Below are 61,953 nucleotides of genomic sequence, written 5' to 3'. Positions count from 1 at the left end.
GCTCCAAGTCCTCCCTGAGCTCAGTGCAGCTCAGAGCATTGAATTAAGTCACCATCCATCCTTCTGTAGGCTGACAGCAGTCTACCCTATCACATTCTATTGCATTCTTGCTCCCTCTTCATCAGGAGCACCCCCCAACCCTCAGCACTCATCTTTGAGTGTTGTAGCTTGCAGAAACCACCCAGACAAAAGGTTCCACCATCTAGGTACCACATAGGCACACCACCACTCACTCTCATTGTCTTTTGTGTTGGTTTTGGTTGGTTTTCACCACTGAACCACACTTTGACTCACACCACTCTGACTGCTGTCAGACTTGTATTGCTCTCCTACCAGACCATGTGGACTGTTCTCTGAGGAGTCATGTGACTACCCTTCCCTGACAGTGTGCAGTCAAGTACTCTGCAGCATGTGCACTGCATGGTCCAGCACCTGGACTGTTCCCTTTTTGGGATGTTCTATGTTACCTGTTCATATGTATGTCCTCCATCTACCCTTCATTCATCATCTAGGAAGTTTTACTTGAAATTTTACAAGTCTCCATATGTCAGTTCCAATTCTGGTTACTGTACCTCCATAGTAGTATAAAAGCATTTATCATACTCCACTGTTCTTCAGTATGAATATCAACTTAGTTCCTACTCCCTCTGTCTCCATCTTCTGCCTGTCAGAGTTACCTCCAACTTTCTGTCTGTTCCCTCCCTCTGAAATACAAGGGCTGAGATCATGCAAGGGGGTAGTGCATGAGCTGAACCCAATGCCCTCACTCTGCTCCACCTTTGTCTTGGCAGACTTCATTCCTGCCAACACTCCACCAGTTGGAATTCTGTTCTGTTGTGTTGGACTTGCTTCCAAACCTCTCCCCAGACCTTATCTAGCATCAGAGTTGGTCAGAGTAGGCCTGGACTTGACAAGTAGCTTATATACAGTACAGGGCATAGCCTATGGAAAACAAGGTGCAAACACTTGGTAAGTGATTAGTAACTGATAAGTAAGGAAGTAAGCAGTGGGTACTTGACTTGGAAAGCATTGGTAAGCATGGATGCAATCAGGGAGAGTGGAGGACAGTAGAGTATACCATAGCTGTCACAGTTTTGGAAGAATGATGGACAGGATTGGTATAGGAGATGTCCTAGGGAGCAGGGAGGAAGGATCATAACTGGGGAGACTGAAATGACAACACAAAACCTTTCTAGCTGAATGACAGACCTGAGGTGACCAAAGAATGTCCTTCTGGATGTCATACTGACAAGGAGAGTGCATTGTCCAAGCCAGAAGGGCTGAGAGGGGGTGGATGAGGATGGGATGCACCAAGATGCTTCAGGGTAGAAACTGGTAGCAACTCCTGGTAGATATACTTAGCCATTATCACTGGTGAAGGGGAGAGGTGAAATGATTGACATGGAGGCAGCCATATCAGCAGGATTAGCAAAATGAGCATTTGTTGGAAGCAGTGCTGTAGAAAGTGTGAGAAGCTTTTCCAAATTTGGAAGGTAAGATCACATGGCTATAAGCAAGTGTGGGAATGAAGTCACTATCTTCTGAATGGGGGAGACATGTCAAAAACCAGAATGCCATAAACAGGTGCTACAGTAAGAATTCTCATGAGCACTTAACTTGCTTCCTTCTCTTTCCTTTTGCAGTGATGACTTGCTCTTGTGCAAAGGATGACTGTTAACATTTCTGTCATCTACCTATGCATTAGGCCTCTAGTCCTTCATCTCCATTCATCAGCCATACCCATGTCCACATCTCTGAATACCTTGGGTGTGTCTCACTGAGGACCTTCAAAACTACTTTGATGACATAGTCAACTTCTGTGATGGATTTGGTCTCTTGGACACAGTCACATGAATCAAGTTTGCATGAATCAAGTTTGCACTCAAGTACACACCTTTTGAGTCAGCCAACCTCTGGTCACCTTTCATGGATAAATGTAATGGAGATTGGGTTCCTTGGAAGTCACTCACCAGTTCCCAGAATTGGATGTGACAAATTGAAGTCATGTCACCAAGCTTCACAGACTAAAGGATGTATTTGCAAGTTCAATCATGCTTATCTTAGCATTCCACACAAATGTCTCTTAAAACTGGGAAAGATGATTAATTGAGGACATAGCATCAGCACAATACATTAGAATGAATGCCAATAAGATTCATGCCCTATATACCACCTGGCCATGAGAGGCATGACAACATGTATGTACTTCTCAAATAAATACAGGTCCATCTGTTTAACTTCTTGATCACTTAAGTGGTACTAACAAGCTATGCAGGCATAGCAGCCATCAGAGCATCCACCGGCGCGGCTGGCGATGATGCAGACGATGGCGTATTATCATCGTCCCCGAAGATATCCAGAAACCCAGCCACCCTCGCCTTATTACCCGCCTTCTTGGTAACGTAGTCCCGCAAACCGGATTTTAAACTCGGCTGCTTGTCCACCAGTTCGCGCAGTTGTTCTTTGGGTAGCTGGAGTAGCGCGCCAAAACTAGCCGGAGCGATCACTTTAGCGCAACGAATGAAACCTTCCCACAGGTGGGGATTTTGCCAGATTTTTTTCGTGATTAACCGGGATAAGAGTGTTGTCGAGACGAACGGAACGAGCGATTTATATGTCGTTACAGCCTGGATGACCTATTTGTCAACTCGGGGTGAGCCCATCATTCGTCGCCCTCTACTTATGCAACAACACGCACCGTCCGTAGGAACAATACTGGAAGAACTGGCTCGTCAACAATTTGCTGCATCACCACAGCAAGGATCTCGGAACGGAAAACATCCGTCATAGAAAAACAAATCCCGATGGCTTATTTCGATTACCCCATGGCATTAGTACCCACGAAGAAAACCAAAGAATGGAACCACCAAGACATACCTTCGATGGCGCTCTTCAACCCGATCTCTTTCTCGGCCTCATGCAGAAGCACCATCAATTCAGCGGGCGTAAGCAACTCACTCTGTCGTACACGCGGCAAATTTGATGTCACGCTTCCAAACGTTTGCGGAGGTGTCGTCACGATCGAGCTGAATACCGACCGAACCAAGTTCTTCGGCTCCGGTTGTCCATTGAGGATAGAGACGATACGGGGGAGGTGCCGCATGATGTCCACCTTGTCCATCTCTGCGATGATCGGTATCAGGAAACGTGCGTCGAGATCGCGCTCCGAAATGAGACCCTTGACCAGCGCAACCAGCTGTACACTCGGTCGCCCGTGTTCCGTGAAGATCGTCAACACTCGAAGAGCCAACGATTCAGAACCAGGCGGGCACGTCCGCATGAGTGTCAGGAGCTTCCCGTTGTTCGAGCCCAACGACTTGATCAGTGCCGTTATGAGATCTTGTATGGCCTCCTGTACAGTGATGTCCATTTGGCTGTACGATACAAAGATCCTGGACGCAAAAAAAAGCATGAGCTTACACCATAAAACTGGGCGAATGACACATACTCATCCAAGAACTCGGGAATTTTGACAGATAAGGCAAAGAGGAGCTCGACGTGTTGAAGTACATGCGACTTCTCTGCCGGAAGCTGTATTTCGTCGATAAGGTATGGCGTCTGGATAAGCTCCTCCGGTGGAAGTTGTCCATCTTCCATATTATCATCTTCATGCCTCACCATTCGCTTGACCATTAGTGCCTTTGCTTTCTTGAGACGGACGTTTTTGCAAGCGCCGTAGGATTTGCAAGGCAAAGTCACGAATCATACTATGCAGGGGCTCTACGCCTGGGACCCATCGTCTTACCGTATTAATAGCCGCACGCCGTGTAACCGAATCCGGATGAGTCGTCAAGTCCAATAGCACGCGCAACGCCTCCGCTCGTAACGATGGCCGCTCCAAAACCAAGTCTCGAAGCGTCGTGAAGCCCACGTGCATCCTGCTAAGTCAATCAATGATCCGATTTAATGATGAGGCAATAAAGGACCAACTTTTCTGCCTCGACGGAAAGGTCACGGAGCATGTCCAATACGTCCGAAGGTACGTCTGGCAAGTCCAACAAAAACCTCGAGAACGCTTTGTCTCTACTGTCGGGTTTTCCATCAGCCTTGCTCTCCAGAATGGTCTGATATGTAGAAACGATTTGGTTTAGCCACGACTCGTAGTTCGGCCGCTGAGCAGTAGTGAGCTGAGGAGTTGCAGATAAAGTTACACGTTGAACGTACCCAATTGGGGTCAGCAGCACTTCGTATGCGGTCGTTATACCACTCTTCATTCATCCAAGTAATCGCCAAGCGTAACCTGTTATGCAATATTCATGGCTGTCATCGCAGAGGGAGGGGGGAACTGTCGAAACGAACCTAGAAGGAAAATCGCTCATGATGTATTCGCAAAGGGTCTGCCGGAGCGCATCTTGCCGCGAGCACAGCGCCGTTAGTTGAGCGTCCGCCGCATCGCTCGATTCGGCATCGTCTTTTGGTGATTCAGATGCTCCGGGAAGTATAACCGCCCGAGTGATCATGCGGACGATGAGCAACATCCACATGTCGTTTGCGGTCTGACTACTGCCCATGGAAGTCGTACGTCGCAGGTCCTCTGCACCATCCCATATTCGAGTTACAGCGCCCCGCATGAGAGCGACTCGTTCATCCGCGGAGAGGTCTTTAGGTGACGGGAGCTTGAAATCCAACAGGTCAAAGGGTAAGTCGTCAGGAATATCCACTGGTATCATTTCCTCGTAGGCGGCAGCCTCTTCACCGGAAAGCTAGAGAATGAACGGTGAGTCAGATGATTCCGACCACAGTTGGAACGAAAAGACCAACCTCCAGGTTCAATTTGTCTGGTTCATACTCCATTTCTTCTTCATCGATATCCATTTTCAATGGGTCGACAACTTCCTCCTTGACAGCTTCAACACCTGCGAGCGTTCCGCCAACTGGGGTTCCTTCGATACGAGCAACAGAGTCTGGTGGCTGAGGGGGCTTAGTTGGCGGCACGGATGGTAATCCTCTACTTTGTCGATATGATTGAACCAAATTCATTAATGCAGGCTCCGAGAACGCTTGCAGATTAGCAACAATGAGATCCGTTACGAGTCCGATCGGGAGCGTAGTAAAGTCGAACGCAGCAAGGAATGCCGCAGAGTTCGCCGCGGCATTGTCGACTTCAGCTTTTAGACGTTTTGGATCTGCTTGTTCTTCTGGAGGAATGGAGGAAGGTGGGCGTTTGCGTGTTGCCTCGGTCGCTGCAGCTGCGACAGCTGCCTTTCGTGCTTTCTCTTCGGCGGAAGCACGTTCCATGCGTTGAGCCTGTATGGCGAGAGCTTCGTTAATCTGGGCACCGAAGGCCGAACCATGAGGACCTCTACAAAAAGAGCTCAATGGATAACCCGAGATATGTTTCGTGACCCTTAGGCTTACCTGGATATGTGTACAAGCAATATTCGAATGCTCTTCTCCACGCTCTTGATCGCAGACACCGGTAAACCGGCAAGGGAAACTGGCGTCCACGAAATCAGAGACGACACGATCAAGTGCACCAACGAAGGACGTTGCTTGATGAGAGTGCTCCAGCTATTGACGATGGCGGTGAGGATGTTAGGTTCCCTGTAGAATGGATCCGTGTGATCATCATGATGAGAGACCTCGTCGTTCGAGGGAAGCAGTCGAGTTCGGGAAAGCTCACTGGCTAGTGTACAACATCGTGATCACGTTCTCCAACAATTTCATCCCCTCTGCCTCCAAAGCAGACGCAGACAAGAAAGGGTGGTCCACGGGGACGTTGGCGATGTTGGGATCGTTCTTATTTTGAAGCTGCTCAACTTGCATTAATAACTGGCGCCAATCGCGGGAGGAAAAAAAAAAAAAAATAGGGGGCGTACCCTCGGATCAGAGATACCACGGGATTGCAAGAGGATCACTTTCTGCACGAATTTGATGGCAGATAGTTTAACGCCATTGTTAGCTGTAGGCGACCGGACGAAATCCAGGATCCTAGTTTTACACTGGGTCAACAAATCCCATTGCTGTCGTTGTGTGCGATTGGAGCATCTGACAAATAACAAGACAAGAACAAAGAGACTGAGTGGGTGCCAATGCGGTCTGTGGAAATTCTCTTACAGGGTACGGAAGAGGAGCGCATATGCAGGTCGTGAGACACTGAATGACGACCTTGACGGTTCGAACGGAGGGGTCATTCAACAAATTCGCCAAGATGTCGATAGACTGAGACGCGACTAAAGACGAAGAGAAGAGGGGGGGGATAAAATAAAATAAACAGAAAACGTTTGATTTGAGAACATCAAAAGAAGAAGATACTACGAAGAAGTACTAACGTTGCGTGCGGACTTCGAGAGAGAGACTAGACCGACATATGGCAAAGTGGAGGAGGTCCAACACCCATCTCTTGAGTAGGGATTCGCCCGCGCCCGACACGGTTCTGATGAGGGTCGTGCAGAGGATGGGTATGGGACTGGGGTGGGCCTCGAGCGATTCACGTAACGCGGCGAGCAATTCAGCCTGTTCTTTCGAGTCTGCTGGGACAGCTAACGCCGCTGAGAGCGCTTGCAGGGGGTCAAGTGGGTTCCCCGCCATGTCTCTTTTTTTTTTCTTTGGTTAATAACTGATCACCAGTTAGGGCTCTCGTCGTCGCTGTGCTCCCGGGGTTACACTTATTAGTAGTAAGTAGGATAGCAGCAACGCCAGCCCGGTAGTGCTCCCAGCGACCGACCGAATAGGCTCAATAACCAGAGAGACAGTCGGAGTTTGAATTCACTGCCGGTCTCAAGTACTCACACAATGGTGCGTGCACACGAAGACAGCCGTCCAGCTAGTTCTACATTGATGACGACGACGACGACGACAGGCAGCGCACCCTTCTCAGGGAATACAGACACTATTAGAGGCAGAGAAAGAAGCAGCCAAGATCGTACAACAAGCACGCCAATGTGAGCGCACTCCCTCCTCCATAACAGCTGACTGAAGGCTCCCCCCCCAAGACCGCGTTCAGAGATTGAAGGATGGACGTTCAGAAGCGACTAGAGAGATCGAAGTGTACAGACGGGCAAAAGAAGACGAGTTCAAGGCATTTGAGGCATCGGTGAGTCTGCTCTACATAATCTCATCATATATGTACATACTACATATATCCAATCACTCATTATTTCTCTTTCGCGCGCGTCGAAAACAAAGTATGCTGGCAGCATCTCCAATGCCGAAGTCGCCGTCGAGAAAGAGACCGATGTCAAACTCCAGTCGATCACAGAAACGTTCGAAGCTCAGAAGGACCAGGTCCTGCGAAAGCTCCTCGATCGCGTCGTCCTCATCAAACCAGAGCTACATCGGAATCTCAAGAAGGGCTCACTGAGAGGACCGGAGGAACAGTAGTGCAATGACAGTCGACCCGTGTACGCACGCGCACACACTCGCCAGGACGGATTATAGGTACTATATTACATCTTGCTTTTGACTGCGATACGATGACAAAGCGAATGCATGACAAACTCCTGCTATGTAAAATGCGACCTCACCTCGTATATGTCTGTCGCCATGATTACAGGTGAGTAGGTACCCCGAAACAATAAATACGACAGGGAACGACGAGACAAAGTTAGTAATCCTCCATGAGCGCCGTTGACGTAGTAGAAAAGGGCGAATGCGAGGAGGAATGACCGAAAAATTAACCAAACTGATATATCCCTAACCCTGTCTGGTCACCGTCGACTCGTGTGCCAACCACTGTAAACCAACAGGCATGCCACTCGAAGACGGCAATCCAGACATCGTCCCACCCCTGGGTAACATCCCCGAATCTGTCTTTGATTGTGCAGGTTGCGACTGCGCCGCCATCATCGGTGGTGATGGCGAGTGCGTTGCGGGTGCTTGTAAATGTGGCGATCGCCCTGAATCTCTCCCACCTGTAGATCGGCATGGTGGTGCGAGCTGTTGAACGCCTCCTCCTGGTGGTGACCACACGGAAGGCGACGATGCCGAAGGAGGCCCTGCACCAGGCACCTCCGTTGCAGTTCCAGGACTAGGGTGCGACCACTCCAACAACCCACTCGCTTTCAACGATGGCAACGAGTGCTGAGCCTGCTGCGAGTTCGCCGTAGTTGTTGGGCCTTGCTGTAGTTGTGCTCGTGTGTTTGTCGACTGGACTGGCGGCGGTGCTACCACAGATACTGGTCCACGGGTAGGCGTGCACACAGAGGGCGACCCGCACCCAGTCTGTGTCAACGCAGGATCAATATTCCCATCATGGCCAGCTCTCACCGCCGCAGCATCCTTCTCCCTCGGATCAGCCCTGCCATCAACCAGGTGAGAAGATGACGACTGGGGTAAACTCTGTGCGAGGCACAGGGGTTGCGAATGGAACCGTGGATCGAGCGCCGTCCGGGGTTGGAGAGGGGGGTATCCAAGTTGGACAGGCACCGCCGGTGAGGTGACCATTTCAGGGCCCGGTGGTGGCGGCTGCCGCGGAATGATGACCGGATTCGGTCCAGGGGGTCCAAGAGCAGGCATGGCCCCAGTCGATGGCGGCACCGCCACTGGCGACTGGCGATTACGGGGGGCGCCGGTGAGTGATGACGATGGCACAGGGGGTGGTGCGGCGTGTGAGGCTAAGAACAGTGGCGCTTGTCTGGGATCTCCCGAAGACGAACAGAGCTCATGGATGCGCACGCCCCATATCTCCTCGAACTCACTGGACCATTTGAGCAATCCCGGACTTCGATCATCTGTGTACTTGAAAAGGGGCTATGGCCATACACATCAGCCTTCCTTGTACCCGGTCGAAAAACGACCGCCACTTACCCAAAGGATGATACCCACTGTAGTAGCGAGTCTCACGTCAGTTCATGCGCCACATGCACGTGCAAATTAGCAGCATGCTCAACTTACAAAGAATGCTCAGCTTGACTTTCTCACCCCACACGTCCATAATTTTATGTAACTTCTCTTGGGCCCCTGAGATATCGTGCGGCATTGCTGTACGACAGCGCTGCCTAGCCTGATAAATGGAGACACGAACAGTCCGACATTAACACCCACGCATCCACACACGCACACGCGCACGGGGCCCGGACGTACCCAATTTAACGCAAGAACACACGAATTATGAAACGCGTGCATGGCGGCAAAACACCAGGCACCCATGTTAAAGCCAGTATCGTAGATGTTCATTTGGACAAGTAAATTTTCGTCTGTAAAACGAAGGTGGTCGGGAAGAGCCTCGGCCCAAGCCTAAGTGGCATCGATAAAAGGAAAGGCGTCAGCGCATACGGCATGCCCACTAGATTATGAATTTATCGATCGCCCTTCGTTCGGCCGCCCGCACTTGGGCATTCCAAGCGAAGTCCAACCAGGAAAGAAGGATTAGGTACTTACCATCACTTGTTGCTCGAGTTCTAGCAATTTTGGCCTAGGATGCTTCCCATTCTCACGATCTGCCCAGCAAGTCCGGTGAATAAAAATCGTAGTGGGGCAGTGACAAACCCTGACAGTGAGAGAACGCGGATATAGATAGTGGACCGGAACTTACTATTAAATTCATCCAACGTCCTCTCTATCTGTGCGTGTAAGGAAACGATCCGGATGACTTGACCTATCTCGGACAAGACCGTGCACGGGATAGGACGCGTCATATACTCTGAGGGAAGACGTGTCATTAGCCGAGATACCACGTATTAGCGAGGGACGAATACCTGGTATCGCGGTATGCGGAGATAACTCGAAGCAGGTCTCATCCATGGGAAGACGGAGGCTGAGCTGGGACTCTGTGGCGAGGATATTACGTTTGTATAGTACGGACGCCACACAGTCTGATATGTATATGAGCCAGAAAACCCGACGGGCGCATTCACGTTCGATAGAAGCATTAATGAATTCTGCTGAAGGGAAGGGCGTAAGCACGGTGTGATCGCGGTCGAAAATTCCCAGCCTCGTCACGATGCTGAGGGCGTGTTCTGTTGAGAAAATCGGACCAAGTTAGTAAGGTAACTAGTCATCTTTGGAGTGGCAGGACACGGACGATGATATTGAGCTGCCCACAGAGACTTGCTCATTCTGTCGTGAAGCTGCAATAGGCATAGAGCTTGCGCCGTGGCGAGATTGTGTTCGCAGGTGAGATTCCGGTTCTCGTCGAACATGAGGGCAGCGGCTTCCTGGGCGAAATGTTCACCCGCATTTCGACCGGGGGAAGTTCTTAAACAGGGTTGCTTGGATAGAGAAGCACCGACAGCGCAAACTGCGAGAAGGAGGTGGGGGGGCACAGCCTGACGGCTGAGATCGGCAAGAAAGGTGGGTTGGTGTATGATCATACGATGAGGTTGGCGATAGGTAAAGAAAACTGGAGGGGATGCGAGTATCAGAGGCGGGGGAAAGTAAGCGATGTCGTGTGATGCTACGTACGATGGACGAGTTCCCGAGTTAAAGCAGGGTCGCGTTCGAGAGGTCTATCTGATACAGGGAGTACCGGGGGAGCGAAGGATTTTGGGAGCGCCCCTGAGGCAGACGCCAAGTCAGAGCGGAACCGCTTACGAGCGGACGCTGATCTGTCGTCTTCCGCCGGAGACAGGTCTGCGCCGGGATGGGGGAGGAGACTGCCATATGGTGGCGAGCCATCTTGGGAGGGGTACGCGACGATGCGGACGTTGACAGAGGTTTCTGGGCGGGGTCTGGGAGCAGGAACAGGTTTCCCCGATGCATCTGTGTACGTGCATTTTTTGGATGCGAAATAGCTGGCAGCAAGGGACTGTGTGTGATGGGGCGTGCGGGAAAGCGAAACCGACATTCACGTACCAGTTGCTGCAGGGCGCTTCAAGTTTAGAGCGGTCGTCAGGGATGGAGTTGACAGCGTGCCAAGACGAGAGAAATCAGAGAGGGGACGAACCTGTACCATCACAGCGTCGTTTACTCTTATGACAGGCATCACATGCCTTTTCGAGGGCGTTGTTACGGGACGATGGCATCGGGAACGAGCGAGGAGACACATACCTTTGCCAGTCGCTTACGCTTTGGGCCCTTCATGAAGGCAACGCTATCGGCTGGGTGTGGCATGTGAGGGTCTGGGTGGGAGAGTGAAGTGGGGGGCAGGAGGGCATCGGGGGAGCGGGCAAGGTTGTCCATGGCTAGAGAGGCATAACCCGGATGGGATGGGGGTGGGATGAGACGGTGGAGGATGCTGGCAACGCTAAAGTATATAAAGACAAGACGGCGGTTACCGACGTCCCACAGTTGACGTTGTCGGGGTGAGAAACTCGGTCGCCAAGCCAGACACCGACGCTGGCGAGGAGCAGAGACGAGAGACGAGAGCAGGATCAGTCCTGGTCCAGGCTATTTACCCGTTTAGCCCCAGGCCAGCCAAGCCACAGCCATGCATCACACGCAGATCTCTTTTCATCCCCGCCGGCAGTCCACCCACATATTCCCACCCGTCTTCGGCCCGGTGGCTTTCTTCTTCCTTCCCTGCGGCACAAAATATACATTATTTATTATTTTATTGCCTCCTCCTTCTCCTCCGCAGTGTGTCCATCATGGGAGGGTCCACGCTTGACGGGCGGCGCCACTCCTAGCCACCCGCGTGGCCTGCACCTGCCGCAGCCAGCCTCCTGAATTAATATTTGCCGACGGTAACTTGCGGTATGCAACACGCTAATAATCACAACTCGGATGCATTAATGCCGCCGGGACATGTCCATATATGGCATAGCAGCACCTCTCGGCATAACTAGTCCGGACCGCCGACATCTCTCATTGGCTGATGCGTGATGGGCGTCGACTGCATTAACATATGCTGCGTGGGACGATAGATACATGCACGTAGTAGCACTATTCGCAACTTTAATATCATTAATCGAACAGACCGAAGCCCATGTCGTCGTCGGATTCTTCCTGTGTGCACGTTCAAAAAAATGGTTTAGCTCGAGTCTAACCCTTAATCTCACCTTTTCCTCTTTCTTCTCTTCCTTTTCTTCTGCAGCGGCCTCCGCTGCAGGAGCTGCTCCACCGGCAGCAGCAGCGGGCGCCGCAGCAGCACCACCGGATGGAACCTGCCGATACAATTGAGATGAACACACGTCAACCCATCCCAAGAATATCCTAGACCACTTACAGAAGCAAGCTTGGCTGATCCCTCAGCAATGAGCTGCGAAACCAATCCCGTTCAGTATACTTGACAACGTGCACCGCACAAACGCCATTACTCACGGCGTTGACGTCCTTGCCGTCCAGCTCGGAAATCAAGCTCTCCAATCTATCTTCATCGGCCTCGATACCAACAGCACCAAGAACCCTCTTCACGTCTTCGGCAGTCGGCGAAGCATTTCCGCCAGTTTGGAGCAGGAGGTAAGCAGCAAGATGACGCATCTGCATATGCGTCAATAAACGTATGAGACAACGGGTACATCGAACGCACTGTTGTGTAGTTTTAGTAGAACGATAGCCACAAATCACTCTGGTCACTGCCGTCAATCCCTCTGAACAACAATGTTGCATACGAACAAAAACTGACCTTTAATCCTCGATGGGAAGACCTGTGGATTCTATCCGACGATGATGATACAAACATTGTCTTCTGCCATCTCTCCCTCCCGCGGAGGCGTAAAACTGTACAGTTCACCCCCAGCCACACCTTCCTAAATTGGCACTCCCTCAACTCAACCAAACAATCTAGTACACGCTACCACTCCCATCGCCATCCAAGACAACATCAAGGCATTCACGACGCAAACATGGTCTGTACCGAATGTTCTGTCCACCGATCCATGACGGAGAATTGATTGCGTGTGTTCATCATGTCTAGGCGGATTCAGCTGTCACAGATCCCGCTCTCGCTGCCGAGCTCAAGAAGAGGAGGACGTTCCGTACCTTCTCCTACCGCGGCGTCGAACTCGACAAACTCCTCGACCTAAGCAATGAAGAGGTACGCTCACCCATCCCCTATCCTCCTCCCTTCCACTCACCCACCCTATCCATCTCTCTAGTTCATCGAAGTACGTTTTCCAATATATAACTTCCTACTACATCCACGATCCTACCTTTACACATAGCTCGTCCACGCCCGCGCTCGTCGCAAGTTCAACCGCGGTCTCAAACGCCGTCCAATGGGTCTCATCAAGAAACTCCGCAAAGCCAAAAAAGAGGCCCCTCCGAATGAGAAACCAGCCGTCGTCAAGACCCACTTGCGAGACATGATCATCGTCCCTGAGATGATCGGTAGCGTCATCGGTATATACAACGGCAAGGCACGTTTTGTCCTCCCAACTTTGCCGATTCTATTGATGTGCTAATTGGTACTATTTCCAGACCTTCAACTCCGTCGAAATCAAACCCGAAATGACGGGACACTATCTCGCCGAGTTCTCTTGCTCATACAAGCCCGTCAAACACGGTCGTCCAGGTGTACGTCTCCCATCTCTCTATCATCTTCACTCTGCTCAAATAACTCTTTATCTGCGTGCTTTAACCTCCTCAGATCGGTGCCACGCACTGTAAGTCCATCTCACACGGTATTATACACCAACGCCAACTCATGACGATCACAATACAGCATCGAGATTCATTCCTCTCAAATAAACAAGAGTGGAACGGGTTTTTCGTCGACTTTATATTTCATGTTCACGTCACTCTATTACCTCCCCCACGTCCTTGGTACCACCAAAATTTGCCTATGCAACATGCACCCATGAACAATGGCATATGAACATGCGAAACCCAATATCAACATCAGCCTTTCGTGCGATTATCTTAAAGATTGTTGCTAAAACACTGAAAAAAGAGTCTGTCTGTCCATGCGAAATTCACAAGTTACTACGACCAACAAGAGACAAAGAGTTCATCGTCTTCACAAATGGGTAGTACATTTTTCTTTGGTTGGGGCGGGAGAGAAGATGCACGGGTATAATAATGAGTATACTGCAAAAGAAAAAGAAAGAAAAAGAAAAACAAACAACTGAGAGAAAGAGAGTAGATATAGTCGAATTGACTGAACAAACGCTCGTGTGTCCGTGTCGTACTTTGGGCGGGAATGGTTGATACTGATTGAGCACGTAGAGGAGAGAGAGTACGGCAAGCATCCAAGGATAACTTGGGAAAAAAAAAGGAAAAGAGAAGAAAAGGAAAAGCTAGTAAACGTAGGGGCTAACGCGGTCCCGTAAACTACAGATAATGCTCGAGATCGCAAGATAAGACGGCAACGGACGGTAATAGTAGCCGTATCTACAAACGCAGGGTAGGGCAGGGTAAGGATGGTAGGGGAGCAGCAACAGCAGCGATCGAAGGGTGAGGCCGAGGTTCATGGTAGAAGCCGCAAGGGGGTCAGCAAGCAATATCGATGGGTCGGGGTAGCACCAAAGAGCGTATGTATCAGAGAAGGTGGGGAATTCGCGAACGGCAAATGCGAACGGAAGCAGAGTAGATCAAGGTAGCGCATGTGAGGGAAAGCAAGTGACCGTATACGTGTTAACACTACACCACGACAATGACGACCAACGATTACGCAGAGACATAAAGTCATGGGCGCTGTCGGATAGGTACTGCCTGGTGACCATTCGGCGATACAGTATGGACACTATTCCCCGCTCGACCGTGGCGGTGGTGTTGCATACGACGTCGGCCGTCCTCCTGGCGAGGACGCCGACGGACTAGAAGCATTCGGTCGCGGTAGGATCGCCCAATCCTGGTCTTGAGTCTGCGACGGCTGCTGACTTCGCGGATGGTGTGGTTGCTGTTGCTGTTGCTGCTGCTGCGACTGGTTCTGGAGCATCATCGCCCCTTGCGAAAGCGAAGTCGGTGGATTATGTACAGGCGATGGATATGAATGGCCAACAACGCCGGGGTATGGATGTGGTGACTGCTGCCTTCCATTCCGTACTTGTTGGGAATCGTTCGGCGCCGTCGTCAACTCTGGAGGCGATCTCGGCGCGGTTATATTCGGCGACGATGGCGTGCCCGTGAGCGCCGGTCGTCCATTATTATTACCATTATTCGCCTTCATTCCGCATATAGGTATCACACTTTTTCATGAACTCCTTGCTCGGAAGATCCATGCTACCCGCAAAATAGTCCTGGTCCCGCAAGATCGGGATAAATTCTTCCGGGACAGTATAGAACTCGTCTTGATTCTCCAGAAGGGCCGTCACCACACGGATCGCACCGAAGCTCTCGTCCCGCACGGCGTCCCGACCTCGTGAATACAGAATGCTTGGACAAATGACCGTGGCAAGGTTCTGTAAGTCCATCTTGCTTCCCGTCGATTCGTCCATATGTGCGAATGAGGCGACCCATTTCAAAAACACAAAAAGCACCTCCATCGTGTCTCGATGACTTTTAGGCAGCAGTAGAGAGACCATATGTAGGATACGCCGTCGTTCAGCCTCCGTCGAAAGCGCTGTAATTAATAATCAATCAGATAAAACGCCGCTACCACTAACGCCACGACAAGTACTCACACTGCGATGCAATGAGTAACCTGTGCAGCTTGAACGTCATTAACGGTTCCGGCAACTCTCGTAGGAACTTTTTCAGTAACGCAGCCAGTTGTACAGGATTGTCCTGCGAGAGATCCACAGATGAAGGGTCGTGGTCGATGTTCTCTGCGAGCTCCTTCAGGCGCCTGATGTTACCATTCCGACGGAATATGCCCTCCACGGACATGTCTGAAATCGGAATGCGTCAAGTCTTTCTCGATGCCGTATAAACCACTGTCACATACCCATTTGCCGCATTGCAGAAACAACATCATCGATAAAACTTGGTACTCCCAACGGTTTTCGTGTCGCTCCAAGTACCGATTCACACCCTTCACGCTCCACTAAAAGCTCCAAAGGGATACCGAAAACACCTTTATATAAGGTGCGTTAATATTTGATTAGGCTCGTGATTGGAGCTTATGACTCACCCTTCTTCTTAACATTCTTCTTATCTCCTGCTTTAAATAACTTATTCCAAAATCCACCTTTCTTCGTCTCGATCAGCTCCAAGATCTCGTCCAAATCCACTTGGTCTCTGATGGGGGACCGCAATAGTGCCAGCAAGGCAGAGTGTTTCACGATCGCCAGCTCAAGCGCGCTCAGCCCTGAAATGTATGGCACAGCACTCTGAGATGGCAGCGAGCGCTGCTGCTCCCGTGCCTGTGCCGCCACTACAATCTGCGGAATGTCAGCAAGCGTAATCCCATCGTCTGCGACACGCAATGGCGATTCCTCGAGAACAGCAGCAGGGGAATTCGGTGCAGAGTCGTCTACGATCTTCACCTCGGTGTTGTTCCGAACGAGTGCTGGACGTGCCTGTGGCAGGTTCAGGACATTCGTGTCTAGCGTGCCCGGCAACCGTAGTTGGTTACGCGAAGGTGGAAGCGAATTGGTCCCAGCAGATGATGACCCGGGTTGTGACGGTTGCCGCCCCGGAATGAGATTTGGCGGCGGGCCGCGTTGAGGTTGAGGTGCTTTGATAACCTCTTGCTGTGGTGGTGGACGCTGTTGAGTGCTCGACGGTTCCGACGGATGAACCGTCTTGCCAGTGGGACTGTTGACGACGGTCGATCGTCTAGGTAAACGTGCTGTCGCAGAAAGCTTGCGATCGAGGTGGACGGATTTCATGCGCATAATGTCGCCCGAGTTGCGATAAGGATCGTGCTCGCTAGACTTTGGAGTAGGCGCTGCGGACGCAACTGGAGAAGAGGAGGTCTGATAGGGGGGTCGTGGATGGAAGGGAAAGAAAAGACACATACCTGGCGAGAGCGGAATGACCCCCTGTTGTTTCAAGACCAGATACAAACGCCGCAAAGCGATGTTCAGCAAGAATGCGTATTGCTCTAGTCTCGAAACCGGCTGGAACCCGTTTCGGCAACCAGAGCGAGCGTGATCGGTACACAGGATCACGGAAGGAGCTTCTCCATAAGGGGGTATGTCCTTGAGAGACTCAACCTCGTACACGAAAATGGCTACGTTCGCAGGGGATCGTTTGACAGCAGAGGACTTTGCAGGATCTTTCTCGCTCTTATCCTTATCCTTCTCCTTGTCGTCCTTGGGTGGAGCTAGCTCCTTGGGAACAGCCACCGCAGCAGCTTTTCCGCAGACATTGCACTGCAAACAGTGCGAGTGCCACCTCTGATAGGTACCAAGTCGAACACAATCCTCTTCCACGGCTTCTGTGCACTTGATACACCGATCCGACGGCGGATTATTCACTGAGAGCCTAGAGGGCGACGTGGTTGAGAACGGCGACTCGCCTGCGAGCTCTGGTGCCAGACTCCTATAGCCGTAAGTGACCCCTTGTGTGCCTTGATTTCCAACACTCCCATTTTGCCGCGCACTCACCACCTCACCATTACCATTTTTGATCAACCGGCGTGCTCCGGGATCACCAGCTTGCACGGCAAGGAGATGGAGCTTGTCGAGAAAAGATGGCATCGCTTCTCTCACGCTTTGCTCCCTTTCCAATTTTAGTGCCCCTGTCAGCGCGATTCGAATTAGGATCTTGAGGTAGTGGGCTATCCCTGTAACAAGGGCGAGCAAGTCCTGCGTCATGCCTACTCGTCGAGATCCCGTCTCCTGAGTGCGCGACAAAAGCGTGAATAGGTCCACCGTCTTACGACAAAGCATGCGTGCTTCACGGACATGAGAAATCCCTTTTGGCAAAGCATAAGCGACAGTTACAAGAGACTTGGCAAAGGCATTGAACGTACCCTTCAAGTTCAACCTTGCAGAGTGATACTCAAGGTCGTCAATAGTCCCGAATAGGACTTCCACATGCAGAATAAACTTCTCCGCCATCCTGATGGCATCGAGGTACTGTCCATTACTGACCTGCCGCAGCATGTCTGATATGCATGCAGCGCTTGACTCCTCGAATGCCGAGAGCACACTAGATTGGTTCCAGAAGTCTTTAATACAACGTCTGGAAACACGAAGGAAAATAACGTACGTCCAAATCCGGTAAACCAGTTGCTCCATCCTGGACTGTTTGTCCTTTAGGGTGGTCGGCGTTTCTCGTTTTTCCTCTTCAACGTAGGATGGCTCCAGTTCCGATCCATCAGAGATAGACCCGCTCGACCTCCGCGAGACGACCTTGACGTTCCAGAACTGCAACGGTCCGTGAATACCACGCGTTCGTGTGGAAGCCCCACGCCTACGCGAACGCACCTTGTTGATCATGTAGCACTCTGGGTGCCAGCATTCATCACGCATGTTCCGATTAATTTCTACAAACTGTTTCAAGATCGCACTGCTGCAGCCGGCGCATTTGGTCGCAAATCGCGTCGAATAATGGAAATGGCAGTAGACATCCCCATCGTGCTCATAATATGAGTCGTGCGGGCCAAACAACGTTGTACAGAGAGAGCAGGTGAAATGCTCGACGTGGTACTTCTTGTCTGATCGCCGCGTATAGTGTTAGTAACATGAGACCAGATCCCTCGCCTAAACACTTACTGCAGGCCGTAATATAGCTACCACGGAGGGCAGAGCCACAATTGGCACAGATGAGGTTCAGACGGCGAAAGTAGTCTCGCTCACAAAGTGGCAGCTGTTTCCCTTCGGGGCCGTCGATGGGAAAAAACTTTGATGCAACGACATCGCCACAATCCTGGCGGGGTGCGGAGATATCAAGTGTCGAAGTTAGAACAGAAAGTCGGGTCTGACGAGGGAGGGGAAAGCACACGCACCAAGCACTTGAAGCAACTAAGGTGGAAAACGGTACCAAGTGCACGTACGAATGCACCTTGCATGGAGTTCCCACAAGCAGAACATGGCCTAGACAGGCACGCATGAGATGTGGAATCGACGATAAGAGGGAAGTACGGGATAGACATGTATACTAAGACGTCAGAGAAAGGAGTGAAGACACTTACGATGATGAGAGGGTAGCGGAGGCAGTCGAAGACGAGGACGTCAACGGACCGCCGGCCTTGTTTGGAGCACTGGATGACGAAGATGTGGAGTGGACGGACAGCTGGGAGGTAACGCTCCTCCGCCGTGGCCTTTCTGGGGGGATCTCAGATGTGGGAGTACGGTTGGAGCTATTGGGCGTAGGAGGACGGCTGGCAGAGAGGTAACCGGGGGAGGGATGTGGTAGAGAGCCAGGCATCCCGTTGAGGTCATGCCAGCTTGAATGACAGTGATTTAGATCGTCGCTGCGAGCGTGAGTGGGAAAATCGTGTTTGGCAGAGAGATTCGAGCGACCAAGGTCGTGGGCTGAACCCAACGTGGATGCTCTGGTTGGCACGGGACGATCGGGGAAGCGGGAAGGGGCGGTTGGTGGCGCAGAGACGGGAGCGCCATGGTGTGAGTTGGGTTCGTTGTCTCTACGCGCACGGACGGGAAAATCAGAATCGGAGGCCATGATGAGTATCCGGGAGCAAAAGGGTGCAACGAGAGGAATCAAGAGCGAATGCAACGCTGGTCTCGCGAAGATGTGTGCATGCGAGACCCCCGATCAGTTGACTTTGGCTGCCGTCGCTTGTGCACCTTGACGATTATTAACTTAGTGTACGACCACTAATAATAATGCACAGACCTGGCGACGAACTAGCAACGAACGTTTTAGCTGGCTGAGACAACGCACGCAAAGCACACACCGTGACACCACGTTACTACCGGTCACACCCGTGACCAGCAACCACAGTACTGTCGCCTCTCCTTTGATTTCGAACCTGACCACACAGGACATTTTAATAGCTTGGCGACAGCCTGTTTCACGTCGCATTCCTTTTACTCGTCTTACGTCCCAGGACGGCTAGTTGTCATAGGAAAATGTACCCCCGAATTTCTGCTACAATACCTGCGTGAAGTTGCCCCCCGACCCGACCGGGCTTATCGTTCGGTCGTCGCTACAAATGCGGGTCCGCTTGGAAGAGAGGGTATCTGCTGTTCGGGATGGACGGTCCGTCCAACGTACACGCGGACCCAATGTATATTAGATTCCCTCGCCGCGGATCAATAATAATATAATACGACATGGTCGGGTGACTTCATATACTTAGGATGGTCTCACACAGTAGGCATGCAACGCAGTGCTCTCTCTGCGTCTCCCACTCCTATTGATTTCTGCCTTAGCCCCACAAGTGATCATGCTGGAACTCGGGAAAGGTCATCTTGGAATATATACTCGAAATCGCTCCAGCACGTCTTCGGATGACGCATCTGAAAGGCTAAGGACTTACGACGTTTTCCCTAATACCAGTGCAGCTAGCAACGAGTCATTGGTTAATATTCCAACCTTCGAAGTTTCAAGTACATAGATACACGCCACATATCCCAGCCAGCCACCAACTAGTTGATCCGGTTCGAGGGCAAGGCGCAATCAAATGTCATTCGGAGGGCTCCAACGCTGGTTCATGAAACGTTGATTGCCGACGACACTGCTCCAGCCACTACACACCATGCCAATGAGACGCTCTATACTATGGCGCGCTACTACATGCAGTATACCCTGGGGACCTCGTACCAGTCCACCGGCAACTCCCGTTCCGCGCTTGACGTCACGCGCCCGGCTTTGCTCGGCACGACGGCACACTCATATCGATGCCGGCCGAACTTCCCCCTAACCTCACTACCACGCAATTGCAAGTATTCTCATCAGCCGAAGGCATTCGTCAACGTCCCCCCCCTGCGTTTATAAATCTCGCTGGTCAGAATGCATTTCCCCCATCGACTTCACCTTCACTCGCATTCATCACATCGCACCTGTTACCACTATTAGTACGAGATGTATCCCCACCATCCTCACGTATTTCTCCACCGTCCTGCATCCCGGATCTTTTGGTTCCTTATTGGCGCAGGCGTCGCAACTTGGTGGCATCATTCCCGCGTCATGCGCGATCACCATTCTCAATACTGGCCCTGCGTGGTGCAACAGCAGAGGAGAGGCGCATTGCAAGACCAACCCACCGGAGGCTCGGAGCCGCCAATTGCATACCAAGAACGGGATGCACGATGGGGATGGAGGCATAATCCATCCTCCCCAGGCGCGACGGTGGGATGGAACCAGCAGGAGTGGGAAGAGAATAAGGAACGATTGAGGAACATTCAGAAACGGGTCAGCGAAGCTGTAGGTATATCCAGTACGGCATCATGGAACTTGTCTGACCCACTTTTGGCAGATGGTTGACATGTCTGAGTCGACGCTCGAGTCCATCGTTTCTACAGCTGAAGCTCTGAAGGCTGTACGTCTTTTTTACCTGGGCATCCTTTCCCCCGATCACTGACTGGCCGTTCTAGCGACTCGCGGAGAATCGCGCTCGACGAGAAGGCGCCTTCCCGCCGGAGACAACAGAGCAAAAAAAAGATCCTTCCCCCTCTGTTTAAACCCGTATCTGGCACCAGCAATTTACAAGACATCCCCACTCCGTAAAAATAAAGATGCTAATTGGATATTGTCCCTATGACTTCCAGTTTGGAAGTCTTCAGGTAGTATTATAATTCGAGGGTACCATGCCACGTATCGTGGTCACATACTGCATATAGAACACAACTTATTGACATCTCCAACATTGATGGTGAGAGTGCAGGAGACGTCTAAGGTCCAGTTCGTGTTCGATTCAACATTCAACGTTCATTAGGCATAACACACAATGCCCCTGCGCACCACGCCAACGCAAGGAGAATGATTACCTGTCATAAACAACACTACATTTACATCCGGCACACAAGTCCAACCACGCAGAATCCTCTCCGTATTCACACATTTCAGACTCGCTCTTCTTGCCTCCGAACATACGCCGGACGCTGGGGGTCCACCTTGCCCTGCCCCTCCGCTTCAAATAGCAAACGTACGAGCATCTCAGCACCTAAACACAGATATAAAAGGCGGATGAAATAACGTACGCGTCGCATGCCAGAAGTACACCACAAGTCCGATGACGACGACGCAGAAAGATGGAAAGTACAGCCAGTACGGAGAGTAATGCTGTTATTGTCATAACGGGTATTCCATCCGAAGTCGACGGAAAAGGGAAGGGTCAGGTCGCATCTTGTGTCAAGCCACAGGTACAGGAAGGCACTTACGAAGAGGAACAGCCCTAATTGAGCCAAGGAGAAGAAAACAAAGTTAGCGGACGTCATCATGAAAGGAGTGGGAGAGCGGAAACGTTACCGAAAAGGAGACCATAAAAGTCACTGGTTAACAGGCTGATGTTGTAGAAAGGCGAAGACGCAGAGCGGTACAGAAGTGGGGCGGTGGTATACAGGACAAACATCGCTGGGAAAACGACTAAAGTTCAACAAACTAAACCTGGTTAAAATGAGATTCAACTCACCAGCCGTATAGGCCACCAGGAAGCCCCCTACGAAGAAATAAGCATATGGAGTAGTGTTGCGACATGTGATACCCACCTGTTGCACCATTCCACGATGCCAGTGTCATATCGTGGTGCTCCAAAGCGGATGCTTGGATGCCATTAATCAGCATCCCCCACATGCCCAGCTGACCAACAACCTATGCCGTGCATCTCATCATGACAGGATAACGATACAAGCCAACAAACCTAATTACCTCGTAAAGGGGAGACCTCCTGACAAAGAACTCTTCCGTTGCATTCGCTGAACATCACTTAGCGCTACTCGCCTTCGTTAAGATTGCGAATAAACACTTACTGAACCCGTAGAGTGTGGCACCGACAATCATAAACGCATCACCTTTGCCTTTACTGAGTGCGGGGTGGTTTTTATCCGTGAGCATATCCGACGCGACGAGCATTCCGAGTCCGCCTATGCAGATTAGTATACCCTGTCAATCGTCCAGTGTTATCCATCCTGCACCCCGCAAACGATGCTGCTGTCTTACCAGCACTTGCGTCCAATGATATTTGGTACGCATATAGACCCAGCAGAAGAAGATACAAACGGGAATAGCCCAGCTAACGTCAACGTCATGTCAGTTCCAAAACTCTATCATCCCCCTAATAGTTTGCTGCGACAGCGGATAAGAGACCTACGCATCGAGGAGCATACAGGACAATAAGTCGGTATAATTGTATGCCTATAAAACCGCGTGATCTGTCTTGAGCGAAGAATGAATGATCGGGTTGTATGCGATCGACGTACCTTGACGACCAGGAAGTTGCCTTCTACGTCACAACATGCGAGAATAAAGTCTGCATGAGCATGTTAGGGGTTCAGAGAACCGATTGCAAGGAAGGAAGAAGACGTGCATTTCCATCCGTCCCGTGCAACCATTTTTGCCCATCCCTTGAAGCCATCTAGAATGATGCATTAGTCAGTACGAGACCCATCGAGGTGTGTATACGTACATTGATACATCGTATAAGGGGTATAGACCGCAAATAATGAAAAGTATCTACGGGGTGGGCCGATGTATCAGTGCACGCCGACGGATGACACCTCCGAGCGGGCGACCGACTTACAAGAACCAGGTTTGCGTAGTGGGCAATGACCAATTTCGATCCACGAGCTCCGTCGTCGTTACGTTCGTCACCGTAATACACAGCGATACCACCTGTCCCGCGATCATCGAGAATATGAATCGGCGCGTCCACAGACTTTTCCATCGTGCCCATAGACTAGAGAAGAATGCGCCAAACGAGGTGTACACGATAGGCGGCCGAAACTCGTGGTCCGATACCCCATCATCCCCATCATCAGCGTGGGCACGGGGAGTGTACGGCGGGAGCGGGTCGGATATGATCAGGTCCTGTTTGGTATCTTCGACGGACATGGCGATGATGGGATCCAAGGGTGTAGCGGCACCGCTCTGAACGCCTTTTATATTGGCTTTTCATGGATCCGGCTCCTGTGCATTCTGCAGATGGCCGAAACCAAAATCGGTACCTTAAAAAATCTCCCACTGACTGCCAGTGTCAGAACTCAAAAGTATGGAAATGCGTAGCCACCTCAGCAAAGTTCTCAAGGCTTGACAGAGACTACAACCAGGTTCATACGGCTTGGCGTTGAGAGGCACTCCACTAACATGTGGACATGCGAAAAACCTTGAGTGACAAGAAAGCAGGCCACATGGACCCTACAACACTGCACTACATAACCAGCAATGGGTCCGACACTCGGTCGAAGTTGCAAGGGCGGATAAATCGACCCTAACGTTGCACGGCGCAAATGTACCAAACACGAATGAATACAATTCATTATTCCCCAAAATACTATATGCTATAGAACGGCCTAGCTCCTGTCTTGGAAGAAACGCTGTACGGGCATACATAGTCAGAGACAATCAAAGGCCCAACGAAAAAAAAAAATCCGCCACTCACTTTGAGATGCTTGAGTTGCCACGTACACGTCAAAACCAACACCACGATCTGCATCAGACTATACCAAACAGCTCTCGAATTCGTAGCCTCGCTCAAATTCCTAAAGTCTATCTCCCTCTCACGTTGATATTGCTGCTCTCGCCGGATATCCTCCAACTTTTGGTTCAGGTCACGGACCTTGGAAGCCAACTCGGAGACGTGACTGCGGTCCTGCTCAATGTCTGGTTTGACCGTGCCGACGATGATGTCGAGATAGAGCTTGACGTGTGTGCTCGAAAACCACGAAGTGTAATTGGTGGAGAGACAGATGGAGTGGTCACCTGCATCGTGCGAAGTGAACGTAAACTGGCCCTCGGGGGGACCGCGAGTCTTCACAACATTCTCCCCAGTCTCCATTTCCTGCATCGAAGGAACGAGTCGGTGTAAGTCCCTCACGTCTGGAAAAGCACCACGGCGTACCTCGACCTCTACCAGGATGCCAAGCTCTGGCTGGAGGACGTACTCTCTTGCCTGATCATTCCATTCAAGTGCTTTGTAGTGTCCTGAACACAACGTCGGTGCCATTCAAAAGCACAAGGGCCTGTGAAAGACAACATACCCTCGACTGCCGTGTCTGAAGGGAGTTCTTCGATGAAGCACCGCTTCTCGTTTGCATCCAAGTAAAAATGTAGCCCATTAACTGTCGTGACCAGAAGTAAGAAAACCGCTGCCCCAACTCGGGACGCAAGCATTTTGAGGGTATTACACGCGAGTTGCAGAGGCGTCGATGCGAGCGGGCAGTAGCACAAGCCCACGTGCACGTGACCACGTACTTACAAAAAAACACTGGACGGGCAGAGGCTAATAGCAGAAGTGAAGATGGCCCCTCTGATCCAGCCATCGCTCATCAAGAACAAGGTGAAGCGACAAGAGATCGCTAACAAGCAGAAAAAAGCCAAAGGACAGCAAAAACTTCAACAACGCCTGGCACGCGCGAAACAAGAGGCTAATGATCCAGCTGCAAAGAAGGTATGGACTCACTGTCGACTTCTTTTATCTACTCTTCAACGTCGTACAGAAACGTCTAGTGGAAAATGTCCCCAAAACACTCGATAATACCCGCGAACATGATCCTTCCATGCTCCCCACTTCTAAACAAGCCACCGGATCCTCCGCAGTACAGATCGAAGAGCTAAATGCTGACCTTGCATCCGATCCATTTGCTCCCTACTTCAGCTTTACCGACGACCCGCATCTACCACCAAAAGTTCTTGTCACTACGTCACCAAAAGCCTCCAGAGCAACCTACGATTTTTGCGACGAGCTTGTGGGGGTGTTCCCTGGCGCCGAGTATATACGGAGGAAGAAGGGAAAGGGGTTCGAGGTGGGAAGAATCGCAGGTTGGGCTGCAGGGAGGGGTTATAAGCATTTGTTGGTTGTGAATGAGGATATGAAGAAACCAAGTCAGTGTCTTCCTTTCGTTCTACATACCATCTAACATGTAGCACCGACAGACGCTATCACATTCGTCCACCTCCCAAACGGTCCGACTGCGTATTTCAAACTCTCCTCCGTCGAACTTACAAAACAGATATTCGTCAGTCCCTCTCTCCCGTACTCGACGTACGTATAACCCACTCCGAATGTTATCACTAGGGCCACGCACGCGCCACGCCGCACAATCCCGAGCTCGTGCTCAACAATTTTGCCACGAACCTCGGACATGCCATCGGACGTATGTTCCAAACGCTCTTTCCACCTCTTCCAGAGTTCCAGGGCAGACAGGTCGTCACTCTGCACAATCAACGTGATTTTTTATTCTTCAGACGACATAGGTCAGCATACCGATCCACAGTGATTCGAGGGCAACCGTTGAACAACTAACCATATGCGTAGATATGCTTTCCGATCGCCTGAGAAAGTTGCACTGCAGGAAATTGGTCCACGTTTCACACTCAAACTACGATGGGTGAAAAGGGGGCTTCCAGAAGTACGCAACTTCGGCGCATCCCCAGAGGCATTGGAGATCACTACGGGGGTAACCGAAGAAGAATCTGCACCGCCTATAGAAGAAATCACCGAACGTGACGGGAACGCAGATGAAGACGACGAAGACGATAAAGATGATGAGATGGGTAAGGGCCCAGGGAAATCCCAGCCTCCCGCGAATACGAAACCGCCAAAGGATGGTGAATATTTGTGGCGTTGGAAGGTACGATGCATCTTGCTTGATATTATCGATTTTCGTGCTAACGATGTCAGCCTGAGCTGGAAACGTCAAGACGGACTTTCTTCCTTTAACGTCATGTTTTGTATCCATATACCACTGGTTTCAAACGTATAAAAGTTGTTCCCTGATCACGGTTGATTCTTCCCTTTCAACCAGCTGAACCAATTGCTTGGTTCTGAATGTGAATCACAAGGTCTTTGATGGCGTATGGAACCCATTGTCATCCCTGGTTTTCCGGATCCCTGATAATCGTTCCGTACAAGCTTCCCTATGTGACAATGCAAAAGTGATTGTGACTGCAAACTACCAATACCCGAAGACCCATATATCTCATTTCTACCATGCATGAATGCCTAAGGTCCTATGACAAACGCAGCGTCAGACCTGGCTGACAGAGTGGGATACAGCAGGCACACTCGGGCCATCCGGTACAACGTTTCCCGTTTGGGCTTGTCTAGACGTTGAGAGGCGTGACGAACGCAATAGTAAGTATTTGTTGAGAGCAACGAACGTCTCGCTGGGGTTGGAGAGGGAACAACGCTCACGTGGCCGAATATACTGTCATCTCTATCTCTCCCCACGTCTGTACAGATTCGAAATGGCGGCGTATGTTGAGCAGGAGGCGGCCGCCAAACAGCGATGGAAATGCGATGGCCCAACTGTTCGATAGATGGAAGAAAACCCGTGAGTCTGGAGCTTACACATCAGAGATGGGGAAGAAGCTGGGACTTGCGTACGGGAAAAAATACTCGAGGTTTAAAGGGTCAATGAGCCACGCTACCAATAGGGATAAAAGACCAGCAGAAATTCTGTTCGAGAACCCAGGAATCGTCGCATGCATGGAACGCTCCGGGTAGAAGATTAAAGACTCACGCAAAGAAATATATCAAGCTGTGAATTCGGAACGAGGAGAATCAACAATGATACGAGGAAACGGCGATATGACGCCTAACTAACCTGTCCCGTGCTAATAGTGCCGAAAGCCCTGTCCGCGCATGGAGCAGACCTACTGCTTTCTTAAGCACTAGCACACATAGAATGGGCTCAATGACGATGGCCGGGACCCAGAAGAGCGACGAAAAACGGGGAAGTGTCTCAAATGCACATCCGACCGGAGTAGAGATTATCGGCAGCGCTGGATAGGATCAGTTTACTGCGGAATAATGTGAACGATACGTGACGCACTGCTCAAACGGGCAATCATGATTGCCAGGAGGGTGACCATGACTATGCATTCGGCACAGAAGAGGATGACAAGGAACCATAGCATCTTGCGGCTTCGTTCATATACCGCCCATACCTGTATAATGTTCCCAGAATAGTGCGGGTTTGGGTAACTTGCCATGGTCACGACGGGGCTGACTAAACTCACCCGGAGGTGCATGGCCGCTATTCGCAAATCAGCAAGGGTGAATGCAAAAGGACTACAAGAGGGGGACCTTACCTTGGACGGAGAGTGTCATGACTAGCGTTCTGGGGTAAAGGAGTTAGCTTTTCCAGACATTCGTTTTCACGTAAAACGCACACTATGTTGCTACCTAACAATGATACAGTACAGCTGAAAATATCATTAGATCACGGTACAGAGAGCACATGAAATCACACATCTAAGAAGTAGGGGTTGAGTTCTTGATCGGTGGACAGAGAGAGACGACCTTACCGTTATTGCTGGGGTCCCTTTTGGCAGGTCCACCATCGCTAGCAGGCATAAGTTGCGGAGTAGTTCCTATACGAAGCAATCACTAACCCAGTTCGGATGCAAGCCAGACAGGGGCTAGCCATGAGTTCTATGCTTTGAGTGAATTGTAAAGGTTGACGGGGCAAGGGTATGTGCCCACCACGAAGTAGAGTACCGTAACCCAGCTCCTTCGCTTGCACCACACGAGGTCGATCTGGGTTGTATACAAATGAGCGACTCGGACGATGGCATCGTATCATTGCAGTCAATACCTCTTCCTCCAGGATGATGACTGCCACGGGGATTAGCAATGCATCATGTAGCTGGGACTTGCCCACTCACATTTCTCATAGATTAGTACAGCCAACGCTGCGATGCTGGCCTTCCTTCCCACATACACTGCAAGTAGTCAATTCCAAGCAGCACGCTGGTTTGAGTGCCTGCTCACGGATCTGATATGCAGCGACGGGGTCGTTGGAAAGGTGGAGGTGTTTTGTTCTACCGCGATCCATGACATTCCTCCGCGGCGCGGAACGTCTGTTACCGGAATGATAGAAAGAGCATCGAAGCGTTTCGTCAAACCGGCGTCCCCCATTTTCCGCTCTTTTATTTCGTGATCGTGATGGGTGAGAAATCCTGGGTGTATTCGTATAAGCCACACCTAGAACTTCTTAGCCCATCGTCACAGTATAAGCCACGGGACTGGTCCTTTCAAATACAAGGTTGATTCCGTTTGTCGGCCAAGCAATTCGTGGCACGGGACGTCATGTATATCGAATATGTTTGTCCCCCTGGGAACGACGTCTGAAGAAATGTAAGTGAGGACGGGCTGGGATGGGCAGCCTGTTTTCTCAAGTTGGGTGTGCTTTTCCGTGCCACCGACACGATCGACTGCTCAGCTTTTGAGTCTTTGCAAATTCCACCGCATCACCCGATTCTGTCATTTGCCAAGAGTTTTCGTGGGACGGGCGACTCGCCATAGTTTTTCGAGTACGCTTTCATACTTTTTGGCCCCTGGCAAGCAACGTCCAAAGACTCTGTAGGGGACACTGGGGATGCAAGTCAATCTTCGTTTCTCCAGCTTTCATGCGCCACCGAGTGACATAATGTCCTAATCCGACGTGATCGCCCAGCTCGCGTCTTTGCAAATTCCTGGGCCAGCCATGACCAGGTCAGACGCGGACCAACTCCCCCCACCGGAGGCCAACGCCAAACCAAAAGACTACCACGCAAAGTTCTCGGTATTAGTTTCATCTCTGATCGGTGACTAGGTGAACACACGGTCGTGACTCATGCGATTTGCTATTAGGCCCGCACGTCCTACAGCAAACACACCGAGTGCGACGATTTCTCTAACTTCGCACATCCTCAACCCAGTTAACCACGTCTCCATCTCAGCCCATGTGAAGATGCCGCCAAAGCCTCGCTGAAGTGCATGGACAGAAACCAGTACGACAAGGGCAAATGCGAGGATTTTTTCCAGGCATATCGGGACTGCAAACGAGCATGGGTGTGTCTCTCTCCCGCATTGATAATACATGGGCTCGACCGCCATTCTCACATTGTGAATCATAGCTCGACGAGAGGTGGAACGATCGAAGGGAGGGACGTGCAACCCCTGTCTAGTTTGAGTGAAAACGCTGGAAGATGGGTAATACAGCTGCTCATATGTAGATTGGCATCCAGGCTCAGCTCGGAAAACTTCAGAAATCATGGGTATCCTTCACCCGGCCCCAAGGTTGCCGGGTATTGGCACAGAAATCACATTGCAATGGTACAGTACGTGCAATACATATTTGAATGGTATGCAAACGACGGCGTGGCTTGGACGAGGCAGTACTCGGTGGTCAGCAGTTGAGTCCATATTTGGTCGATCGTTGCGCTCGACCAAAAATTACCTATTGTGGCCAAGTATGCTTACATAAGGTATGCAGTCCCCTTTGACAAGCCTCAATGATCCGGAGTCAACAAGTCCGTTATAAATGATGGCGTACCGTGAACTTCGAGATAATTAACTGTATCAGAGGTATTTATGTCACCCCAGCGCGCGAACGGCAAGGCAAGTCGAATGTGTGGCCACGACAGTGAAACGTTTCAGAGAAGTTGCCGTCGCCACGCTTGATACGAGCCGCGCGCGCATTCCTTGAATCAAGCACGAAAGAATTCTTGAACAAAATGTAACGGCCTAAAGTCCACGTTCCCTCGAGCTGCTACCTGCATGTACTAACTGCTGTCCTTGAGCAAACCATGCGACAGAAGCGAATAGCAATGCAACAAGCCCGCACCAAGTGGCCATCGTCGTGTTTGAACGTTGAACTGCCTCCCGATGGGGCCAAATGACGCGGGGCACTTTCTGTCGAGCTGCTACCCTGTCGCTACTGTCATCAACTCACAGTGACTACGCACCGTCGGCATCACAAAAAGTCCATAGAACTTGAGACTGGCAACACTATACAATCTCGATCTCGACCTGGGCTGTAAGGCTGTAAAGAAACTGCCGCACCATCGTGCCACGGCGGCAGGAGGCAACGCGAAGAAGACAAATAGAAGCATCGGAAGAAAGAAAGGGGTACCACGACATACATACGTAGATGGAATCAAAACATAGCTAATTTTTAGCATCGGCATCACCAGCACTTGCCTGTTCGTCAGCGTGGACGCGTGCGAGCCAGGTGCAAGTGCTAAATATCTGCAAGCCGATGAGAGGACATCGGTACAACTAAGACGAAGGAAGAGGAGGCGGAGCCTCAGGCTGTGGTGCAAAGATCAGGTTAAGAGGCGGCGTCGTCTGGCTGTCTTCGTTCAAGACAGTTGCAATAATAGAACGACCCGCGAAGGACCGTCCGGCAAGTGCTTTGAGTCCCGCTTGCGCCTCATGGCCCCATGCGTACTTGACGTATACACGCCCAACACCTGCAGCCTCATCTGCGCGCTGGGCATCCAGGGCAGACTGATAACCCAGATCGCCAGGTGTCTGCTTCGACTTGTCTTTCTTGACGGGCCGAGGAATACGAAGGTCCTCGACGACACCGTACTTGGAACATTCCTCTTTGACGTCCTCGTAGAGATCACCGTACTCTTGATCATCCATGAGATCCTCTGGCACCACCATATTGAGCATGAGGAGAATGCGTGCATCTGCCGTGTTGTTTTCGCCTGCTGGCATGATGGGACGTGGTATCTCTGGGAACTGATCATATGGAAGATTGGGCATTCCTGGTTTTGCACCGACAGAAGCCCGCTGCACAACCAGGTATCTGTCGCCGAGTTCCATGCCGTTCAAGCTTTGAATAGCGACGTCAGTAACAGATGCATCCGCGTATTCGAAGAACGCAAATCCCTGCTACGAACGTCAGCACTCGTACTCCAGAACACCCAAAGCACACACCTTTGAAGGGCCGTTGCCATTTTCGCGGACGAGGTTGAAAGCCTTGAGTTCGCCGAAACTCTTGAGCAGCTCCTGTACCTGCTCTTCGTTGAGGTAAGTTGGTAAACCACCGACAAAAACTTTGTTGATCGAGTCTGGAACATTGGTGGAAACGACGCCTGGGACGTGAATACCAGGCGAGTGTTGTTCTGGGCCACCATAATCCTTTGGTCTGCGAATTTTAAGTGGACCGTTGATGAAAATGATGCCGTCAAATGCCATTGCTGCCGTGGCGTCTTCAGCGCTGCGGAACTAGGTTGCCAATGACGTGAATACTAGTACGTGATACAGTGAAGGGAGACCTGCCTCAACGAATGCATAGTTCTTCTCGTAGTTGCACTGTACTGCAAGTACGGGTTTGCCGGGGCCGCCTGTACCGATACTCATTTCGATCATCTTACTGTTGAAGAAGTCGGCTAAATTCTGTTCGTTGACCTCTGGTGTGATGCTGCCAATATAAAGACGACGAGACTGCCTAGACAAGTTAGGGTTGCTGCCGATGCCCATTCCAAACGTTTGGACTGGAATCGGGGGAGGTAAACCTGGGATACCAAGAATGGGTGGAACCTGGGTACGGTTAGCCCCGGGAAGATTGAAGAGACCTGGGGAGGCAGTTCAGTAGCTGACAGGCCAACCAGAGAAGACAAACTAACCTGTTTGTTTTGCCTGCATGGCGGAATATTGTTCATATCCGGGAGCATGAACATCCCAACCCGAAGCCTTGCGTCTGCGCTGAGACAATGGAATGGATCCTTCTGGGGTAGGGGATCTCCTTTCAGGGGAACCGGCGTCTTTTTTACCTCGTCCGCGACGGGGCGGTGAACCTTCTTCGCGTGGACGACGATGACCGCCACGATCTTCATCGCGTCTGTAATTGGGACGTCTATCGTCATCTCGCCTGTGATCGTCGAATTCCCTTTCACCACGGCCACCAAAATCTCGGCGCCTGTCGTCCCGCCTGGAGGAGTACCTGTCTCTCTCTCCCCTCTCCCTTTCTCTATGTCCATGATCCCTCTCTCTGTCTCGTTCTCTGTCTCTATCACCACGATCCCTGTCTCTGTGGCCATGGCTGTACTCTCTGTCTCTATCACGATGACCGTCCTCGCCATGCCTGCCCCGACGGTCCCGGTCGTCTCGGTGTGAACGTTCTAGAAAAAAAAAAGTATATCTGTGGTGAGCGAATCTGCGTCATAAGTAGTGCTGGGTGGGCTGGATTCAGCAGAGTCGGGCTGTGCGGAAGGTGTGTGTGAGGGACATGGTGGCACGTCCCACGAGGCTAGCTAGCTAGATGAAAAGCACGGTAAAGCGTAGCAGTGCGACAAAGAGCAACGATGCACCAGCATGAGTATGCCGCCTGATCCATGGAAACAACGAAAAGAAAGAGAGGAGACGGAGAAAAAAAATGTGCAAAATAAAGTGACGGCCACAAAAAAAGGTCGCAAGTACCTCCGTCGCCTCTTTTCGAGTACAAGCCAACTTTGACTGTCTCTGTGAACCCGAGTACGCGGTGTCCATAAAAACTGGATCGACTTACCTCCTACGTCTGCCATCATCGTCGTTCGCCGTTAGTGGGGTTGGTAGTTGCTTGGAAGCCACTCAGACGCCCGCCCCCGGAGTTGCAAACACAAACTCCCGGGAGACCCCTGGCACTGCCTGCTATTAGCCCCTCCAGGAACCCGCAGTACTTCTCCTTCCGAACACTACACCATGGCCACAGATCTTCCCTACGCAGCAGACGCGCAAGTCTCTCTCTCGTACGACGAGCTAGAGGTTTGTATCACCCCGTTGCACACTGCATCTTCCAGAGCTGACGTGGTGGCTGTTGCTCCTTACCAGGTGCTCAGATCGCAATACCAGAAGGAACTCGCTCAGTCCCACGTCACCGTACAGACTAAGTTCAACTATGCATGGGGTCTGGTAAAGAGCCCCGTTCACGACCACCAAGTGGAGGGTGTGCGGTTGTTACAGGGTAACTTCTTTTCGTTGAGAAAAAAAAAGGAACCGGTGGGTCGCTTACTTCGGTATGTGTAGACATCTACAGGACAGAGGCGGGACGACGCCGAGAATGTTTGTACTACATCGCACTTGGGTACTACAAGATGGGGAACTATGAGGATGCGAAGAGTTTCAATGGTCAGCGCTTCTCCATCCCTCTTCCACGGTGATTTGACGCCCACCTCCCTCGTCTGCAGATCTATTATTGGGGAAAGAGCCCCAAAATCTCCAAGCCCAGAGTCTCTCTGCTCTGATTGACCAGGCTGTTACCAGAGGTGCGTTATCACCGTTACCGTCTGCGTTTGGCACGACTGGCTAATGGACGTATCTTTTTCCGAAGAGGGATACGTGGGCATGGCTCTCACAGGGGGGGTCGTGGCACTGGGGACGCTTCTCCTAGCGGGCATTATACGGCGAGCCACTCGTAAATGATGCGAAATTATCGTGCTGACGTTCTCTTCGTATTTCTTACTCCCATGCAATCTGCACCACTCTACACACTCCTCTCCATGGTTTTATTCGTATCCTTTTCGTACCCCTTGATTTATCTCATAATGATTCTGAATCGTATCTCTATGATGTTGATGAACGGCCTCGATCGCTGTGACATGATTAAACGAGTAGGCGATCTCCTTGATATGTTTTTTGGGATCCTGTCACGCTCTGTCCTTGGAATACAAAACACGAATAGTAATTTTCAGCAATATTCCCCTAGGTCAAAACCCGACGATTGAGAGCGGAAGCGGAAAGGAGTGTGTCGCTGAGGAGTGCGCATGTGAAGGTGAGATGATCGATGCAGGTGCTCAGTCAGCTGTGCAGGTCAGATTCCGTCTCGTGATGAAGTACTTAATGGGCTATGTATTCCAAATTTGTTCCAGCAGAGATGCTGCAACAAAAGAAGCGTAAGATTGGGAGTGCATGGTCATAGGATCCTCTAGGTGAGGATATCATTTCACTTGCTTATCGTTTCATAGACAACAATTCTTTACAGACTTCCTTATTTGACAACTTCTAACTCTTTCCGGGTCCAACTGCTACCAACTTGGGGAACTAGTTCACAGGGACACGTATCCATAGAGGGTTTTTTCCTCACCTGAACCTTTGATCAGGCTTTCATTTGCGATAGTATGGCGTTGACTGAGGTCGCAGGGAGGGTCTCACGAAGCTTGTTGACTTGTTACGATAGTTTTGTCAGTCCCTCGAAGTGAGGTGAGCGCCTGCGCGCGCTAAGTCGCATCAGACAAGCGTACTTGTTGCTGGGTGACTATATGCACTGCTCGGAGCGAAACCCACTATGCCCGTGGACAGTGCACATTCCACACTGGAAGCGGCGGATACTGTCCTTCCTTCAGCGCGGGAGAAGTTGGATACCACGTCGTTTTGTCCAAAGCGGGAGGTAGTAGGGTGGAATCCCTAAAAGTCGCGAAATAGGTAACTTGAATGCTAGTTCTGTCCTTGCGCAGTACGACACAGATGCATCTAACTTTCTTCCCATCCTGGGCAAAATGTTTGTTAACTTCTTTCAAGCGTCATTTCTACTTACCTTTGTAATGTGAAGGTTGTCGAGTTCATATCAGCAAGGTCTAACTTGCTGACGAGGATTTCCGCGTGCATGATATCACCGGGCATCAAAGAGCTCCAAACATTGCTTGCACTTCTGCATTGACACTGACACTGGAGGCAAAGGTAGGAGTAGGTCCGTGGCCCTTATCTTGCCGCGAGGTTTAAAATGGCTCAATCCCTTTCTACTTCTTCAATCAGCGGGGTGGTGCTATCGAGCGGCAAGGTCACGTCTTTGTCTCGCTCCCCTCTGCGGTCCCAGATGTCAACATCAGTCCCGTAGTAGCTGTCCTCCTCGAGATCACCGTCACCATCGCCGTCCATGTCCTCATCAGGAACTGAGACTATGGATTCATCTGGAATGGGGTTGGTAGTTTGGGGGCAGCAAGGTGTCCAGTCGAGTGGACCATTGTCGAGAGAGAAGCCCAACCTGCCAGCCAGACTCAAACGAGTTCCTGAGTGCAACATGGTCGGGAAACTGATCAAATGTCAGGGAACGGCTGTAAGTAAGCAGCTCGCCGAATTCACTTGGAAAACCAGCAAAGAACTCTGGGCCTGGGCAGGTCGATTTCACGGCTCGGACGATTTCCTGTGAGCGCAATCGAGACTCCAAGCGTGGGCGAGGTTCCCAGGGCAAGTTGCCGCGGAGAAGGAAAAGAGCGATGAAGGCCGAAGATTCGGTATCATCGCGTGGAGAAAGATCTATAGCGTGATAAATACGAGTTAGAAAGAATGACCCTTCCGCAAAGTACATGATGTACACCGACCTTCCCCATTATGAGAATTCAAACTTGCCCAGTAAAGAGATCCAACGATGCGTCGACGTTCCTTGAGTGGATCGTACTTACTATGAGCAGCCGATTGGTCACGGGAAAAAGGCTTGGAAATACCAAAGTCGATAAGTTTGATCGTCGATGGATCATCAAGTGCGCAAAGAAAGTTCTCGGGTTTGATGTCGCGAAGCACAATGCAGAGAGAATGGACGTGCTGTAGCGCTGCGAGCTACGCACGTTGCGCCGTTCAGCATACATGGCATGAATCAAGCGGGGAGCGAGATTCAACGCACTGCTTGATCCACGACACGAATGACGATCTTCACCGCTACACCAGCACCATCCCCCTGCAGCTGTGCGACACTTGGTCCCAGAAGCTCCGTAGATGGCATGTACTCGAAATGCTTCAAATGACCTTATCCATGCACGGCAGGGATAGCAGCTTGACCCTTCAGCAATTCCAGTAAACGGGCCTCGTGTCGAAGAGTGGGTCGTTTAACTGTCATGGAGACTCACGATTTTTTGAGGGCCACGGTTTTAACAGACCCTTCTTCAGTTGCCCTATACACAATGTTCTGTTCATCGTTCAGGATGATCGATATCGATGAGTGATGTGAACCACGGGAACGAACGTGGCCCTTGAGCTCACATAGGAACACTTTCCAAGCACTCCTTTACCATAAGGCGCGAGTTTGTATCGCAGGGCACTAGCAGAGCGAAGCGTCATGGTAATTCGATGTAAGTGATGCACTCGAAGCGAGCTCCAAGTCAGATAAGATAGTATGTCCCCTGTAGCGGTGCAAGCCCAGCTGACTAATAGTTTGTTGATTCATTTGGCTTGCCCCCTGTAACTGCTTCATCGGTCATTCAAGTTGATTCGACGGTGAGGCCTGTGAGGATGCACACCTTTGTCGAGAAACTTACAGTATGCCAGTGAAAATTCTGATTTGCATCCTTGCTGCCATACTGCAAGTCTCCTGAGATAAGTTTCTTGACAAAGTATCCCATCGTTGACTCCCTTCACCAGCCTCGTCCTCATGATGCATTCTCGTTACCATTCCGTGATAAGTTCAATTCGTTGGCGGTGAGAATAGTAGCCCTTACGCACGATAGTACTAGTGCCACTGGATCCATGAAAATTAGGAGGCTGTAATCATCTAAGTATGATCATCGTAAACATCGGTTGCCTCTCCTTAGGTTATTTCCAGGTGTGTATATGTCAGGCGTGAGACCTTGGGTTTTGTCATGAGAACTCTGAAGAGCCAAGAGAAAGGCACCGGGGGCTGGTTTCAAAGGGGTATATCATGTTAAGTTTGAGTCTGACGGCGTGTTGTAAAGATGCAAGGGTATCTTTCGTCGACGATCTGTTGATTTATCTCATAACAGTCCCGTACCTCGGCTGGCAAGTGACCTTGAAAGTCTGTCGTGTCTTGTAGGCGTTCTCCGTGATGACTCTTGGCTGGCTCCGTCCTCGAGACGGGAAACGTGAATAGTAACATTAATTTATGCAACAGTCTCTGAGCGGATGGGCCAAAGCGGTAGTCATCAGTATCACTAAGTGTGGTAAGAATGCGAACAAGTATGCAATGCAGCGATAGATACGTGCGGGGTGATGTAACAAAAAGATACAGAGACGCTGTTCCCGTGCTACAAATGTCCGTGAGTGCAACGTGGCAGTTGGGTATGTCGTGACTTGAAACGTTCCTCATCGTCAACATGCGTCATGTAGGCAGGAAAACAGCTTTGGATGTCGTCAGGTATAATGCAAGGGCCGATAGTCCCAGAGATTTTCTTACCCGCTTGCGTGTCCATATCACCGTCGGAGAGCTTGAAGGATACTATACCAAGTAACAGAAATGCAATACATATACCAATCTCGAAAATGATCCATACGCAAGCCCAAACTGGAGACGTCAGCAAGGAACGTAGAGACGTGCGTAATCATCTTACAATGAGCAGGGAGACGTGGGAACATGATATGAAACTGGGTGCAATCTGAATCGTTGGCCTTGCGGAAGAACTTATCATCGGCAATATCCCCTGCGGCACAAGTCACGAAAACCGATGCACAACGGCAGGGATCTGGTTGTCTCACAGATCACGAAGAAAACGCTACAGAGTCGAGTTAGATCGTAGCATAGAAAGTGCAAGATCGGACTAACTTCATGACACCGACAAACAGGCAATACCATCGCAAAGCCTGGCTACATCGCAGGGCATGAAGTCTCACGCCTTAATGCCTCGAGGAGACACGAGGACTTACGCATGCGCGATAAACCAGAACCCAACCAGAAGTCCTTCATAGAGCACCGTCAGTAGAATCGTCCTGTAAGCAGGTAAAGAACGCTGGTGCGCTATCGAAGAGCGTACGGATAACGCACAGTTTATCACGAACGAGAACGAGGGGTGTTACCAAGCCGATTCCGAGGACGAAACTGAGAATCTTGGCAACAAGTGTATCGAATCCGCCAAGGATGAAAACCCCACCGAAAATAGTCGAACCAATGTATCCGGCGGATAAAATAACGGGTGGTTTACCACCTTCTATGAGAGTTGCGCCTCCCAAAAACGGGTCTATTGTCACAGAGAGGATGGTACCACCAGTGAGTATAGCCTAGCGCACACGGAGAATGAACACCGCGTTGTTCAAAGGTTCGAGTGGGACATACGGCGATGATATGACATAGTTCGTGCCAACCGATGGTGAACAGTTTGAGAGGGTTGATGAGCGTTCGTGCGCCGGGGATATTCCATATCCCAAAAATAACGACGGCATAAACCACTGTCTAAGTTCCAGCAGTGCCATGTCAAAAATCCAATATTGACTGTCCATCGAGTCAAACGTACAACATACAAAACGACCACCTGGAGTGAGCCCGGGTGGGGAGGCCACGCCCATGCATTTGAATTTAGCGCGCAATACTAGGGTATGAAAATGACCTAACACCGACCTGATCGTGTGTTGGAACAAGCGGCGGCGTTGTCGCCGGTGTTGGTAGTACGCCTGCTGGTGGACCTGATTCGGACATGGATTGGCAGGTTGACTGCCGCTGAGCGGTTCAACTTTCAACGACGACGACGAGTTGAAACGGAGAAGACGGGGAAATGGCGGTGACTCTCACTTATTTCTTTATTTTCCTTTCTTTTTTTGCGAACCCCTCGTGCTCACCTCAAGGCCTCCGTTCAACTCGACTTGCCCTGGAATGGAACAGTCGGATGCAGACTCCGACGTGGGAAAAAGAGTCCTATTCGGGCCGGCGCGTCAGTCAGTCACGTGAGAAACGCGTTGAGTGTGGATTTCCTTTTGAACTCCGATCCGTGGTGGACCAATAAATACCTGGTCGCGCTGAGCGCGTCGAGACATCGGTCTCTTCACTCTCAACCACTACCACCTCGCCGAACTCTGAAAACATGGTACGAATGCCGTCTCTATGCCTATTACACTCTGTTGACCCAGTTCAAACAGTCCGGAAAGGGAAAAGCGTGAGTTGGAACTCCCCCACAGCCTTGGAATGGTTCTGTGACCTCCTGCTCCAGTGGCAAGTCCTCTTCTGGAAAAACCGGTGGCGATGCCAAGACGCAGTCGAGATCCACCAAGGCTGGTCTCCAATTTCCAGTCGGTCGTATCCACCGTCTCCTGAAAAAGGGCAACTACGCACAACGTGTCGGCGCGGGAGCACCCGGTAAGTCGGTGTAAGGGGCTGGGTCGGATGGGCGTAGCTCACCGGTATTGGACCAGTGTATCTGGCTGCTGTGTTGGAGTATCTTGCTGCTGAGATTCTCGAGTTGGCAGGTAATGCTGCGCGTGACAACAAGGTCCGTACCTTGCACTTGCACACCACCCTTCGGAGTCACTCTGACACCTTTTCCAGAAACAACGTATTGTCCCTCGTCATCTCCAACTAGCCATCCGGAATGACGAAGAGTGCGTCTCCACACTCTTGCACTGCTTTTCGCGCTCACTTGTTCCCAGATTGAACAAACTACTTGGAGATGTTATTATTAGCCAGGGTGGTGTCGTTCCCTTTATCAACCCCGAACTCTTGCCTTCGAAGTCGAACAAGGGCAAAAAGGATGGTGCCTCGCAAGAGGTTTAGATTCCCGTTGTGTTTTGGCTTTGTATTTGCACTGTACTTTATTCTGGTAATCTACGGTATACTTCATGTAACGGCCATGTTCTCGTCAGAGTGGAAGGATATATTTTCATCATACGAGGGTGAACATACTGAACTTGAGTTTTTGATATAGCAAACGTACGCATGAATCAATATCAAACTTACGTAAGTGCAATGGAAATTGTCCAAGAAAGCATCAGATCTCCTCCCCCATCAATGTGATTACTTGTTCACCACCTCGTCCTCTACATCACTCGCCATTGTTCTCCTTGAAAACCCTCCGCGCATGCCCACACCACGGCCCTGTACACCGCTCCCACCAAACATCGACGAAGGTCTTGAGCCAGAACCAATTCCCGACATCCTCTTAAGTCCCGGCGACGACGACCGGGGTGGCGGCGAAGTAGCCCCTGTCCGATTAAGATTCGCGACTATACTGCTAACGCTCCCTCCACCTGGGGCCCTGGGACCACGAGAGATTCGAGGCCCGCGCATGGTAGTAGTCTGTCCCGACGTGTGTCTCGACAAACCTGAACGACCGGGATTGAGTGGTTGATCGTCTGCTACCGCACCCGCACCACTCCCTGTTGACGGAGAGGGAGAACGAGCGGGAGAGGAGCTCCCGGATCGGACTGCTGATTGACGCCTCAGAGCTTTAATTGGATTCTGTGGTGTCGCAGGTGTCACCGCAACGGCTGGAGAGACGGGTTTGTCGTCCGCGATGGGAAGCGTTGTCCTTGGCGGCGATGGGGGAGGCGATACGAACGAAGGTTTAGTATAGGGACTATCGTCGAGTTCTGGAGGGGGTTCTTTGAATGATGGGCGGGGAGGTAGATCGTCTAGTTCTGGAGGGGGCTCTTTGAAAGTCGGACGAGGTGGCGCGCTTGGATCTTCTGCGGTCGTTGGTGGAGGACCACTCTCATGCTCAGGTTCCGATTCCGGAGCGACATCCTCCATCTCCGTCTCTGTGTCAGGGACCGTTTCTGGCTCAAAGGACTCCGGCTCTGCGGTGACCCGAGCCGGAGGGCCACCCGGTCCAACCGCACTCACTACTGCTGGAGTAGTAATAGTAGCAGCAGCCTTCTGCGCCGCAAGCTCCTGTGCCGCAAGAATTTCCCGCGACGGACTCCCCACCGAAAGCTTGCCCCTACTCATCCGCATATCCACGGGAGCAGTGCGTTTCCTAATGGGCACGCGCCGCTCCGATTCGCGTTTCTTTCGTTCGATCGTCGGAGGGAGGATAGAATCGTAGTTTTTGAGAAGGTCAATAAGGAACACTGCGACGGAGGTCAAACGTCATTGATGTCAATGATATTAGTGTGAGAGACATACACGTTGGGTGACGATCTTGAATGGAAAGTTCTGTCTCGACTTTGGGTCGAATAATCGCTGTGCGCAGTGGTTAGGAGGAATAAAGTAAATCCAAATGGCGGACGTCAGAACACTCACTTCTGCCAACCGACAACGCTAACTTCGCAATGTACATATCATCATCCTCTTCTGTACTGGTCGTGTCGATGAGTCTGCAATTACGAAAAGAATGCGGTAAGCACGCCGGGAACGACGATGGTTCCATTATACGAGATTTGCACTCACTTGCGCAAATGTGTGACTATGGTGTCGAGGACGAAGAGGCTGACTTTTGGAACGCGCAGCAAAGCAGCTTGTAAATCCTGTACATGTTGCTGTTCTGACGTCTCGTCGTCGAGTTTGGTGGACCCAACTATCGACCACATCCCAATCACGGTCAAGCACCTTACACGTACGGAACAAGGCAGACATACCAGTCGGATACAACTTCCTAATTTCGTCCCAGCCCTCCCATAACATTAGAGGCGGATCGAGTTCAAGCGCCCAGAGCTTCACACATCCCGCCAGAATAGGTGCGTCGAATCTAGAAAGCATCTCTTGTGAGAAAGGCTGATCCGGTGGAATGGCATTCAAGCTTTCGCGAAGATGGTGGAGGGCTGGGAGTGGGACATCATATATCCATGATTTCCGTCTCTCTGCATGACATCATGTCAGTTCGTGAGTGAAGAGAGCAGGATCATGAAAGAAAGGACATACCGTCATCATTAGGGAGATTCCCATATGCATATCTTAACGCATCCAAAAGCGCAGTAAGTACAGGAGGAATATAATCTTTCTTCTCCTCGCCGGAAGTGAGCGCAGACCAGCCGCCTTCGGCCCACTTGCGAAGATCAATACCGAAAACGACATCCGATTCATCATGTGCGACGGATTCGTACAATTTGGGAACAGGTCGGAATGGGCCCGTACGGTATTGTTCAATAAGCGCTGTCAAATCCGATTCGGGCTGGTAAGTCGTAATGAATGTTGCGGAACGCTCTAGAGTCGGTTCGAGAGCTTTAGGCAGATTGGCCAGCGTTCCTTGGTATTGGTGGAGAACTATATGCGGTTCCGATGGAATGGATCAGCAAACATCGCATGTACACAGGACTCAGAAGAAACACTGACCAGTTTTCACAGCCCTCAAACGTTCCGCCTCGCCTCTCTGAAGCGTCTTCAACACTTCCTCAATTCGCTCCTCCAAACCCAATCGTTGCCTATCCAACTTGCGCACCGCAACGCGATACATCTTGTCAGCCTCCTCCGCCTCCTGGCGTAACCTCACGTATGCAGGCTCGTTCTGGGAAGTTGCGTTCAAAGCCTTGGTCACAACGTTTACCAAATTATTGGACCGCTTTATTATATTATCCGCGATCTGGCTTCGTTTCGGTGGGTTGACAGTCTCTGGAGCCTTGCCCTCCAGATCGAATGCCTTAAAAATAAATCATAAAATTCAAGCATTCGTTTGGATCAAGGAGCGGACGAAGGCTTACCTTGGGTCTAAATTGATAATAACTATCATCCGCATGTTCGAATTCGTTGCCAAATTCTCCAACACGACGCAGCAAGCCCTCACGCTCAGTTAACTCCTTCGCAGCGTCTTCCGCAATATCGAGGTTCCCTTCAAACGTAGGAACATTCTTGTTGAGCCATTCTACAAACTCAGCACCGGTGAAGCAATCTGGGTATTCGCCGAGAAGAGGGAACCGCACGGGCCTAAGGGGCATTTCAGCCGCAGCGCGGGTGAGTAAAGTCGATAAAGCCGAAGGCGGGAATGAAACCCCGGCCATTATGATCGAGACTGGGTTAGTTGAGGGCTGCGGTGGCAATGATGTGTCCAGCTTGGCAGGTGGCAACGGAGGGGACATCGGAGGTGGTGAGGACAGTTCCGTGGCCTTTCCTTTGCCTTTGTCCACCTTCGGGAATTCTTTCTCCCCTTCGGTGACGTCTGTGCCGGCGTCAGATTCGTTCGTGGCGGAGCTGATAGACCCTGCGGCTCTGCGTTGAATTTCTTTAAGGCGCTGTGTAATTCGTTCGGAAACAGTTGCGGAGCGTTGGGGCGTGCGTGTTGTATCGCGAGGCGCAAGGTGTGGAGATGTTGTGTAGTGGTCGCTCACATCATTTCCCGGTGCGAACCGCGCTCTGAAGGTAGCGTGTTGAGCAAACGGAGATGATGAACAAGAAATAAAACGCACTCATCCTCAGCTTCGTCTGCTTTACGGGTTTTGGTTAGATATGAGTTTTTCAATTTGATAACCTACAAGTTGGCGACGAAGTGTCAGAATAGGGATTACCCGTGAGCAGGGTGTGCAAACCTCTTTCTGTGCATCCTCATAAGCGTGCACCCAGTTGTGTAACACTTTGCTTTTACTAGACGACAGTTGTTCCTGAATTCATCGATGTGAGCACGCACATATTCGTTACCGCATACATCACCGGCATGCGATACCATACCTTGTACGTCTGAGCCCACCTATTGAACGGTTCCGCAACGAGGGCTTGAAGGTCGTTTGCAATTTCTTTGTGAACTTTACCTTGGGCAACCGATTCGTCCTGCAAGCCGCGGAATGTCATGAGCAGTGACGCGCCGTCATCCCTGTTAAAGCCGGTGCCTGAAATAGGGTTTCGTCAACGGTTACGTTGGGAGTTAAGGGTGGCAGACGTACCTGGTGAGCCGATGGTTGGTGGGTTGAGTAGAGCATTGGCAATCTGGTTCTCTGCCTGAGCACGAGCCTGTGTAGGAGTTGCACCATGGTCAGTACGAGTGAAGAGAGCGAACGGCAGAAGAAGGAAGCCGTCTCACCAAAATAAAAGTGATTATTTCGTCGTTCTCAGCGATGCCCTGTCGCAACCAGTCAAAAGAGGGCAAGAACAATATGAACCGGGGGTGGGCACACCTGTTCCAGTTTGCCATATAACACTTCGAGACCCTTGCGATAGTCTTGGGTCCAAAACGAATTGGCGAAAGTTAAAGGCAGCGATATGACTGCCATGATTCAGATGAAAGTATGTGTCTTTGTTCGAACACGAGGTGTTCCGGCGTGTTAGAGGGTTTTCACCGTGCTCAACGGATTTAGCGTTGTCGGGGCTGTGCCGGTTCCTAGTTCAAGTATCTCTCTGCACACCACTGAACACCCCGCTCAGTAGCCAGTGTCAGTAGCGACGGTTGTGTCCTGTCCGTGGCATTGACGCCGACGGGTGTTTCCGAGCTTTTTACGGTCGCGGCTCCGCAAAGATCCTGGCTGTCTTAACAACGCAAGATCTGGAACATTTTCCACCAAGAACTCAGAACAAGAAAAGTGACTTTTGATTCCGAACACGGGCTGCTCTTCAGCCGTCCTCGCCTTTGGCACCAACGGATAGGTCTCGGAGCGGTGTTGATGCCAACACTGGTTGTTCCTGGATTTGCATGCAAGACATTACATACCCGTTGAGCCCACTGGTTCCCAGTAGTGTGAACTTGGCTGGCCTTGGAACTGTGCTTATGTGTCTATTTGTATCTGAACACCTGCAGGGTTACATATCTGCACCTCCCTACTTGTGCATTATGTGGAAGTTGCTGTCAGTGCCCATGTTGGTCTGTTAATGTGTCCAGGTGTCATAATATTAGCCCTCCGGGTGCCCCTGGATGCAGGTGGCTGGGAACATTTAGAAAATATCTCTAGAATGGTTACATCTGTTACTGGTACACTAAATACAGAAAATATGGTCTATCAGTTCAGAATTACACAAATTCTTGGCAGATTGCAGTGTGAATAATTCACACTACAAAGGATACCTTTCTGTGAGCAGGATTATGTTGGGTGGTAGATTTCATAGCTGGGGGAAGGGGTGAGATGTTGTTAGATGGATACATGGAAAATGTCTTACAAGTTGTTGATGATGGTGTGAAGGATAGGTGGGATGCATAATGAGATGGAGCCACAGACATGTCCACTGAGAATCCAGACAGCATCTACAATACTCAAGCAGTAGAACATGGTGACAGGCAGAGTGCTGTGATGGGGGACAGTCATGAAGTTGAGTGATATAGCCAGCCATTGTCATTTAGTGATCTTACTCAACTTCTGCAAACAAAGGGTGCATGGAGGGTTTCTTTGCATGTATGAAATGGAACCCTTGCAATTTGTATTTGAAGAGGGCTAGCATGTGGCTGGGGGTGAGGGTGCAGCTGTGAAGGCTGGTGGTATTGATTAGTGCATGGTGATGGAGGGTGAGGGTAGGGTGCACACAGAACAGGGAGTCAGCAGTGAAGAAATTCATGACAGCAGTAGAGTGGAATTGAAAGATGGGAGAGAGGGCAGATGATGTTTTTGACACTACAATGTTGATGTGTTTTGGCCTGTTCTTGAAGGTGGTGACAGTGAAGATGGTGGAAGGGGAGTAGTTGTTGTGGTTAGTGTGGCCTTCACATACAATGTTATAGTGGTGCTTGCATAGAAGGTTGTAGGGTTGTGGTTGGCTGTTATATGGGATGTTGTCAGACACCAAAGGTGTTTGGTGACTTGGACATGGACAATGCTGATGAATGGAGATGAAAGACTAGTGCCCTAATGTGAAGAAAGACAGCCAGGAACATTGGCAGTCATCCTTCACACAAGAACAAGTCATCAGTGCCAAAGAAAAGAGAAGGAAGCAGGTTAAGTGCCTATAAAAATTCTTAGTGCCCATGTACAGCATTCTGGTTTCTGACATATCTCCCCCGTTTCTGCAGATACTGATGCATTCCCACACTTGCTTATAGTGCTCAGCCATGTGATCCTACCTTCCAAAATTGGGAAAGATCCTCATACTCCACATGTTTCTACAGTACTCCCTCCAACAGATGCTCATTTCACTAATTCTTCTGATATGGCCACCTCTACATCAATCATGTCACTTGTCCCCTTTGCTAGGGACCATGGCTATGTATATTTATCAGGGATTCCTACTAGCTTCTGTCCTGAAGCATCCTGGTACATCCCATCCTTGTCTGCCCCCTCTCAGCCCATCCAGTTTGGACAGTGTGTTCTTTTTGTCAGTATGACCTCCAGGAGGACATTCTTTGGTTGCCTCAGGTCTGTCATTTGGTTAGAAAGGTCATCTCTCCAGTCCAAGAAGCATATGGATCCTTCCTCCCTGCTCCCTGCAATGTCTTCATACCAGTCTTGTCCATCATTCATTCTTCCAAAATTGCAACAGCTACAGTATAATCTACTGTTCTCCACTCCCTGATCACATCCATGATGAGTATGATGCACATTTTGCCCTCTTGTTGCAAGATACAGTAGAAGACACTCCCCCTGCATCCTCTCTTCCAACAGAGTCTCATTCATGAAGTTTTATTTGCTTCACTGAGAGGACAGTTGGGGGGAAAGTTGCAATCCCCTATGCTCCTGTCACCCCACAGACCCCCAAGGCTTGACCCCCTTTTGATACCTGACACCTGCCATCCCCTTTTGGATGTACTATATTGGCATCAGATCAGCACTGCCTCTCTGTCATCCCACCTTGGCCTAGAAGCAATTCCTTTGAGATGTGACATGCACAGCCTCCCCCTAATGTGATTCCAGTGCACTTTCTCAGCTTCTGACATTGCTTGACTCATATTTTGAAATTCTGACTATCCTTGACTCACCTATTGCAAATACTTACCAAGCTTTTGACTTTGCTTACTGATTCTTCACCTTTTGGCTTACTTATCCTTACCAATGCTCAACAATGCTTTCTAAGTTGATTACCCACTGCTTACATTCCTTACTTATCAGTTACCAACCACTTACCAAGTGTTTACACCTTGTTTTCCACAGGCAATGCCCCTGTACTGTATATAAATCACTGTACTTAGGTAGAAAAAAAAAGAGACATCAGAGAGCCCCTCTTGCTCACCTTTCATCATCTCTCAGAAATTCATTCATCAGCTTTGTTAGTTGAGACTTTATTAAGGGTCTAACTATTGTCTACTTTGCCTATTGTTGTCTATCATCAATATACTTCACTCCAAGTCCTCCCTGAGCTCAGAATGGCTTAGGACATCAAATTAAGTCATCATCCATCCTTCTGTAGGCTGACAGCAGTCTACCCTATTGCATCCTCTCATATTCTTGCTCCCTCTTCATCAGGAGCACCCCCAACCCTCAGTGCTCATCTTTGAGTGTTGTAACTTGCAAAAACCCACCTGAACAAGAGCTTCCACCATCTAGATACCACATAGGCACACCACCACATGCTTTCTTTGTCTTTTGTGTTGGTTTTGGTTGGTTTACACCACTGAACCTCACTTTGACTCACAATGTATATGTCAAGGTCAGAAGATGACCAATTGCATGAGTTGGTGGGTAGTAACATCCAAAGGGCAGTGGATCCTGACACAACAGCATTGCATGCAGAGAGCATGTTGAAGAGATGTGCTGTGCAAGGGAAGAAGGGGCTGCAGATCATGTTGAGGCAGTGGTTCAGATAGTGTCTGACATGCTTGGCATTGGTGGTGGATGTTGATGTGAGGCCAGCAAGTCTTTTATATCACAGTACTTGAGCATGAGTTGTAAGAGATTGGCATTGCTGTGGAGTGGGAACTCAGATGTCAGTTGATGGAGGGGGGGCATTGTGTGTGTTGCCATGAGATGGTGTTGGTTAGCAATTTATGTTGAAAACAGTGGTGAGGTCATTCTATGGTATAGGGGGTGGGGTCAGGGGGCAGTCACTTAGAATCTAGAAATGGTTGTTGGAAATACATTGGTTTTGGTGCAGTACAGAGATTGTTTGAGGCACATTTTATTTTAGCAGAGTTTGTATGATGTTGGCAAGGGACAACACAGGGCAGTTGGGAAGAATCCAGAAAAAAAAGTCTAGTTCAGAGATTGTCAATTCCAATAAGTGAAGGTGAGTGAACAAGGATGGTCTGTTAATGACAAGAATGTCTATGTGGATGGGAAATGTTGGGAAGGGCCTCAATTGTGGTTGGGATTCCCCAAGTAAGGAAACTGGTTATTTAACCTGTGGTGGGATCAGACAAAGTCAACAGAGGATGGTAGGATGGGGAAATACATGAGAAGGGCCTCTAGTATGTGATGGAGGTCATTCTTGCACCAAATGTGAATGGGCAGGCTGTGGTAGTTAATGTGGATGAAGAGGTATGAAGCTTGAGAGTGGAGATGTTGATGGCAGTGATGGTCAAAGAGGATGTGGAAGTGGAAGTTGTTGATGTAGATGTCAGTTTCAGAAAGAGTGTAGTTGACAGGGAAAATGTTGCTTTGGACCAGAATTTCAATGTCATTGTTGAGATGCTTAAAAGTTACGACCCATTGTCCACTGTTTTCATTTGCTGAGTAGAGAAATGCGAGGATAGATGCCATTCTTGTGGATTGCACAGGGGGGGAGGTGGGGGGAGGGCAGTGGAGGATGTCACAGCTCTTGTCTATTTATACTCTATGATGCATGTGGCCAATGGAAGAATGATGAGGTCAGAGTGGGAGATGATGGAGATGCTGGTGAGCAACACCAAAGGAAGGATTGATTGAGAGTCTTTGGATGATCGATTGGTGGTTGGGTGAAATTATGGTACCCTAGATTTCTAGTCTGTGTCACAACCATGCATTTATCCTAAGTCCCCACTCACTCTGCACCCTACTCTGCTGGTCATTCCACTCACTCTGCACCAACTCTGCCCATCCTCTGTTGTTTGCAAGTCTTCTCCACCCTGACTACTGTTGGACTTGGTATCAGCCTACTGTCAGACCATGCAGACCATCTTCTGGTGGGTCATGTGGCCCTTACCAGTCCAGCTTTTGGACTTCTCCTTGACAGCATGTGGTCAGGTACTCTGCAGTGTGTGCACCTCATGGTTCAGCACCTGGACTGTTTCTTCTTTGGGATGTTCTGTGTTACCCATTTCTGTGTCCTCTGTCTACCCTTCATTCATTGTCTAGGAGGTTTTACTTGAAATTTTATGAGTCTCCATATGTCAGTTCTGATTCTGATTACTGTACCTCCATAGTAGTATAAAAGCATGTACAGTACTCTGCTGTTCTTTAGTATGAATATCACCTAAGTTCCTACTCCATGCCTCTCCATCTTCTGTCTGTTGGAGTTCTCTCCAATTTTCTGTCTGGTCTCTACCTCTGAAATATGAGGGCTGAGATCATGCAAGAGGGTAGTGTGTCAAGTCCAGGCCTACTCTGACCAACTCTGACACTAAGCAAGGGCTGGGGAGAGGTTTGGAAGCAAGTCTGACAGAAGGAACTGAACTCTGACTGGCAGAGTGTTGGCAGGAATGAAGTCTGCTGAGATAAAGGTGGAGTGGAGTGAGGGTGTCAGGTTTAGCTTGTGTGCTACCCCCTTGCATGATCTCAGCCCTCATATTTCAGAGGGAGAGTACAGACAGATAGACAGAGGTAACTCTGACAGACAGAAGACAGAGACAGAGGGAGTAGGAATTAAGTTGATATTTGTACTGAGGAACAGTGGAGTATGGTACATGCTTTTATACTATTATGGAGGTACAGTAATTGGAATTGGAACTGACATATGGAGACCCAGAGATTTTCAAGTATAACTTCCTAGACAACGAATGAAGGGTAGATGGAGGACATACAAATGGGTAACATAGAACATCCAGAAAAGGAAACAGTCCAGGTGCTGGACCATGCAGTGTGCACACTGCAGAGTACCTGACTGTGCACTGTCAGGGAGGAGTCCAAAGGTAGTCACATGACCCCTCAGAGAACAGTCCATTTGGTCTGGTAGGAGAGCAACACAAGTCTGACAGCCATCAGAGCAGAGATGGTTTGCAACTGACAGAAGTTGGGTGGAGTTGGTGTGGAGTGAGTGAATGACCAGTGGAAGAGGGTGCAGAGTGAGTAAGGACTTAGAGTGAACACATGGTTATGACAGTGCCCCCCCCTTAGGGCCTGAACCCCTGAAGGCCACATGTATGGGATGGGATCAACATGAGTTGATCATTTGAGATTATTTTGATGCCTCAAGGATGATGGCTTTAGCCATGGCAGAGCTTCATCAGAGTTTGAAGTACCACTTAAAAAACATGTGTCAGGGTACTGAACCTTTGTCCTTTCCTCCCATCACCATGCCTTCCCAGCACCAGAGCAAAACCCCCCAACCAACCCCTGGTCACATCCACAACTATTCCCAAGTCATGGATGAAGAGCTGGTCATCCTGACTGATGACTCCACTGACACTGAGTGAGAGAAGTCTGTGGAGAAGGTGCACCAATGAGAGGAGGCCAAGTGGAGGGAGAAAGAGCATGAGGCAGAGCACAAGGCCAAGCATGAGGAGGCCAAGAGGCAGAAGGTGGAAGAGGAGAGACTGGAGGCAGAGCAGAGGAAGAGAGTGGAGGAGGAAGAGGAGGCTTGAAGGAAGAAGGCAGCAGAGGAGGAGGCAGAAAGACAGAGGCAGAGGGCCCAGGCTTGGCAGGATGAGGCCATGCAGAGGTGAGTAGCAGACTACTGCAAATCAGGCAGAGCTGACTTATACTTTTATTTTATTTTATTTTATTTTGACCTTATTTTATTTCAGGTTAAGTGGGGTGGTGTACAATGTTAACACTGCCCAGAAGGTCCCTGGGGCCTCAGTGGTGGTTACTGAGACCAGGAGAGCCCCCTGCACTCACTGTATAGCGAGTCTGACAGTGGGGCAGTGTGGGCTGGGGCAAGGCAAGACCAGGGCCTGCATGCCCTGCCACAAGAAGAAGAAGATATGCAGCTGGATGTGGGAAGAGGTGGTGGTGGGGCCTTCATGGAAGAGAGCAGGGACAGGAGGTTCCCAAGGGGAGAGGAAGAAGAGGTTGTGAGGGAAGGGGAAGGAGAGAGCAACAGAGACAGAGGAAGTGGATGATGAGCAGGAGGTAGGCAGTGTAGACAAGGAGGAGCCAGAGACACCACATGAGGGACCCTCAGGAGCAGGGGTCTCTTCCTGGTGGGTGGAGTGGGAGTGGGAGCAGCAGCAGCAGGCTGTGGAGAGGTATGTGGAGGCACATGAGAGGGCTGTGACAGCCTTCAAGAGGATGGCAAGAGCAGCAGAGTGGATGGCAGAGGCTGCAGAGTGGATGGCAGAGGCTGCAGAGTGGACAGCCAATGAGTGGGGGCTGTACTGCAAGTGGGTGGAATGGGTGGAGATGAGGAGGAGGGAGGACATGCATGAGGCCAAGATGGCCAAGTTCAAGTGTGCAGGAAGAGGATGGAAGAGGCCTCAGTTGAAGGTGGCAGAGGACAGGAATGAGGAAGTGGATGAGGGTGTGGAGGGGGATAATGAGGAAGAGGAAGAAGTTGGAGGAGAGCAGGAGGGTGGAGAAGAACAGGAGGGTGGTGGAGAACAAGTGATGGAAGAGTAGGGTAGTTTTCTTTTTTTTTCTTTTTTTTTTTTGTTTGTATATTTTGTACTACTACAAAACAGACCTGTGACATTTCTTGTGATTCTGAGAAGTGAAGCAGATAAGCAGAGAAAATTCTAAAGTACTTAAGGTAGTTTGATAAGGGGTGGAGTTGGCCTGCAGAGGAAGGTTATGTGGGCAGAGTACTATGGTGGAGGTTGATATGGGCCAGGTTTGTGCAGATAGTGTTCATGGAAAGCAGAGACTATGTCAGAAGTGTAATCCAGCTCAGTTGCAAGCAACCAAGAGGTTTCTTTGTTGGTGTTCTTGTAACCAGCCCAGCAGACTAGATACAAGAGTTGACAGTGGCAGTGACAGCAGTCCACCTTAGAGTTGAGTATCTCTGACACTTCATACTCAAGGTCACCATTGACATCTACTGGCAGAGGCAGAGGTTGTTGTTGACTTGGGAGAGGGTTAGCTGCTGTGGCTTCCAGTTGTGAGACATGGAAGACCAGATGTATGGAGCACATAGAGTCAGGGAGCTTAAGGGTGATGGAGTGCATACCTGGCCTGGCCAAGATGGTGAATGGGCCTAAGTACTTTTTGGAGAGTTTTTCTGAAGGATGAGTGGAGCAGAAGTACTTGGCTTTGATGTAGGCCTGTTCTCTGACCTTGAACTCAGGTGGAGGTATGTGTTTGGCATCTGCTGGGCCCTGGTAGTGCTGCTGAGCAGTGGACATTTCAGAGCGGAGGAAGTCATGAAGGGCAGAGAGCTTGATGACATAGTTGTGAGCCCTTGGAGAGGTGAAGTTCTGGTCAGGGACCACAGACAGGTTTGGATGATATCCCTTGTTAGTGAAGAAAGGAGAATCTCCAGTTGTCACACTTGGCATTGTGAGTCAAAGTGTGGTTCAGTGGTGAAAACCAACCAAAACCAACACAAAAGACAAAAAGAGTGAGTGGTGGTGTGCCTATGCAGTACCTAGATGGTAGAACCTGTTCTTTGGGAGGGTTTTTGCAGGCTACAACACTCAAAGATGAGTGCTGAGGGTTGGGGGTGCTCCTGATGAAGAAGGAGCAGGAATGCAAGAGAATGCAATAGGGTAGACTGCTGTCAGCCTACAGAAGGATGGATGACAACTTAATTCAATGTCCTAAGCTGCACTGAGCTTGGGGAGGGCTTGGAGTGAAGTATATTGATGATAGACAAGGATAAGCAAAGTAGATGATAGTTAGACCCTTAATAAAGTCTCAACTATTGAAGCTGCTGAATGAATTACTGAGTGATGATAAAGTGTGAGCAAGAGGGGCTCTCTGACATCTTCTTTTTTTATTATTATCTAAGTACAGTGATTTATATACAGTACAGGGGTGTTGCCCTTGGAAAACAAGGTGCAAACACTTGGTAAGTGATTGGTAACTGATGAGTAAGGAATGTAAGTGATGGGTAATTGTCTTGGAAAGCATTGGTAAGCATTGGTAAGGATTAGCAAGCCAAAAAGCAAAGAATCAGTAAGCAAAGTCAAAAGATTGGTAAGTATTAGCAATAGGTGAGTCAAAGACAGTCAGAATGTCAAAGTATGAGTCAAGTAATGTCAGGAACTGAGAAAGTGCACTGGAATCACATTAGGGGGAGGCTGTGCATGTCACATCTCAAAGAGATCACTTCTAGGCCAAGGTGGGATGACAGAGAGGCAGTGCTGATCTGATGCTGATATAGTACATCCAAAAGTGGACAGGGTGAGTCAGATGTCAACAGGGGTCAAGCTTTGGGGGTCTGTGGGGTGACAGGAGCATAGGGGATTGCAACTTTCCCCCCCAAACCATCCTCTCAGTGAAGCAAATAAAAACTTCATGAATGAGGCTCTGTTGGAAGAGAGGATGAATGGGGAGTGTCTTCTGCTGTATCTTGCAACAAGGAGGCAAGATGTGCATCATACTCATCATGGATGCAATCAGGGAGAGTGGAGAACAGTAGATTATACTGTAGCTGTCACAATCTTGGAAGAATGATGGACGAGACTGGTATGAAGACATTGCAGGGAGCAGGGAGGAAGGATCCATATGCTTCTTGGACTGGAGAGACTGAAACAACCACATAAGACCTTTCCAAGCAAATGACAGACCTGAGACAACCAAAGAACGTCCTCCTAGAGGTCATACTGATGAAAAGAACATGCTGTCCAAGCTGGATGGGCTGAGAGGGCACAGATGAGGGTGAGATGTACCAGGATGCCTCAGGACAGAAGCTGGTAGGAACTCCTGGTAGATATATGTAGCCATGGTCCCTAGCAAAGGGGACAAGTGAAATGATTGATGTAGAGGCAGCCATATCAGAAGAAGTTAGTGAAATGAGTGTCTTTTGGAGGGAGTGCTGTAGAAACATGTGGATTGCACAAATCCTTTCCAATTTTGGAAGGTAAGATCGTGTGGCTGAGCACTATAAGTGAGTGTGGGAATGGTCTTGGTATCTGCAGAAATGGTGGAGATATGTCAAAAACCAGAATGCTGTACACAGGTGCTTAAGAATTTTAGCCAGTGCTTAACTTGCTCCCTTTCTTTTTCTCTGGCACTGATGACTTGTTCTTGTGCGAGGGATGACTGCTGACATTCCTGGCTGTCCTTCTTCACATGAGGGCTATGGTCTTCATCTCCATTCATCAGCTGTATCCATGTCCACCTCACCAAACACCTTTGGTGTGTGACAGCATGTTGTTGAAAGCAAACTCCACTAGAGGTAACAGCTTGGCCCAATTGTCTTGTTGGTAGTTACAGTAGACATGAAGGTACTGCTCAAGGGTCTGGTTTGTTCGCTTGGTCTGGCCATCGCCTTCTGGGTGGTAACCCAAAGTGAAGTGAAGATGCATATCCAGGGCCTTTCCTAGAGAGTGGAAGAAGTGTGAGACAAACTCAGGACCTCTGTCAGAGGTGACATTAGCTGGTACTCCATGCTTGGAGAAGACATGGGTAAGGAAGAGCTTAGTGAGTTTGGTGGAGGTGATGGAGTTGTGGGTGGGGATGAACACTGCTTGTTTTGAGAGGCAGTCCACCACCACAAGGATGGCAGAGTAGCCATTGGAGTTGGGGAGGTGTTCAATGAAGTCCATGGAGATGGAGTTCCAAGGTCTCTCTGGGATGGGGAGTTGCTTCAGTAGACCATAGGGGCAGTGCTGCAGAGTTTTGCTCTGTCCACAGGCAGTGCAGGACCTGACATATTCTTTCATGTTGGAGTGGAGGTTGGGCCACACATAGTCCCTGCAGATGAGTTCTAGGGTGCAGTTTTACCTGAAATGGCCTGCTAGAGGATGGTCATGCTTGAACTGAAGCACTCAAAGGCAGAGGTCATCAATGTCAGGGACAAAGATGCAACTGTCAAGGTGGAGTAGACTGTCAGAGTCCAGGGACCACTGAGGCTTAGTCAGAGTTGGAAGATGGCTGGCTGAGTCAGGGTCAGATGGTAGGGCAGAGATGATGTCAGAGTGCAAACACTCAACATTGAAGACCATGGCGGTGTGGAGCACAGGTGCCATGAGGGTAGTGGTATGGAGGGATGACATGAGTTGCTCCTGTGTAAACATAGGGCAGAGATTGTCAGGATTTACCTGCATGTAGTCCCTACCCCCCCCCTCTTGGGTAGATGTCCCAATGGCATGTAAGTGCATCAGGTTTGGCTCCCAGGTGGCCAGATCAGAAGTGGATGGAAAGGTTAAACTGTGAAAGGCACTCTGACTAGTGGGCCTGTTGACAAGTGAGGACCTTAGAGGTGGAGAAATACTCAAGGTTTTTGTGGTCTGTCACCACATTGACAGGTAAGGCAGAACCCTCTAGGTAATGCCACCAATGGTGGAAGGCCTCAAAGACACCCAACAGCTCCTTGTCATGGGCATTGTAGTTGAGTTCTGGTGTGGTCATGGTGCAGGAGTAGAAAGCAACTGGGTGGAGTTCACTGTCAGAGCAGGTGATCGACAAAATGCCAGCAATAGCATAGTCAGAGGAATCAGTTTCAACTGTAAGCAGAGTGTCAGGAGCCCAGTGTGTGAGGACAGGAGCAGAGCTGAAGGCATCCTTCAGGTGGAGGAAGGTGGAGTGACACTCCTTGGAAAAGTTCCAAGGAGCACCCTTTCATGTGAGGTGAGTGAGTGGAACAATGATGTCAGAGTAGTTATTAATGAATTGTCTGTAGAAGTTTGTGAAGCCAAGGAAAGATTGGATGTCCCACACCTTCTGCAGCTCAGGCCAGTTGCAGACTGCCTGAACCCTCTCAGTGGACACGGCAAGACCAGAGGGAGAAAGAACATAACCAAGGTACTTGACAGAGTCAGAGTGAAACTCACACTTCTCTGGCTTGGCATAAGGACCATGCTTTTGAAGGTAGCAGAGTACCTCTTCCACATGTTCATGGTGCAGCTCCACATCCTGCAAGTAAATTAGGATGTCATCAAGGTATACCATGACACAGACATCAAGCATGGCTGCAAAGATGCTATTAACAAATTTCTGGAAAGCCACAGGTGCATTAGTCAGACCGAATGGCATTACCCACCACTCATAAGAACCACAATGAGTGCAGAAAGCTGTTTTCCACTCATCTCCATCTGTGATGTGGACTAGATGATAGGCATGGTGGAGGTCTATCTTGGTGTAGACTTTAGTGTGGCTTGGGGAGTCGAGTAGGTTGGAGATGAGCAGCAGCAGATAGCAGTCTTTTTTCGTGATTTTATTGACTCCTTGATAGTCTATGCAGAGGCAGAGTGAACTGTCCTTCTTCTTTACAAAGAGGACAGGGGCACTGTGAGTGGAGGTGGACTGCTTGATGAAACCATAGCCAAGGTGCTTGTCAATGAAGGTGTGGAGAGCTTCAAGCTCTGGTGGAGACAGAGAGTAGATCATGCCAATGGGTGGAGAAGCTCCTTCCTCAAGGTTGATCTTGAGATCAAACAAGTGGTGTGGCAGAAGTTCAGTAGCCTTTTCTTTACTAAAGATGTCAGCAAACTTGTGATACTCAGGAGGGACCGAGGAGAGGTCAGGAGGTGGAGAAGAAGCAGAGGATGCATGAAGCTTCACATCATCAGTGGAGAGCTGCAAGCAGAACTGTTTAGAGCCAGGGAGAGCACAGGCTCTGACATATGCAGCAGCATTGATGAGTGAGACAAGTGGAGCAGAGTGCGGCAAGTCTGTCAGAGGTGCAGATGGAACTGCAGATGGAGCAGGGGGTGTCAGATCTGGAGTGGAGGTCACAGTGGAAGGAGATGAAGGTGCCTGGGGTGTCAGCATTCCCTGTAACAATGGTTTGAACAACACACTGCCCAGTACCCAGTCAATCAGTGGATTGAAGTGGGTGAGCCAGTTGTGTCCTAACACCAGCAAACATGAAGAATCCAATGGAGTAACATAAAATGAAACAGAGTTGACATCACCAGAAGGAAAGTGGAGGGAAAGATCTACCTCTTGAGAAACAACAGCATTTGTACTACCATCAAACAAGCAGAGTGGAACTGGCAGAGAAATGGAGGAAACAGGAATAGCATATTGTTTGATTATGGATGGGTCTACAAAACAATGAGAAGAGCCAGAATTGATCAACACAGAAAAAGTATCAACAGAGTAATCAAGAAGAGTTACAGACAGAAGTAATGAATTGGGGCTAGAGAGAGCAGACATGTTGAGTTGGACATCCAGTTGTGCACAGTTGGGATCAACACTTCCTCCAGGCTGTGTGAGCTCCCTGGAGGAGTGGACTAATTTTTTGGCTCTGCCTTCTCTGTGAGTGGAGGAGGTGGAGTTCCAGCTGTAGCTGCACATGCTTTGGCTGTGCAAGAGGTAGACTTGGGACAGTCCTTAGTGGAGTGGCCAGCCTTGCCACAGAAGAGGCAGAGGTTGTTCTCCACCCTACACTGGCATTCAGCAGAGGTGAGTTTGCCAGCCTTGCCACAGAAGAGGCAGAGGTTGTTCTCCACCCTATGCTGGCATTCAGTGGAGGTGAGTTTTCCATCCTTGCCCAGAAGATGGGCAATATCAGACTTGGATGTGTTGGACTTGGGCAGATCTTTCTGTTTGCCCTTGCCCTTGGTGTCAGACTTTGGAGTGGAGGCAGAGGATGATGATTTAGACTTGTTGTTGGAGCTGGAAGGCTGTGACTTGTCAGTGGCAGACCTGGTGGTGTGCAAGATCTCTGCTTTACACTCCCAGTAGCATGCATTGACAGTCTGAGTAAGCTTGTGGAGTTGTGCAAGGGTAGAGGTTTTCCTACACAGGTGATCTCATCCTTGATGCAGTCTGGCAGTCTGCTATAAAAGTGGTGGCAGAGTGCACTGACACCATAGTCTTTGACCTGTGAAGCCCAGTGATTGAACTCCACAACATATTTGGTAATTCAAGAACTGTCTTTCATAGTGAGGTTTTCAAGTTGTTGGATGGCATCCACTATGGTATCATGCAGACCAAAATTAGTTGTGAGCTCTTGTAAGAACTCATGATAGTTGTCCATCCAGAGTGGGCAGTCATAATTGTCAGGGTTTAGTAGGTCTGGCTCAAACCAAGCCAGAGCCATACCCTTAAGATAAGACTGAGTGAACATAACCTTTGCTCTGTCAGAGCAGAATGTGCAGGGGCAGTCCTGGAAGTTCAGCTTGCATTGTATGAGGAACTCATGGAGTTTCCTAGGGTTGGAGCTGTCAAAGGTGTCAGGCTCATGGACTTTGGTTTTTGGAGCACAGTCCCCAGTGTGCAAACTAGACCATCCAAGTACATGGACAGCTCTAGCAAGAGCTATGAGGGGATCCTCTGGCAGCTCAGCCAGGTCTTCAGGGATATCCCTGTCACCACTGCCCCCACTGCTGGGATCACCATCAGGGTCACCAGGGTCAGGGTTGGGTCCATCATCTTGGTTATGAGGAGATGGAGTATGGAAAGTGGTCAGGTGGAGGTCAGAGCAACCAGCCTGCAAAGCACTTTTGCCTTCAGAATGAGAGTGGCATCAAGTGGAGAATGATTAGAACTGTTCAATGATGGAAGGGAGTCAATGCAGATTAGCTAGCACAACAGCAAGGTTCTCAGTGACCTCTCTCTGGGATTGAGCTTGAGTTCTCATAATGGTGTAAGTTTTTTGGGAGACAAAAAGTGAGATTGTACAAGTGTGAGTATGAATATACTGTCAAGTCCAGGCCTGCTCCGACCAACTCTGACACTAAGCAAGGGCTGGGGAGAGGTTTGGAAGCAAGTCTGACAGAAAGAACTGAACTCTGACTGGCAGAGTGTTGGCAGGAATGAAGTCCACTGAGATAAAGGCAGAGCAGAGTGAGGGCATTGGGTTTAGCTCATGTGCTACCCCCTTGCATGCTCTCAGCCCTCATATTTCAGAGGGAGAGTACAGACAGAAAGACAGAGGTAACTCTGACAGACAGAAGATGGAGACAGAGGGAGTAGGAATTAAGTTGATATTCATACTGAGGAACAGCAGAGTACGGTACATGCTTTTATACTACTACAGAGGTACAGTAATCAGAATCAGAACTGACATACAGAGACCCAGAAATTTTCAAGTAAAACTTCCTAGACAATGAATGAAGGGTAGATGGAGGACACACAAACAGGTAACATAGAACATCCAGAAAAGGAAACAGTCCAGGTGCTGGACCATGCAGTGCACACACTGCAGAATACCTGACTGTGCACTGTCAGGGAGGAGTCTGAAGGTAGTCACATGACCCCTCAGAGAATGGTCTGTTTGGTCTGGTAGGAGAGCAACACAAGTCCAACAGCTGTTGGAGTGGAGATGGTTTGCAACTGACAGAAGTTGGGTGGAGTTGGTGCAGAGTGAGTGAATGACTGGTGGAAGAGGGTGTGGAGTGAGTAAGGACTTAGATTGAATGCACAGTTATGACATAGTGCATGAGCTAAACCTGATGCCCTCACTCCATTCTGCTTCTGCCTTGGCAGACCTTGTTCTTGCTGATCCTCTGCTAGCCAGAGTTCCATTTGACTGTGTTGGACTTGCTTCCACACCTCTCCCCAGACCCTGTTTCATGTTGGAGTTGGTTGGAGTAGGCCCAGACTTGACAGTCTGGCAATTTCTATGCTGGTATCATTGCACTTTGGGCATGCAGGGCTCTTGTAGCAGATAGATTGCCTGGAGTTCAAACTGTGCCCTAGCAATAGTCTAGCACCCATTTTCATCTTTTTGACAGTATCATTGAAGATGTGTTTCCACTAGGACAAGTGCCTGCTTCTTGAGGTAGGATATATCCAACTTTCACATTGAACTTTTGCTTCTCAGGATCTCCCATGCATTGTAGATGCTGTTCAACAGTATGGGCTAAAATGGAAATTGGTTAAGCTGGTCATCAGATGAAGGAAAACATACAGTGCCACCACCCTTCAGGCTGTGCCATCAAATGGTGTGGATGAGGCCAGTGTGGGACATGATTCTGGGAAGCATGCAACTAGAGGCAGACTGTAGAGGCAATTCCCTAGGATTGTCCCAAGGGGTGCTGAGTGGAAGGAGAAGTTGAGGATTACACTAGAAGGGATGGGGTATATGTGTGAGGTTTGCAGAATTTAATTCTGAAGGATTGTTGACATGCAAGCAACAGTGAGTTGGGTATATGGAGTTCCAAGAGGCAGTTACACAATAAGAAGAGTGTTTCTGAGGTGAGGGAGACACAAGAAAAGGTGTGATAGACTGGAGAATGCAGGAGGCATGGAGAACACTGAAGACACTGTAGACACTGTAGACTCAATGGATGCTTTTAGACTCTGAGGACTCTTGAACTTGCAAAGCACACACAGATAGTGACTCTGAAAAGTGGGTCAGTATTTTTCTGACACTACAGCAGAATTATATAGTACATGGGATGTGGGTATGAATTGGAGTAAAGTGGGGCAGAAAAACTAAAAGGCTGGAAAACAAAGGAAAGGATGACAGATGTCAGTGAAGTACAAATGCATGTGAAACAGTCTGGAGAGTGGTAAATGAGAGTAAAAGGAACAAAGGCAAGGGGGGGTATCTTCCAACAGAACAAGGGTATGTGTACAGGTGAGAGGCAGAGCTGGCAGGAAGGGCAGAACAGCAGAAGGGAAGAGCCCATGGGTACAAAGGATGATTTGTGGAATTTTGGGTGACAGGGGGAACTGGAGTTTTTAGAGGTGATTGGCATGGATTACTGGTGATGTGGCTGGGCAGTGGCTTGGATGCAGAATTCCAGATCAGCTTATTGATGTCTCTGGGTGAATATGGAATTTTTTGGATCAGCTTATTGATGGCCAAGGGACATGTTGGAGGTTGGGAAAAACTCTGAAGCTAAAAGGGGGTGGGATGAAACATGAGGCCATGAGTGGGAAGAATTCCAAAGGTGTTATGCCTGCATCAGGGGTCACCCCTTTTCGGCTTCTTGCAGTCACATGTGTCATGTCTGTCGGAAAAAAATCACAGCCATTACACGTGACTGTATGTAATTACAATGGATGACGTATGTTAGTGCCCTGCCAATGGGTAAAGTTTTCATTGGCATGGCAGTGTAATCCAGGGGTTGCTGATTGGAATGCCTGACAATGGCCGGCCACTCTGTGCTGGGAACACATGATTGCAATGCTATTGTTAGCCATTGCCTGCTGACTGAAGTGCCTGACAATGACTTGCTAGGCAGCTGTAGTTGCAATGTTATTGTACTACCATTGCAAACTATTTTCACCATTGTAATGTGTAAGGCTGTATTGCAATACCGTCATTTTCATTGTAAGACGACATAATCTGCATTGCAGTACTATTATTTTCATTGTAACCCTAATCCCTATTGCAATATTGCTAATATTACTGTAATCCATCACTGAGGTCTTGTCTGTACTGCTAATCTTTACCAGCCCACTCATAGAATATCGAGGTTAGTATTATGCGGAGTAGGTCAGTTGCATACAGCGCAGAATGATGGCTGTGCTGGTCGGACAGGCCTATGTACCAATGCCATTGGACGGAGGGTAAATGGGGTAGCAGAAAGCGGTAGTGGGAGGATGGGGATTGTCTTGACTCCACAGGTGGTCTGCATGGTCAACAGTCAGAAAGCAGGGATAACAACAAGTGTATGGGGACATATGACATACTTGGGGATCGGAGGAAGTGACACCAGACTGCATAACTCGGGCTAAGTTGGCAACCAGAGAAGGGGATTCATAGCACAGGTCCGAAGGGCTGTGTACAGGGCGGAATGATGATGAGTGTACTGCTTGGATAGGCCCATGTACCGATGCCAGTGGACAGAGGGAAATGGGGTAACGGAAAGTGACAGTGGGAGGGAATGGGGATAGCAACTCCACAGGTACCCTGCACAGTCAACGGTCAGAGAGCAGTGATAACAAGTGCAGGGGGACATACAACATACTTGGGAATT

General features: G+C 49.8%; 19 protein-coding genes across 19 annotated transcripts in view; 7 read left to right on the top strand and 12 right to left on the bottom strand.

Moving 5' to 3' along the window:
• Positions 1–2,249: 2,249 nt before the first annotated feature.
• On the bottom strand, positions 2,250–6,531 carry F5J12DRAFT_907386 (Symplekin tight junction protein C terminal-domain-containing protein; the record flags this gene model as incomplete). Its single annotated transcript, XM_051748929.1, has 15 exons — positions 2,250–2,267; positions 2,301–2,636; positions 2,699–2,808; positions 2,878–3,392; positions 3,449–3,590; positions 3,619–3,878; positions 3,931–4,112; positions 4,165–4,240; positions 4,300–4,703; positions 4,762–5,302; positions 5,359–5,544; positions 5,624–5,751; positions 5,820–5,988; positions 6,098–6,173; positions 6,273–6,531. 15 exons carry the CDS (start codon positions 6,529–6,531, stop codon positions 2,250–2,252), a joined length of 3,402 nt encoding a protein of 1,133 aa, XP_051595728.1.
• Positions 6,532–6,710: 179 nt separating this feature from the next.
• F5J12DRAFT_859648 (V-type ATPase) lies at positions 6,711–7,455 on the top strand. The gene is made up of 4 exons (XM_051746817.1): positions 6,711–6,738; positions 6,803–6,884; positions 6,936–7,036; positions 7,129–7,455. The coding sequence occupies exons 1-4, from the start codon at positions 6,736–6,738 to the stop codon at positions 7,321–7,323; spliced, it is 381 nt and encodes a 126-aa protein (XP_051595727.1). The 5' UTR covers positions 6,711–6,735; the 3' UTR covers positions 7,324–7,455.
• F5J12DRAFT_859640 (fungal-specific transcription factor domain-containing protein) lies at positions 7,456–11,241 on the bottom strand. The gene is given in 13 exon segments (XM_051746816.1): positions 7,456–8,691; positions 8,749–8,765; positions 8,836–8,944; positions 9,025–9,177; positions 9,322–9,380; positions 9,476–9,583; positions 9,639–9,899; positions 9,965–10,282; positions 10,345–10,673; positions 10,735–10,750; positions 10,826–10,871; positions 10,930–11,116; positions 11,130–11,241. The coding sequence occupies 12 exon segments, from the start codon at positions 11,059–11,061 to the stop codon at positions 7,636–7,638; spliced, it is 2,604 nt and encodes an 867-aa protein (XP_051595726.1). The 5' UTR covers positions 11,062–11,116; positions 11,130–11,241; the 3' UTR covers positions 7,456–7,635.
• A 565-nt stretch (positions 11,242–11,806) lies between these two features.
• Positions 11,807–13,509, top strand: F5J12DRAFT_907384 (ribosomal protein S19-domain-containing protein; the record flags this gene model as incomplete). The annotated part of the gene is made up of 7 exons (XM_051748928.1): positions 11,807–11,828; positions 12,216–12,265; positions 12,737–12,856; positions 12,984–13,178; positions 13,240–13,335; positions 13,409–13,424; positions 13,484–13,509. 7 exons carry the CDS (start codon positions 11,807–11,809, stop codon positions 13,507–13,509), a joined length of 525 nt encoding a protein of 174 aa, XP_051595725.1.
• Positions 13,510–14,445: 936 nt separating this feature from the next.
• On the bottom strand, positions 14,446–19,493 carry F5J12DRAFT_922646 (uncharacterized protein; the record flags this gene model as incomplete). Its single annotated transcript, XM_051749321.1, has 13 exons — positions 19,450–19,493; positions 18,785–19,400; positions 18,599–18,686; positions 18,366–18,519; positions 18,078–18,307; positions 17,860–18,017; positions 17,621–17,799; positions 15,833–17,563; positions 15,647–15,775; positions 15,384–15,590; positions 14,950–15,322; positions 14,578–14,849; positions 14,446–14,513 (listed from the first exon to the last, which is right to left on the bottom strand). Exons 2-13 carry the CDS (start codon positions 19,273–19,275, stop codon positions 14,446–14,448), a joined length of 4,080 nt encoding a protein of 1,359 aa, XP_051595724.1. The 5' UTR covers positions 19,276–19,400; positions 19,450–19,493.
• An 893-nt stretch (positions 19,494–20,386) lies between these two features.
• On the top strand, positions 20,387–21,417 carry F5J12DRAFT_435761 (uncharacterized protein). The gene is made up of 3 exons (XM_051739409.1): positions 20,387–20,982; positions 21,035–21,097; positions 21,153–21,417. Exons 1-3 carry the CDS (start codon positions 20,641–20,643, stop codon positions 21,237–21,239), a joined length of 492 nt encoding a protein of 163 aa, XP_051595723.1. The 5' UTR covers positions 20,387–20,640; the 3' UTR covers positions 21,240–21,417.
• Positions 21,418–21,436: 19 nt separating this feature from the next.
• Positions 21,437–23,890, bottom strand: F5J12DRAFT_859611 (DUF914-domain-containing protein). The gene is made up of 14 exons (XM_051746815.1): positions 23,297–23,890; positions 23,183–23,229; positions 23,084–23,131; positions 22,977–23,026; positions 22,868–22,911; positions 22,717–22,789; positions 22,527–22,659; positions 22,426–22,472; positions 22,266–22,368; positions 22,190–22,216; positions 22,027–22,131; positions 21,939–21,952; positions 21,759–21,840; positions 21,437–21,688 (listed from the first exon to the last, which is right to left on the bottom strand). The coding sequence occupies exons 1-14, from the start codon at positions 23,605–23,607 to the stop codon at positions 21,621–21,623; spliced, it is 1,152 nt and encodes a 383-aa protein (XP_051595722.1). The 5' UTR covers positions 23,608–23,890; the 3' UTR covers positions 21,437–21,620.
• Positions 23,891–24,935, bottom strand: F5J12DRAFT_859601 (emp24/gp25L/p24 family/GOLD-domain-containing protein). The gene is made up of 4 exons (XM_051746814.1): positions 24,753–24,935; positions 24,614–24,696; positions 24,155–24,553; positions 23,891–24,089 (listed from the first exon to the last, which is right to left on the bottom strand). Exons 1-4 carry the CDS (start codon positions 24,883–24,885, stop codon positions 24,066–24,068), a joined length of 639 nt encoding a protein of 212 aa, XP_051595721.1. The 5' UTR covers positions 24,886–24,935; the 3' UTR covers positions 23,891–24,065.
• F5J12DRAFT_859599 (anticodon-binding protein) lies at positions 24,936–26,640 on the top strand. Its single transcript, XM_051746813.1, has 6 exons — positions 24,936–25,162; positions 25,212–25,596; positions 25,648–25,730; positions 25,790–25,968; positions 26,030–26,345; positions 26,396–26,640. Exons 1-6 carry the CDS (start codon positions 25,013–25,015, stop codon positions 26,432–26,434), a joined length of 1,152 nt encoding a protein of 383 aa, XP_051595720.1. The 5' UTR covers positions 24,936–25,012; the 3' UTR covers positions 26,435–26,640.
• On the bottom strand, positions 26,588–28,440 carry F5J12DRAFT_859595 (uncharacterized protein). The gene is made up of 15 exons (XM_051746812.1): positions 28,384–28,440; positions 28,314–28,333; positions 28,202–28,255; positions 28,111–28,137; positions 28,026–28,061; positions 27,996–27,999; positions 27,889–27,921; positions 27,808–27,836; positions 27,736–27,752; positions 27,549–27,663; positions 27,321–27,498; positions 27,237–27,254; positions 27,101–27,172; positions 26,909–27,022; positions 26,588–26,817 (listed from the first exon to the last, which is right to left on the bottom strand). Exons 5-15 carry the CDS (start codon positions 28,057–28,059, stop codon positions 26,742–26,744), a joined length of 690 nt encoding a protein of 229 aa, XP_051595719.1. The 5' UTR covers positions 28,060–28,061; positions 28,111–28,137; positions 28,202–28,255; positions 28,314–28,333; positions 28,384–28,440; the 3' UTR covers positions 26,588–26,741.
• A 991-nt stretch (positions 28,441–29,431) lies between these two features.
• F5J12DRAFT_726944 (uncharacterized protein) lies at positions 29,432–29,899 on the top strand (the record flags this gene model as incomplete). Its single annotated transcript, XM_051741761.1, has 1 exon — positions 29,432–29,899. A coding segment is annotated over one exon (468 nt), but the record flags the coding sequence as incomplete, so codon positions are not given.
• Positions 29,900–30,358: 459 nt separating this feature from the next.
• Positions 30,359–32,634, bottom strand: F5J12DRAFT_435644 (uncharacterized protein). Its single transcript, XM_051739408.1, has 4 exons — positions 32,122–32,634; positions 31,775–32,070; positions 31,430–31,720; positions 30,359–31,381 (listed from the first exon to the last, which is right to left on the bottom strand). Exons 1-4 carry the CDS (start codon positions 32,138–32,140, stop codon positions 30,761–30,763), a joined length of 1,227 nt encoding a protein of 408 aa, XP_051595717.1. The 5' UTR covers positions 32,141–32,634; the 3' UTR covers positions 30,359–30,760.
• A 431-nt stretch (positions 32,635–33,065) lies between these two features.
• On the top strand, positions 33,066–34,109 carry F5J12DRAFT_859571 (mitochondrial fission 1 protein). Its single transcript, XM_051746811.1, has 6 exons — positions 33,066–33,238; positions 33,305–33,437; positions 33,500–33,601; positions 33,661–33,738; positions 33,804–33,876; positions 34,088–34,109. Exons 1-6 carry the CDS (start codon positions 33,176–33,178, stop codon positions 34,098–34,100), a joined length of 462 nt encoding a protein of 153 aa, XP_051595716.1. The 5' UTR covers positions 33,066–33,175; the 3' UTR covers positions 34,101–34,109.
• Positions 34,110–35,197: 1,088 nt separating this feature from the next.
• On the bottom strand, positions 35,198–36,302 carry F5J12DRAFT_907377 (putative casein kinase-1 hhp1; the record flags this gene model as incomplete). The annotated part of the gene is made up of 5 exons (XM_051748927.1): positions 35,198–35,478; positions 35,522–35,725; positions 35,791–36,025; positions 36,090–36,200; positions 36,225–36,302. 5 exons carry the CDS (start codon positions 36,300–36,302, stop codon positions 35,198–35,200), a joined length of 909 nt encoding a protein of 302 aa, XP_051595715.1.
• Positions 36,303–37,273: 971 nt separating this feature from the next.
• On the bottom strand, positions 37,274–39,006 carry F5J12DRAFT_859551 (peptidase M50B-like-domain-containing protein). Its single transcript, XM_051746810.1, has 10 exons — positions 38,748–39,006; positions 38,644–38,661; positions 38,466–38,582; positions 38,178–38,410; positions 38,060–38,122; positions 37,959–38,000; positions 37,892–37,908; positions 37,747–37,836; positions 37,593–37,700; positions 37,274–37,537 (listed from the first exon to the last, which is right to left on the bottom strand). Exons 1-10 carry the CDS (start codon positions 38,823–38,825, stop codon positions 37,518–37,520), a joined length of 786 nt encoding a protein of 261 aa, XP_051595714.1. The 5' UTR covers positions 38,826–39,006; the 3' UTR covers positions 37,274–37,517.
• Positions 39,007–39,207: 201 nt separating this feature from the next.
• F5J12DRAFT_963880 (histone-fold-containing protein) lies at positions 39,208–40,089 on the top strand (the record flags this gene model as incomplete). The annotated part of the gene is made up of 5 exons (XM_051749974.1): positions 39,208–39,210; positions 39,341–39,479; positions 39,536–39,612; positions 39,669–39,721; positions 39,770–40,089. 5 exons carry the CDS (start codon positions 39,208–39,210, stop codon positions 39,891–39,893), a joined length of 396 nt encoding a protein of 131 aa, XP_051595713.1. The 3' UTR covers positions 39,894–40,089.
• Positions 40,090–40,133: 44 nt separating this feature from the next.
• On the bottom strand, positions 40,134–44,254 carry F5J12DRAFT_897185 (uncharacterized protein; the record flags this gene model as incomplete). The annotated part of the gene is made up of 14 exons (XM_051748004.1): positions 40,134–41,188; positions 41,244–41,300; positions 41,361–41,434; positions 41,508–41,634; positions 41,696–41,917; positions 41,979–42,320; positions 42,390–42,693; positions 42,755–43,403; positions 43,457–43,518; positions 43,577–43,648; positions 43,716–43,873; positions 43,928–43,994; positions 44,065–44,103; positions 44,159–44,254. 14 exons carry the CDS (start codon positions 44,252–44,254, stop codon positions 40,134–40,136), a joined length of 3,324 nt encoding a protein of 1,107 aa, XP_051595712.1.
• A 1,063-nt stretch (positions 44,255–45,317) lies between these two features.
• Positions 45,318–45,593, bottom strand: F5J12DRAFT_726892 (uncharacterized protein; the record flags this gene model as incomplete). Its single annotated transcript, XM_051741756.1, has 1 exon — positions 45,318–45,593. A coding segment is annotated over one exon (276 nt), but the record flags the coding sequence as incomplete, so codon positions are not given.
• A 15,877-nt stretch (positions 45,594–61,470) lies between these two features.
• The window catches only part of F5J12DRAFT_786101 (uncharacterized protein), a gene marked incomplete at both ends in the record, with an annotated part of 698 nt that continues 215 nt past the window's right edge, over positions 61,471–61,953 (bottom strand). Inside the window, 3 exons of the mRNA XM_051743370.1 lie at positions 61,471–61,605; positions 61,667–61,886; positions 61,945–61,953. The exon at positions 61,945–61,953 is cut by the window's right edge and continues 32 nt beyond it. Coding sequence (XP_051595710.1) covers positions 61,471–61,605; positions 61,667–61,886; positions 61,945–61,953 — 364 coding nt within the window. The remainder of the gene's footprint in view (positions 61,606–61,666; positions 61,887–61,944) is intronic.

The sequence above is a fragment of the Pisolithus orientalis genome, assembly GCF_024613125.1.
Source record: "Pisolithus orientalis strain OTSU chromosome Unknown F5J12scaffold_49, whole genome shotgun sequence".
Taxonomy (NCBI): Eukaryota; Fungi; Basidiomycota; class Agaricomycetes; order Boletales; family Pisolithaceae; genus Pisolithus; species Pisolithus orientalis.
Note: the sequence above shows the minus strand (reverse complement) of the source record. Positions and strands in the feature narration are given on the sequence as shown.

Coding starts and splice junctions, on each gene's coding strand:
- F5J12DRAFT_859648 (XM_051746817.1), top strand. Junction 6,885..6,935: donor CGTACAACAAGCACGCCAAT/GTGAGCGCACTC, acceptor TCCCCCCCCAAG/ACCGCGTTCAGAGATTGAAG. Junction 7,037..7,128: donor TCAAGGCATTTGAGGCATCG/GTGAGTCTGCTC, acceptor TCGAAAACAAAG/TATGCTGGCAGCATCTCCAA.
- F5J12DRAFT_859640 (XM_051746816.1), bottom strand. CDS start 11,061: ATGGACAACCTTGCCCGCTCCCCCGATGCCCTCCTGCCCCCCACTTCA. Junction 9,900..9,964: donor GTGGGCAGCTCAATATCATC/GTCCGTGTCCTG, acceptor TTTTCTCAACAG/AACACGCCCTCAGCATCGTG. Junction 9,381..9,475: donor GACGTTGGATGAATTTAATA/GTAAGTTCCGGT, acceptor CTTGCTGGGCAG/ATCGTGAGAATGGGAAGCAT.
- F5J12DRAFT_435761 (XM_051739409.1), top strand. CDS start 20,641: ATGTATCCCCACCATCCTCACGTATTTCTCCACCGTCCTGCATCCCGG. Junction 20,983..21,034: donor AGAAACGGGTCAGCGAAGCT/GTAGGTATATCC, acceptor CACTTTTGGCAG/ATGGTTGACATGTCTGAGTC. Junction 21,098..21,152: donor CAGCTGAAGCTCTGAAGGCT/GTACGTCTTTTT, acceptor TGGCCGTTCTAG/CGACTCGCGGAGAATCGCGC.
- F5J12DRAFT_859611 (XM_051746815.1), bottom strand. CDS start 23,607: ATGTCCGTCGAAGATACCAAACAGGACCTGATCATATCCGACCCGCTC. Junction 23,132..23,182: donor CCCTTATACGATGTATCAAT/GTACGTATACAC, acceptor GCATCATTCTAG/ATGGCTTCAAGGGATGGGCA. Junction 22,473..22,526: donor TGCCACACTCTACGGGTTCA/GTAAGTGTTTAT, acceptor AGTGATGTTCAG/CGAATGCAACGGAAGAGTTC.
- F5J12DRAFT_859601 (XM_051746814.1), bottom strand. CDS start 24,885: ATGCTTGCGTCCCGAGTTGGGGCAGCGGTTTTCTTACTTCTGGTCACG. Junction 24,554..24,613: donor GCATCCTGGTAGAGGTCGAG/GTACGCCGTGGT, acceptor CCTTCGATGCAG/GAAATGGAGACTGGGGAGAA. Junction 24,090..24,154: donor GGCAACTCAAGCATCTCAAA/GTGAGTGGCGGA, acceptor ATGCCCGTACAG/CGTTTCTTCCAAGACAGGAG.
- F5J12DRAFT_859599 (XM_051746813.1), top strand. CDS start 25,013: ATGGCCCCTCTGATCCAGCCATCGCTCATCAAGAACAAGGTGAAGCGA. Junction 25,731..25,789: donor AACTTACAAAACAGATATTC/GTCAGTCCCTCT, acceptor TGTTATCACTAG/GGCCACGCACGCGCCACGCC. Junction 26,346..26,395: donor AATATTTGTGGCGTTGGAAG/GTACGATGCATC, acceptor TAACGATGTCAG/CCTGAGCTGGAAACGTCAAG.
- F5J12DRAFT_859595 (XM_051746812.1), bottom strand. CDS start 28,059: ATGGTGGACCTGCCAAAAGGGACCCCAGCAATAA. Junction 27,499..27,548: donor CATGATTGCCCGTTTGAGCA/GTGCGTCACGTA, acceptor GATCCTATCCAG/CGCTGCCGATAATCTCTACT. Junction 27,023..27,100: donor AACCTCGAGTATTTTTTCCC/GTACGCAAGTCC, acceptor TCTATCGAACAG/TTGGGCCATCGCATTTCCAT.
- F5J12DRAFT_435644 (XM_051739408.1), bottom strand. Junction 31,721..31,774: donor AGAACTATGCATTCGTTGAG/GCAGGTCTCCCT, acceptor TTGGCAACCTAG/TTCCGCAGCGCTGAAGACGC. Junction 31,382..31,429: donor ATGGCAACGGCCCTTCAAAG/GTGTGTGCTTTG, acceptor CGTTCGTAGCAG/GGATTTGCGTTCTTCGAATA.
- F5J12DRAFT_859571 (XM_051746811.1), top strand. CDS start 33,176: ATGGCCACAGATCTTCCCTACGCAGCAGACGCGCAAGTCTCTCTCTCG. Junction 33,602..33,660: donor GGATGCGAAGAGTTTCAATG/GTCAGCGCTTCT, acceptor CCTCGTCTGCAG/ATCTATTATTGGGGAAAGAG. Junction 33,739..33,803: donor TGACCAGGCTGTTACCAGAG/GTGCGTTATCAC, acceptor CTTTTTCCGAAG/AGGGATACGTGGGCATGGCT.
- F5J12DRAFT_859551 (XM_051746810.1), bottom strand. CDS start 38,825: ATGTCCGAATCAGGTCCACCAGCAGGCGTACTACCAACACCGGCGACA. Junction 38,001..38,059: donor TTCTGGTTTATCGCGCATGC/GTAAGTCCTCGT, acceptor CCTGCGATGTAG/CCAGGCTTTGCGATGGTATT. Junction 37,538..37,592: donor TGATATGGACACGCAAGCGG/GTAAGAAAATCT, acceptor CGACATCCAAAG/CTGTTTTCCTGCCTACATGA.